Source organism: Hemicordylus capensis, chromosome 2 (assembly GCF_027244095.1).
Source record: "Hemicordylus capensis ecotype Gifberg chromosome 2, rHemCap1.1.pri, whole genome shotgun sequence".
NCBI classification, from domain to species: Eukaryota; Metazoa; Chordata; class Lepidosauria; order Squamata; family Cordylidae; genus Hemicordylus; species Hemicordylus capensis.
The window spans coordinates 41,882,337-41,939,011 of NC_069658.1; the positions used below are offsets into that span (position 1 = coordinate 41,882,337).

The window sequence follows — 56,675 nt, forward strand, 5'->3', positions numbered from 1 at the left end:
CAGAATCACCCAGCAAGTATGAATGGGGATTTGAACTCGGGTCTCCCTGGTCCTAGTCCAGCACTCTAACCACTACACCATGCTGGCTCTCTTTTCTGTGATGACCTAGAGACCAACCGGGCTGCTGCATTCTGGACCAACTGTAATTTCCGGACTACATACAAGGGCAGCCCCACATAGAGCGCATTGCAGTAATCCAGTCTGGAGGTTACCAGCATATGTACCACTGTTCTGAGGTTGTTCCGCTCAATTATAGCTACACCACCAGTACATTTTTGAAGCACTGTACTTGCTCAATGGGATGTCTATGGGATGCAATAACCTTATCCACAAATGTGCCAGGTCACACATTAAATTCTCCATGCAGCTGCACTCCTGGGGTCTCTCAGGTCACGCCAGATGAAGGAAGGTAATCATATATGGGCTGACCCAAAGAGTTTGATACTGTGAGAAGTAATTCTAATTATACCCCTGCATCTGTTAATCATGCAGATTGTGCATGTTTTAGGTATATTAATAACATATTAAATGTCCTTATAATTGTAGGAATTGTCATGATATTGGAATTACAGTAAAATACTAAAAGCATAACTACATAATGATTGTGCCCTTGTAATATAGTAGTGGCTCTTAATGTCTTAATGTAGTACATTTTATTCTTTTTTGTGTGTGTTAAGTGATGGTTAAAGAAACAAAAAGCTGGGTTCACAAAAGAAATGACTGCAGTCCTTCATTAAAATCAATTGAAACCTTATTGCTGATTTCAGTAGAAGCAGGATTTCACCAAGTGTCTGTAACCTTTGTTAGGGGTGTGCACGGAACCGCCAACTGCGGTCCAGCACTGGGGTGGGGGGGGTACCTTTAAGAGCGGCGGGAGGGTTTACTTACCCCTCCCGCCGCTTTCCCGCTCTGGGCATGCACGTCATGGAGATGAGCACGCGCTTCACATCTCTGTGACGTGCGCGCGTGCGCAAAGGACTGCTGGGAGTTTTTTCAAGCAACGTCAGGGAAGGGGCGGCAGGGAGGTGTCCTGCCGCCCCAATTACTTTTAGGATTACGGCGCCAGAGCGGGAAAGCAGCGGGAGGGGTAAGTAAACCCTCCCGCCGCTCTTAAAGGTACCCCCTCCACCTGAACCTGACCTCCCAGGTCCGGACCGGTCTGGAGGCTTCTTCAATGGCCTCCGGACCGGTCCGGGCCCATCCCTAACCTTTGTGGCCTTGCTGTTGAAATGCTCTTTCAAAGCACAGTTGAGTGCTGTGTGACAGCACTCATCATATGCACAGAGGCACATGTTACCAAATCCTTCTTAAACATTGCTGTAACACTAATTCCCAGCTTTTGCTGGTGCCACCAGCCTACACAGTTAGTGGATTGGAAAATGGACGGCCTAGCCAAGTTATGTTTCAAATTCTGATTTTGTAGGGCAGTTCAATATATCAGACTGGACATCAGTTCTCATACCCCCATGTTATGAACATCATGGGGAATTTACTCACTATTTGGCGCTCGGTTGGAGCTGCCATATCTGTAACTAAGGCTGCAAACTAAGGGATTTTCCCCCTTTAACTGAATTTATTTATAAAGCACCAGTCACATACATGCAACTTTACAAATAATGAGAGAACAGGCCTCTGTCCCCAGAGACTCGCCATCTACTCTATATATGTACAAAACCACCATCTACATCTACAAAGTAGGAAGGGGATAGACATGGAGGCAGGGGTAGGTGTGAAGAATCATCATTATACTTAATTCTCTTAACCAGCCACCAGCCATGCGTAGGGATGTGGCAAGGCTATGCATGCCAGCAAGGTAGACGCCTGATTGGCTGGGCACCGGTTGGCCTCTTTGAAGCTGATTGGCTGGGCACCGGTTGGCCTCTTTGAAGCTTATGGCAGCAAGGAGAGGTAGGAGAGGCAGTGGTGGCCACGTTGGGGAGGCGGTGGCAGGAAGGCAGGCGAAGCTGCGGCGGGCCCGGGCCCGGCAGGGAGGTGGTGGTGGTGGGCCCAGCTGCAGCGGAGAGGCAGCGGCGGTGGCTGATCCAGCCGCGGTGAGGAGAGGAAGGCGTGGTGGTGGTGGGGCTGGCTGCAGTGGAGTGGTGGCAGCAGCGAGGAGCTGGTGGCAGGCCCAGCTGTCAGGGTGAGGAGGCGGCTGGGCTGCTAAGCCAAAAATCACGATGGGGTGGAGAACTGGGCCAGGTGCGGGGGGGAGGCAGGAGGCAGCGGGAGGGACTGGCGACGGCTCTGTGCAGGTGTTGGGGGTGAGTGGGGGAGAGAGGAGAGACTGGGTAGGAGGGGGAGGGAGAGGGAGGGGAAAACAGCCGGCCCCAAGGAGCGCACAGATGTTCTGTGCAGGGTTGGCTAGTATGCCATTATTTCAGTCACATGTAATTAGGCTTGGCTGAGAAGGGGAGGAGCAGAATCTATGGGATAAAGGCACACTTCCATCCTGAGAGATTTTAAACTTGGGAGGCAGATACAAATATTTTAAATAAATAAATTAGGAACACAGCTGTAGTAGCAAAAAAAACACAAAAACTCTTGCCCCCTGTCCATGGTACTGGCAGCATCAGTTCAATGAAAAAGATCAGCACAAAGAAAAATTACTGAAATAACAAGATGAACAATTTATTACTAATATAAAGACTAAATGTTGATATGTTGCTGATATATCTAATGCAGCCTATATATCCCAATATGAAATCTTGAACAAAAGTGTGTGTGTGTGTGGTAGGGGGGAGAGGGAGAGAGCACAGTGGTGGTGATCGCATTCAGCACCCAGGCTGTCGCCAAGATCATTATGCCTCTGGAATCAGGGAGCAACTGGAGACAACGTTTCATACCATTGAGGAAGGCCTGTTAAAGGCTGGAACATGTTTGAATGAATTCCCTCTTTTTGATTTCCAAGATTCCCCCTTCTGTTTGGCTGGAGTTTTACTCCATCCTTATTCCTATTTGTTTTGAGGATTTTTTTATTCTGTGAGCCTCTTCTCATGATTACAGAGAAGGGCTAGAGGGTGGTCTGCAGGGAAGGCAGGTTAAACTTACCTTCCCCACAGATGAGCGAGCTGGCATTGCTCAGCACGCTCCCCATGCACCCAGATGATTCTCTGTACACTGAGGCACCAGGGAGGGTCAGGGGCTAGGATATGTCAGCCTAACCCCCGGAAATACAATGCTGCGCCACACGAATGCACAGTGCATCATGGGGATCCCCCCTCCCATTCCCTCCCCTTCCTGGGCTCTCCACACGATCAAGAAAATGGGGTTAAGGGAGCGCTTGATGTCACAGCAATAGAGAAAAGTCCAAATGTTTTAAAATAAATATTTGTCTCACAAAGAAAAACAGAGAACAAACAAAAGAAAATTTGATCCTTTCCAAGAAATGCAGTTCAAAATACGCAACAGTTACAGCTGAGTTAACTAACAGTCGGAGTCCCTTTTCTGCCAGCCTCTTCCTTGGTAATTACCTTCCAACTGACTCTGCTTCCTAGGTTGAGATCCATGGAATTCTCTCTGTGTCAGTACTAGTATCTAGCAACAGTTGCCATGCTGCCCTCACTAACCCCCAGACCAAGCAACATATAAAATCATAAACAATTGTTAACCAGTGAGCTCTTCATAGTCCTGATCCTTTTCATTGAATTGATGTCATTAGTCATTTGTTCAGTTTTGGCTTACTGGCAACATCAGTGCCAAGAGTAAAGGCTGTGTTTTATCTATACCACCATTGTCCTCAAAAACCGCCATTTTGCTTTCTTCCATGGAAGTGAATGGCTCTCATTGACATATAGGAGAAAGTAAATAGCACACACACACACACAGAGCCCAATGGTGAATGCTGGCTACTTTGAAAGTGTAAGAGGAGCAAGCTTTCTTCCATTTCCACCCAGCACGATCCTTGTCTCACATGGTTTCTGGTGTAGTATGTCCCTGTAGACAAGAGTGATAACTCTGGAAATCAGGTGTAGCTGAAGAATAAGTTGCTGTGCCTGTGTACAGTGTTAGAAAATCCTCATTACCATGCATTAAATACATGCTGTATTTACCTGAATCAAAGATGACTCTGAATGTAAGATGATCCCCTTAAAAAGGAGAAGTTAAATAGAGGTCATACCTGCATTTACTTGAAAGGAACAGGACGCTGAATGTAAGACAACTTCCTGATTTCTAATATTAAAAAACTTGGGGGGAAACCTAGTCTTGGATTCAGATAAATACAGTAACCATGCACTATATTTGATGATGCCTGTACATAAATAGGAATTAATGGAACGACAATTGAGCTATATTTAGTACTCATTCATTCTAGGAAATAAAAGAGGTTTAGTGTTTTCTGATGTAACAGACGTATAACATTACCATGTTCATTCAATGAGGCAATTAAAATAACAGACATTTTAAAATATCTTTTATAATCCCCCTCTAATTACAATAATAATGCTATGGGGGACCCCAGCTTTTTATATAATGGAAGATTTGATTATTCAACAATCTGAATATGAAAAGAAATTGTAAATGACACTCCCTTTCTATATTCAGTCCACAAAAACTTCATGACCCAGGCAATCTGAGCACATATATATACCAATACAAGTTGTCAGTAATGGCGGGGTGGGGGGTGGTTTAGCCAATCTCCCAGCAAAGAGGCTCTCAAAGTTAACAGCTCCAGTGCCAACACCTTTTTCATTATTGTTCACTGTCTCGGCACTGCATTCTCCACGACACCCTCCACATGGACCCCCCAGTGCTCCATATGTTCCATTATTAGTCATGTGGTGATTGAGAATATCCCAAAGGGCTAAGCTGAGGGCAAGATGTGGGAAAGCAGTAGCACACTCACGATGTCATTAAGCTCACCAAGAAATCCACAGAAGCTGTCAGCTAGTGTCCAAGACACTTGATATTGATATTGGGAGCCAGCACAGCACGGATAAACTGATCTGGCATATGAAGGCAGCATCTACATCTTGACAGAGAATGCTGAAGAGGTGGGCAGGTCAAAGAGCTCATCACTGGCTCCTAGAGAAACCAGCAGTGGCCTGTGAGACTGTTGGGGCAGCCTCTCGCTTCCTAGGGGTACTGAAAGACCTGTGAGCCCTGAGGAACCTGTATGCCCTCAGTCTGCTGGAAACCTGAGGAAACAAAACGGACAGATGATAGATGACGGGAAACAACCGACGGATTCCCTGCGAGAAATACTCGGCGTCCAACAGAAAAACAATAAGATACCACAGCTGACACTTACCAAATATTCTTTGAACTTAGAGTACACTTGGAAAAGACACATTGAAACCGTGTAAAATACTGGATAGCTGTTGTGGTCTCATAGTTTTTGATATTATTGTTTAATTGTGTGTACATATGTATTGCTATAAATGTGTGGCTATTGCATCTTATTTATATATCCAGTTCACTATATACAAATTATTGATCCACTTTCAATATAATTTATATTCATATATTTAAGGGGGGGGTTTGTCTTTGGTTATATTATCAGGATCTGTTGTTTTGTTTTTATGTACTATATTTCAGATCCTTCATGTTGTTCTTTATTACAGGTATAGACCAGAGTACAAAAACACAAAAAAGAACAGACATACGAAACCAGAAAACATAAGAACAAATATATCAAGATCAAACATTTAAAAACCTGAATGGATTTTACAAATTATATAACAGTACCTGGCCATTTTATTAATAACATTCTCATCAGGATTGGCTAACAAAAACTTCAGATAAAAATCATCAGGATGCCCTATAAAATCAGTCAGCAAAGGGGAGATTATCAAGATCAAATATATTAAATATTAAATTAAATATATCAAGATCAAACATTTAAAAACCTGAATGGATTGTACAAATTATATAACAGTACCTGGCCATTCTATTAATAACATTCTCATCAGGATTGGCTAATAAAAACTTCAGATAAAAATCATCAGGATGATTTTTAAAATCATATAAAATCAGTCAGCAAAGGGGAGATTAATCCTAAACAGGCATCCCTATACAAATCACAATATAAAATAGAATGTGCGCTGGTCTCCACTTGGCCTGTACCGCAGGGACATAGGCGGGTGGGGAAAGGAGTGCCTTTAAATCTACCCTCCAAAACAGCGGAGGGAAGGACGTCCAAACACACTAAAGTCAAAGCGCATCTAAATTTGGGAACGATAACAAGATGCAGATAACTTGCAGGGTTCCTTCATGTTGTTCTTTGGTTGCCCTGAGCAGAAGGTGGAAGAGGCATCCAGGCCAGAGAGGCCATCACCAGCTCCTATAGAGAACAGGAGTGGCCTCTGAGAACAATTGGGGCAGCCCCTCCCCCATCTTCCCAAGAAACGGAAAGACCTGGGCAGGGGCATAGCTAGGAGAGAGGGGGCCGTGTCCACCCCTCTCCCCAGCAGCCCCTTGGAGTGAAGGAGATAATGAAGAAAATAGGGAGGGGTGGAACTGGGTACTCAGGCAGCTTTGCTGCCGTGTAGCTGCCAGGATCGGGCCCGATCCAAGCTGTTCACACGTGCGTGCAAAACCAGGCTGGGCTCCCTTAGCCCAGTTTTTGCACACACGTGTGAATAGCCTCAAGGTGTCCTTGTCATGTGTATTTCTAAATATATGAGCAAAGCATAATGGAAGCAAATAAGCTCCTGCAACAAGTAGCACAACTGCTGACCCTGACTCAGATTCCCAGAGCTGGTGGCTGACATCCTAAGTGTGAGGCCACATACCTGGCGTCCCCACTGTGGAGAGCTGTGCAACATATTTCTGGGTGGCACAGGGCACTTCCAGAGGAAGGCAATGGGTGAAAATCCACCCCCCGCTGGCGCTACTGTGGAGCTAAGCAACTGAGAGGTCCATGGAGAGCTAATTTTAACTAATTTTAACTAATACCCGCAAAAACATTCCACTCTCCACATGCCTCTCAATCTAAATTGAAATACTGGCTCCAAACTGCTTCACTCCTCTCTCCCAACTACTGGAGCAAGTCACCTTATGAAAGCTGGAGAGAGATTCCAGGTTGTTAGGAAAACATCCACAGCCCCTCACTCCCATTCCCTGGCTGCTTTTAGATAGTCAGAACATACCTTTTATGCAAAGCTTTTAGCCATGTATTGTTTTAACCAGTTGGAAGGAGATCGGCTGTTTAATTTTTAATGTCAATGCTTAATGTTTAGTGCTGCTGTTTTATAGGCGGAATTGTTATTTTATTTTGAGGTTTGTTTGCTTTTATTGTTTTAAATTAATAGCCAACTTGGAAAGGTTGGTATAAATCCTGACCATAACATAAATAAATAATAAAATAAAATACATTACAGAACATTAAAGTTCTTTTAAACCCCTGGCCATTCATCAGTTGCCCATTCAAGGTGATCAGGATGTCCAGACTCACTGGCTGACATCCTGACTAACCAGGCACTGGTGCTTCTGGAAAGTTCAACTAGCTCAGCTCCAGTGCTGGCTCAGCACTGGAAGCAAATTTCAGCGACTCCCCCCTTTCCCTATTAGGTTCCTCAGGAAGGAACCTAATAGGGAATTTCAGAAAGCTGTTAGAAGAGACAATGAGCAGTACTACAATGACATCTGTAAAAACCTTGAGGATAGAAATAGACACGGAAAAGCAAGGAAAGTTTTCTAAAAGATCTCTGGACTCAGAAGGACATCCCAACCTCGAACTGGTATGTCAAGGGATACCAAAGGACAGATAGTAACCGATTCAAAGAAGATCAAACAGAGATGGAAGGAGTATACTGAAAATCTATACAGCAGGGACGTCAACATCCAAGATACTCTAGAAGATATTCCCTACTTGCAAAACCTCTAATACGGGAAGATGAAGTGAGATCAGCACTCTGGTCATTAACGAGTCGGAAGGCAACAGGAATTGATGGAATCGCTACAGAAATGTAGGCAACAGAAGAAGAATCAGACAATGCTCTAACCAAACTATGCCAGCAAATTTGGAAAATGACACAGTGGCCAACAGATTGGAGAGAGGTCAGTCTACATACCCATACCAAAGAAAGGAGACTTAACAGATTGTGCAAACCATCGTACAATATCCTTAATTTCACATGCTAGCAAAATAATGCTCAGGATCATCCAACACAGATTAGATAGAGCCCTATGTGGAAAAGGAAATGCTGGATGTTCAAGCTGGTATCAGAAAAGGCAGAGGAACAAGAGACATCATTGCTGATGCACGCTAGATAATTGAGAAAGCCAAATAATTCCAAAAAGAAGTCAATATGTGCTTTATTAACTACAGAAAAATCTTTGATTGCATCGACCATGTCAAGTTGTGGAATATCCTTAGGAAAATGGGCATCCCAGAACATCTCATTGTTCTCATGAGAAACCTATACTCCAGGCAGGAAACCACAGTCCAGATGGAACATGGTGAAACATACTGGTTCCAGATCAACAAAGGAGTAAGACAAGGCTGTATTCTTTCTCCTTCTTTATTCAACTTATATGCTGAACATATACTGAGAGAAAATGGATTGGAAGATGAGCTTGGTTTTAAAGTTGGAGGAAGAAACATCATTAACTTGCGCTACGCTGATGACACCACTCTGATAGCTGAGAATGCAGATGATCTGCAAACTCTAGTAATGGAAGTCAAGGAGCACAGTGAAAAAACAGGATTACAACTAAATGTAAAGAATTCTAAACTAATGAAATTGGGTACAGCAACCAGCCTCAGAATTGATCATGAAGACATTGAAGTGGTAGATAACTTCTGCCTTCTAGGATTGACCATCAACGGTAAAGGATCCAGCAGTCAAGAAATATGCCGCAGAATAGCACTTGGTAGGATTGCAATAAAGGACTTGGAAAGGATATTTAGATGCCGTGACGTGTCTACACCTACAAATATTAGAATCGTTCGGACAATGGTTTTTCCTGTGACACTCTATGGATGCGAAAGGTGGACTTTGAAGAAGTAAAATAGAAAAAGTATTGATACTTTTGAACTTTGGTGCTCGAGAAGACTTTTGAGGATACCATGGATAGCCAGGAAAACAAATAAATGGATCATAGAACAAATCAATCCAGAATTTTCACTCAGGGCACAAATGACCAGGCTCAAACTATCATATTTAGGACACATTATGCGAAAACCCAGCTCCCTTGAGAAGTCCATAATGCTGGGAAAGTTGAAGGAAAGAGAAGAAGAGGATGACCAGCAGCAAGGTGGAAGAACTCGGTTTCGACAACAATGAATGTACCACTGAGACCCCTTAAAGGCCAAGTTGAAGACAGATCATCCTGGAGAGAATCTATCTATGTGGTTGCTAAGAGTCAACACTGACTTGATGGCACTTAGCCAACCAACCAACCAACCAACCAACCAACCAATCAATCCCCTTCCCCAGGAAGTACTCTGTAATACCCATAAACATGTTCCTGAGGGTCACACAGCCCTCAGTGACATATCTTTAAGTGGCACAGAGGGCATCCAGGGGAAGGGGAGGTCACTGGCATGCATACATACTAGCACTGGTACAACATTAGTCTGGAACTCTTCAGAAGCACTGTTGTTACACTGGTGCTTCTCCCCATTGCACTGATCATTACAATGTCAGCCAGTTTCTGTAGAGAGGTATCCTTAGCAATCCTAGCAGGTTTCATTTGGGTTAGCATTAAGAAACCTGAAGAGGACTGCTAGCTGCTTTCTACATGCTTTAGACTGTTAATGTACATATGAACATACACATGCATGTGCATATAGCAGCCCAGAATGCATAAGACTCGAGTCAATGAGTTATATTCATTTTTTTCACATTTTCTAAGTAATCTGAGCTCCCCACAGTTACTTTTATATGAAGACTATAGTGCTGTCTATTTCCCTGACCTGAAGGATTTTAAAAGGAAGCTTTTCTGATGACCTTTTCACTTCCTTTTCTGTAAAGATTTTTGAAATGAATTTGAAGCACATAAAAATTATTTTATCTGTGTCCTTAACCAGTACATATGCAGGGAATATGTATACATCTTCAAAACCCTTTTGTGAAAACTTTTTTTTCAGTAGAGTTTTAATCAAATATGAGTGATGAATATAATACAATTTATTGTGTGCAAAACACAATATAATTTACTATAGCCTTCTGATTTAATTGTCTTTACTCTAGCCAATTAGCTGATCAGTTAAGCAATGTATATACAATACATTCAATACAGATCATGCTTTGAGAGTGCATTTAATTAAGACTGTCATTACTAGATAAAGTAACCCAAAGTAATCATTTATTATTAGAGACATTTGATTCAATGTGATTGTCTAATTTAAGAGGCATATACATATTTTTGACTGTGACATCAGCACTGAAGATTTTTTTCGCAGATTACAACTCTGCTTCAGTTTCATACTTTTGGATTATAATTAAGGAATGGATCAATTAATGGTAGCATGGAGCCAAACTAGACGTGATAGTAGCAAGTCTATGTGTTTATATCTGGATCTGCCCCAATAAGAAAGAAAGAGCTAATAAAGAGTTGGATCTGAAAGCAAAATGCTTGGTGATCGCCCCACCCCACCCCACCCCATCTTACTGCAGTCTTTGCTGCCCAAGTGATTCTGTCCTCAGCTAATCTCCAATGTGCACTCAACTAGGAGCAAATTCCTTAGGGAAAGGGACTGCCAGGCAATCAGTAGCAGGGGAACGTTTTTGCTGCTCAGATCAAACTCCTCTTCCCTCTTTCTATGTGATGGGGAACATCCAAGTTTAAACACGCAGATCTGCTGCCATTATGTGTACTTTATGCCTTAGGAGGGCAGGAACAGAGCAAAGGAAGTAAAAGGGTTGGAAGGCAGGACTAAAGAGGAGGGAATCTGGCAAGACAGAAGAAGGAAAAGAGGCATGATGTCAGTATGCTGTGAACTGCTGTTCTAGCACAAAGCTAAAGCTAACCTAAAAGTATATATAGCCATTTAGCCAAAAGTGATCAGGAAAAACCGGTAGAATTGGTGCAGAATATGACTAAAAAACTGATAACTAGAAATAACTAGATAACTTTGCTTGGGTAAATGACACGCCAGACAATCTCCTTGGAAGAGCTAGCTGCCTGTGCAGCAACCAATAAGGTCCTTGACCTAAGACCTGCTGGATCTCACAGGCTATATGTAGCTCTTCCATTAACTCTGCTAGCTTCAAACTACAGGGAAGGGAGGATTCTGTGCATGAAGCTTTCAAGCAAGAGCTGCATTTTCCCCACAAAATGGTGAAAATAATGACTGCTTCTCCAGGCTCAATCCCTGCCTTCTGGGGAATTCAGAAATGTTGGGGTGGTTGACTACCTACCCCCTAAACGGCTAAGGTTTGAGAGTGAGTGGCAGGATACGGGGTTTCCCCAACCTTCTTAGAATCCAGCTGCTGCTTCTCCAACAGAACTACTTACAAGTTCTTACCAGTTGTGCTATTATATTAATTCTCCTGGATGTGCCTTGGAATGTGCATCCCAGAGCTCAGCTGATTGGCTGAGGCGCACCCAGGAGGATTGCTCGCCATGGCAGCGGCAGGCCTGGCCGTAGAGGCCAGAGGCAGCGGCAGGCCCAGCCCAGCTACGGAGGCAATGCCCGGGGCAGGGGGAGAAAGGGGCGGAGAGAAGTGGCAGTGGGGAGGGGAGGTGGCTGGGCCCGGAAGCAGAGACTGGGGCAGAAGGTGGGGGGGAAGAGGTAACCGCCGGCTCCAAAGAGCGCACAAATGCTCTGTGTGGGGTCGGCTAGTAGTATTATTAAACAACATGAATTTGCTGATGGGCTTTTACATTATCTTTATATTTTTCACTCTTTTTCAACTAGATTATAAGCCCTTGAAGTATACTAATGCCCACCCATTAATGGCTTACAATCTAGTTGAAAAAAGATTAAAAACCTAAGGATAATTTAAAAGCTTATCAGAAAATGCATGTTGTTTTCAAATAATGCATATACTGATGTGACCCAGCTGAAGATGAGAAGGCTATCATAGCAACAGCTGGTTTTCAGTGCCATTCGTTATTCCGATGACTAAGCAGACCAAACTCCTACGGCCCCATGCTCCTGAATCTCCTTTCTGTAGTGCCTTCATTTCTTGGTCAGTAAAACAGGGACCAGTAACATCTATAGAAATAAAGGAAAGCCCTCCCTGCCCTCATTTGTAGATTGCTCTCACATCTCTAGATAGATCTCTTTTTGTAACTGGCATATTAATTCACAAAGACAGCAGTTACATTGGCAGCCATTACTAAACTATCATTACAAAATTAAAGCCATCCAGTGGCTATGATCCAGTGGCTTGAAATGTGGCTGTGATTTAACAGTACAAAGGCAAGGATGATACATTGTTCAACTCTCCAAATACTAGAGTTTCAGATGCAGTTTCATTGCTGCCTGATTTGAAGCCAATAGAAATGAGACAGTTTGTTCTTTTTATCTGGGTGTTAAGAATAACTTATGATCCTCTTCTGTCTTTCCCCTCCGTTTAATATCAATAGCAAATACTTTGTGACATGAGCTTTTAAAAATTGAGATGCCTACCAAGTTATGAAAATAGCTAGAATTATTTTCCACCCAGTGACTGTCCTTCATGAGGATTAGTACAAGTGGCAGGTTGCAATGTTAAACGGGCATACCAATCTCTTTCTGAAATAATATTCTTTATCAATTAAATGCTTTTTCTTTGGTAATCTTTTTGACTTTAGCCATTTTAATTGAAACAGACAGTTACATATAAAATCTGAAAATGTATATTTTAAAAGAAAACATAGACTTCTCAATTAAATAAGATGACAAGAGAATTGTATTTATAATAATGAAAATGAGAAGCACCTTTTTATTTGTTTTAGTAGAAATACCGGATGCAGCAGGAAAGGTTTGCTCTCTTCACAAATGAGTAAAGACTAAGATCAAGAGAACAACTTAAGTAAAATGGAAATAATAAAAATGAATTAACACATATCTTGGCAATAGCAATATCACAAGTTGCATATCAGACAATTAACATTTTCCAAGATTCTATACCATGAGATGGTTTCCTAACATTAATCAGAGTCAGAATTCTCACAGTCATTGCTAAGAAGGGGAGGGAATGCATGTAAACCTTCCTTCCTTGCCATTCGGAGCTGATGCAGGTGTTCCTTCATGTCTTGAGAAATGTGATAGATTCTTCCTTCTACACCAGGCACTGCAATTATAGCTTCACTTCCATCTGTTTGTGTTTCAAAGGCTTGAAATGAAATAATTAAATGTTAGCACAAACCACTGAAAACAATTAACATGTAAAATGACCTAAATGAACATCTGCACATTTGCTTAATATATATTCAAAGGGGGAGAGCTGGTCTTGTGGTAGCAAGCATGAATTGTCCCCGTTGCTAAGCAGGGTCCACCCTGGTTTGCATTTGAATGGGAGGCTACATGTGAGCACTATAAGATCCCTTAGGAGATGGGGCTGATTTGGCAGGAGCACCTGTATGCTTGCATGCAGGATTCTTCCACTGGCATTTCCAAGACAGGGCTGAGAGAGACTTCTTTCTGCAATCTTGGAGAAGCCTCTGCCAATCTGTGTAGACAATATTGAGATAGATGGACCAATGGCCTGACTCAGTATAAGGCAGCTCCCTATGTTCCTATTTTGACCTGACTTATAAAAACCTGGAGTGTGCCCTTATTCTCAAAGTCTTTCATAGTTGCAATGATCCCTTGAGAATCACATCAGCTGTAATCTACAAATCAATTACATCAAATAACTTAAATATACACCAATTCTGAACCACTGATGCCAATGTGACCAAATGAGCTACAACTTTGCTACTTTATGGATTGGTCAGGATCTCAGTTTTGTCTGACAAAGTTTTAGCTTGTATCTGCTGTCTGTAAAGTTGGCATTAGGGATGTGCAAAAAATTTCGGGCACAGAACGATCTGTGCCCGAAACGAACAATTTCGGGTGATTCGGGGCCGAACCGAATCACCCCCGATGTCCCCCGATATTTTTCGGGCACGAGCCGAATCACCCGAATTTCGGACCTGAAAAATTCGGGTGATTCGGTTCATGGCTGATTTTTGGCGATTTTTTAAAGTTTTAGTGACTTTGGGGCAGTTCGGGGGCATAGCATGGGATCTGGGCAAAAGGAATGGGGTGGGGTGGTAGTGCATACTGGGTGCAGGCTACCACCCCAATTTCAGGGGGATTGGGCAAAGGGCTGATTTTTGGTAAATTTCTGAAATTTTCATGTCTTTGGGGCAGATTGGGGCATATTGGGGCAAAAAGTGGGGCCTGGGGCAGAATAGTGGGGTGGGGTGGTAGTGCCTCATGGGTGGAGGCTACCACCCCAATTTCAGGGGGTTTGGACAAAGGGGTGATTTTTTGAGAATTTTTGAAGTTTTAGTGACTTTGGGGCAGTTTGGGGGCAGAAAGTGGATCTGCCCCAAAATAGTGGGGTGGGGTGGTAGTGCCTCATGGGTGGAGGCTACCACCACAATTTCAGGGGGATTGGGCAGAGGGCTGATTTTTTGAGAATTTTTGAAGTTTGGGTGTCTTTGGGGCAGATTGGGGGCAGAAAGTGGATCTGCCCCAAAGGAGTGGGCTGGGCTGGTAGATAGTGCCTAATGGCTGGAGGCTACCACCCATGCCCAATTTAAGAGTGATTGGGCAGGGGGTGAATTTTGGTGAATTTATTTTTATGAGGTTTGTCTTCATAAGGTGAAGTGTGCTAAATTGATTACTTCCTCATATTATTCATAGTAAAGGAAAGTGTGAAAAAGTGAAAGTGGGGTCATGAGAGCTGTTTAATTGAAAAAAATCTCATTTGCTATGATAGAATGAGAATTCACACCTTAGAAGTTTTTTCTGAGGTGTGAATTCTCATTCTATCATAGCAAATGAGATTTTTTTCAATTAAACAGCTCTCATGACCCCACTTTCACTTTTTCACACTTTCCTTTACTATGAATAATATGAGGAAGTAATCAATTTAGCACACTTCACCTTATGAAGACAAACCTCATAAAAATAAATTCACCAAAATTCCCCCCTCTGCCCAATCACTCTTAAATTGGGCATGGGTGGTAGCCTCCAGCCATTAGGCACTATCTACCAGCCCAGCCCACTCCTTTGGGGCAGATCCACTTTCTGCCCCCAATCTGCCCCAAAGACACCCAAACTTCAAAAATTCTCAAAAAATCAGCCCTCTGCCCAATCCCCCTGAAATTGTGGTGGTAGCCTCCACCCATGAGGCACTACCACCCCACCCCCACTATTTTGGGGCAGATCCACTTTCTGCCCCCAAACTGCCCCAAAGTCACCAAAACTTCAAAAATTCTCAAAAAATCACCCCTTTGTCCAAACCCCCTGAAATTGGGGTGGTAGCCTGAACCCATGAGGCACTACCACCCCACCCCACTATTCTGCCCCAGGCCCCACTTTCTGCCCCAATATGCCCCAATCTGCCCCAAAGACATGAAAATTTCAGAAATTTACCAAAAATCAGCCCTTTACCCAATCCCCCTGAAATTGGGGTGGTAGCCTGCACCCATTAGGCACTACCACCCCACCCCACTCCTTTTGCCCAAATCCCATGCTATACCCCCAAACTGCCCCAAAGTCACTAAAACTTTAAAAATTCACCAAAAATCAGGATTTTGCCCAATCCCCCTGAAATTGGGGTGGTAGACTCTACCCATTGGGCACTACCACTCCACCCCAAAATTTTGCCCCTGGGCCCCTTTTTACCCCCCCGAATCGATTCAGATTCGGATTCGGATTAAATCCAAATCCGAACCGAATCAAGAGTGATTCGGGTGACCCAGATTCGGGCACAAAACAGAACAGGGGTGATTCGGCTCGGGTCCGAGCCGAATCACCCGAAAACCCGAATTGCACACCCCTAGTTGGCATGTAATGCTTGCTAGATCCTTTTCCATAGTGCCATTAAATCAAAACATGAATAACAGACAATTTTTTTTAACTAGTGTGTGACAGAATCCAGGAAACACCTGAAAAATATCATAAAAGGATGCACCAGAAAGCAGCTAGTGATCAGAAACAGAAAAAAGTCAGATTTCTCGGACTTCAGTTTCTTGGCTTGATTTCTACAATGTGCTCTTTATGGGACTGTTTCTCAAGTAAGCCGGATGCAAATGGCCTTGCGTATCTTCTGGTGGAAGACAGCCGAAGGAAACACCGGATGACATCCAGACCAATAGTCTCTTTAAAGCACTACTTAATTTCAGTGCAACTACTCAGGAGTAATTTAGTCTACATGTCAGCCAGGGACACTGGTTCTCAGAGGTGAACTAGCTTCCTGTTGTTTTTTATTTATTTTGCTGTGTAAACTGCTTTAAACACTTAATTACTTCTTGAAAAGCAGAATATAACTATTTAAAATAAGAAAAGGGTCTGAGGTTGCTTACTGAAGTTATTCCTGGAGATTTTTATTTTTTTCAATATTTTCCCATTCTTTTCACAACAGCAAGCCACAAACATCTCCAGGCTTGCTTTCAACAGGCACTGAAGATTGCTGGAGGCCAGTCCTGGAGGGCTGTCAACCCTAACAGGCCTGTAGACTAGATATTAGAGTGACAGAGCTATAGGCAAAGACCCTCTCTGTCATAGAACCTGCCCCTTAGAACTCCCTTTCCTGAGAAGCCCCACTGGGTCCTTCGCTAAAAGTATTGTGGTGATGACTTTGTTTTCAAAGCTAGAATTTAATGTAAGCCAACTTGGGCAAAGATCTGCAGATTTTGAACTTTAGGACTCTCCATTAGTAGTTTTCTTCTCGGTGTTAGTAAGTTAAGCAACATAATTGGTGTTTCCATTGCACCAATTACAAGGGGCGGGCCTCCCTACCTTTGTGATAGCCCTGTAGTTATTGCGATTAGAAAGCTACAAGGGAGGCAAAAATTGGCTAAAATTGAAGGGATGAGGGATTGGGCTCCTGGGCTTTATTTATTGATTTGATTTATATACCCACTTTCTTCCAAAAGTTGAAAGCTGGAACTCAAAGTGGTGACCTTTCATTAAAGCATCCCCTACCTTTCCCTTCATAATTCAAGCACTGGTTTAGTCCTGTGCCATCCCATCATTTTCCACACAAATATTCTTCACTCATCACAGCACACTTTATTTCTGTCTTTCAGGAAATTATTTATATTAATTGAATATTTATTAATATCACATTCCATGTTTATCTGTTGAAATAAACTGGTTGGCTTATAATATTAAAATACAGTTAAGAGTCAAAGCAATACATAAACTAAAACAATCAAAGAGTCAAAAGTAGCAGTTGAATAAAAACACATTAAGAAGCCCCAAATCTAGAAAAGGCCCTCCAGAGCAGTAAGTTTTTCTTGTGATAAAGAGACCCCTTTTAGGTTATCCCTATGGTACCTAACATATATTAAGTAACAAATATATAGTGCCCTATATCTGACCATAGGGGAAATAGTAGCTATAGGGAGGGACAGTTTCAATTCAGAAAACGGCACAGAGGGAAAGGGTTAACCCCTTCTTCCCCAGCACTGTAATCTGTTCAGATTCAGGCTCACCACCACCACTTGTGGCTGTTTTTATTTTAGAAACCTAGGAACAAAGGATGCTACTTCATATGAAATCAGACTATTGGTCTATCTTGCTCTTTATTGTCTACAGTGACTGAACAGTGGCTCTCCAATGTTTCAGGCAGGTGGCTTTCCAGTCTTACCTGGAGATGCCAGAGACTGAAACTGGGACTTTCTGCATGTAGATCAGATACTCTACCACTGCGCTATGGACCCATCCAAAAAAGCCACACAAGGGATCCCATTCACAGATCCCAGAGTCAAATCTAGTTTGGTCCTCCTCTAAATGCTATAGCCCTGATCAAATTAAAGGAGGCCCCTCTTGTTGCCTTTATCTTTTTTTTTTTTTTAAGTATGCAGTAATGTTGTGTCTAGTTTGGCCCATAGCCTAGGAAAACATCTAGCAAGTCTATATAAAACAGCGTTTGAAGGAAAGAGAGAAAGAACTATACAGGCAATATTTTGGAAGAAATTAAATATGCTTGGCCTTTGAGTTGCTCCCTCCTTCTTTAGTTTAGTTACTATCCACCCAGTCTCTTTAATTTCAAGATGGACTGTGGATTATAAATTAGACTTACATCATTACACACAAAATATTTCATCCAATTCTATAGTCTGAAGCTTTCTATTAAATTAAATTAAATCATTTCTGACAGATAAATCACAAGAGCATACAATCTTCTGTTGGTCTTACTTAATTTAAACCAATGAATGTGGCCTAAACTCAACTTAACTTCACAGTACAAAATGCTTTTAAAGTGAATGAATTGAAAGAAAGATGTATAGCCACAAAACAGCTAGAACATCTATTTGGAGGGATGGGTTTTCTGAATCATAGCCCAATATACAATGCAGTTAAGCTTGATTGCAGCTTATATGCTGGCTACAGAGGATGTGATACACAAAAAACCCCAGCACACAGCTTTTATATTCACTCCCAAACTGTATACAAAAATGCCATCACCTCTATGTGTTCTATGCTCATATATGCTCCCTGGTGATGGCATCTTTAGCTATGAGGATGATTCTCTTTAGGCCATTTCACACAAGAACCTACATTCTCAATTGCTTCCATGTACCTGCTCACAATCATTTGGCCGAAGTGTGAACTGGGTTGTATACAAGTATAGTGGGTAGGGTAGCAATTTTCCAGCTAATTTTTCCATTAGGCATGTGTGCTGAGGGATAGCCAAGGCTGATTACATTGAGAAGGCAATAACTGAGTTCTTCCTCTGCATGTAAAAGCTCCTAGTTTAGAACCGAAATTAAATTAGGTCAAATTGCTTCCTGTCCCATAAATCTATGATTGATTCAGTGATGGAAGTTTTTGGAAAATATTTATTTTTGAAAAAGAGACCAAGGATGTAATCCTATACACGCTTACCTGGAAATAAATGTTATTGAACATTATTTCTGATTAGACATGCATAGGACAGCACTGTCAGTTTTTAATGAAAAAGAAGTGTAAGAGAAAGAAAACATCTAGCTCTAGTTCCAAATGTATCAATGCTGCCTGTATGAGGATGAGATGCCAAACAGCAAGAAGACTAAGCTTGAAATATGCAGGTGTGATTCACAGTGACAAAAGTCCATATGTAATTAGTCCTGGTAATGGCAACACTGGATAAATTCTACCATGACCAGTTGGCCCACCCAGTGTCATCTGACCAAAACAGTTCACCAAGAAGGGGCAATCATAACTGGAGAGTCATATGTTTTAGCCCTTTTACAGACTGGTGGTAAACTATTGTTCCTAAATGCAAAGCAATGGTAATCCAACATCTGACCCATAAAGACTGACCACAGGAAGAGAATTAACATGGCATACTTTGAGTAATACTCAACACTCACTGTTAAGACTGCTTTGGTCCCTTTGGACACAGATTTTTTACTTTATGTAAATGATATCAGCTTTACTTACCTATTAATGATTTCAGTTTTGATCTGGTAATTAAACTCATTCGGTGACCAGAGAAGCATGGTTTGATTCCTTGAACAATCTTGATGGACTCAAAATGATTAATAACGACTGTAGAAAGTGTCTGTGCAGTTTCAATATCAAACATCCGAGGACAATTTTGAAGCATAATGTAGCCATCCTTTCCCTGAAAAGCCACAAAAATTAAACCAGTCCACAAATATGCATATTAAGTATCTAAATCAAATTAAATATGCATTTGTTTGTATACATAATGGTTATAATCTGGGAGGATAATTTGAAGATTTATTTACTAGCAAACTAAACTATATAAAACAAATACTCAAGTACATCCAATAAATATATTGGCTTGGATCTCAACCTCTGGGAGCAGAACGGGGCTTTCCTGCCTCTCCTGTCTTCTTAAATCCCCTGCACACACATATACCCCAAAATCTACTTCTTAGGATTGCCAGACCTTCTAAACTGCATGGTATGTGGCAGCTGGAAAAAGAAATCAGCAAAAAACCGGGAACTCCCCCCACCCTATTGTGTAAGCAGAAGTGCCTTCCAGGCATACAAAGAGATCTTTTGATCCAAGCCATTTTAGTATGGCATTAGTCATAGGACAATAAATCCAGTACTCCAAGATTTGTATATACTCTTCTTCAGCTATCCACCCACTGAGCCTCTTGGAAGTGGTTCCTTTACTTTCACATGCCTGCAAGTATTCATGGGAATGCAGGAAGACATCCCCACCACTCATTCCTTTCTGTGTACTGCACAGGAGGGAGCTGTCATCCTAGCAACCAGGCTGCTGCTTCCTCCTTGGCCACCCTATAGCATCTGCCCTTCACACTCTCATGCCCTTTGAGCATAGTTGCCTCCATCCCCATCCCTTCACTCTGGGCAGTGGCAGGTGTAGGAATGCCCCCCACCCCATGTACATTTTTATATGCACAAGAAGAACAATATGATATAAAAATATAAGTTGTGGTAGATACACAAAGGGAGGATTTTGGAAATCACAAAGACTACTACAATAAGCACAACTTAAATTTCACTATAAAGCCTTATATACAGTGTCAGTGAAAAAAATAATACTAGTAATACTAGTATACCCCTGCTAACCTGGCAAGAGGGACCTTTTAACATGATGTTTCTCTTTATTTAGCAGGGGAGAGTAACTGGCCCTATCCACCCACAGCACAGTACTGCCAGTGAATGTTGCTGGTGTCTATCTTGTGTTTCTTTTAGATTGTGAGTCCTTTGGGGACAGGGATCCATCTTATTTATTTATTATTCTCTGTATAAACTGCCCTGAGCCATTTTTGGAAGGGCGGTATAGAAATTGAATGAATAACAATTATTATTTCTTGTTTACACAGTCAGACAGGTGTTATTGAGTGGTTTGTTTTATCCAGACATCGAGTCCTTCCCAAGGACCTGGGATGGCTGAATGTTATTATCAATGTATTATATTATTTCTTGTTTACACAGTCAGACAGGTGTTATTGACTGGCTTGTTTTATCCAGACATCGAGTCCTTCCCAAGGACCTGGGATGGCTGAATTTTATTATCAATACTGTTGGTTATTATAGATATCGTCACAAAATATAGGCTGTTCCCAGTAAAGCTGCTTTTTGTAATTGGCTGATGGTGATTTCTGTGGCCCCTATGGTGTCGAGGTGCTCTTCAAGGTCTTTTGGGACTGCACCCAGGGCGCCAATTACCACTGGGATTATTTGGGTCTTTTTCTGCCACAGCCTTTCAATTTCAATTTGTAGATCTTTGTATTTGGTGATTTTTTTCTATTTCTTTTTCTTCTATTCTGCTATCCCCTGGTATTGCTATGTCGATTATTTTGACTTGTTTTTCTTTCTTCTCGACTACAGTTATATCTGGTGTATTGTGTGGCAGATGTTTGTCTGTTTGTAGTCGGAAGTCCCATAGTATTTTTACATCTTCATTTTCTTCAACTTTTTCAATTTTATGGTCCCACCAATTTTTGGCTACAGGTAGCTTGTATTTTTTGCAGATGTTCCAGTGTATCATCCCTGCTACCTTGTCATGCCTTTGTTTGTAGTCAGTCTGTGCGATCTTCTTACAACAGCTGATCAGGTGGTCCACGGGTTCATCTGCTTCTTTACAAAGGCGGCACTTGGTGTTTGTTGTTGACATTTCTACTTTTGCTCTTATTGCATTTGTTCTTAGTGCCTGTTCTTGTGCAGCCAGTATTAAACCCTCTGTTTCTTTCTTCAAGTTACCATTCTTAAGCCATTGCCAGGTCTTGGTGATGTCTGATTTTACACTTATATTGTGCAAATATTGTTCAATGTTTATTATTATTATTATTATTATTATTATTATTATTATTATTATTATTATTTTGTTTGTTTTATTTAGACATTTATATATCCAATTTTTCTTATAGATTATTCGAAATGACTAACTACACAGTTAAGAACAATAAATACCAAACATCATAAATTCAAGACAAATACACAGCAGCAGAACAGACAGATATCATCTCAACAGAAATTCAAAAGCCAACAATAATCAACAAAAGAGAAAGAACTGACCATACAAAAGATCAAATCAGCCAACCCCAAAGGCCTTCTGAAAGAGGCAGTTTTTGCCTGTCTCTAAAGACAAAACTCTTCAGGGAGTTGGCACCACTACTGAACAGGTCCTGCTCTGAGTAGCCACTCACCAAACCTCAGCAAGTTGGAAAATACAGAAACCTTATATGCTGAATGGAATGCGTTAGCAGGTACATACAGAAGAAAGCAGTCTTTAAGGGCTTTTTTCAGGGCTTTTTTCACTATTCAGGGCTTTAAAGGAAAGCACCAGAACTTTGTATTGCATCTGGAAACAAGCGAGCAGCCATTGCAGATCAAATACTGTCTCTTTATGAGGCATGATGAGGCACTTGCTTGAGGCAGCAGATCACTGGAAGTGGCATCAATGGGGCACTGCATCTGACTTGATGGCAGTAAGAAAGATAGTGCCCACCTGCCGTGGCACCCCACCTGTCTGCATCCCTCTCCACTCAGTGTCAGCAGCATTATTACTTCTTAATGCTGCTTTACTCTGCCCGCAGCACCACCATTCTATGCATGTGCGTGCACGTGTGACGTAGCTAGGTAGTAGTGCAAACTGCCATTGAGACTGGTGTGTGTTGTTCTATGTGAGCTTATTGCTGTTGCAGGACCCTTCTCCTTCTGGATTCTGTGTAGTCGCATCTGCATCCACTTGCCCCAATACCCATGTGCAGTGACACCCCTTGGTACTATAGCAGCAGCCAACCCTGCTGCCTACCCAGTGTGCCAGCCAGCTAAGCAAAGCTCTTTTCAGCTTGAAGAACCACATCAGAAAAATCCTGCTAAGCAACAGTCCTTGAATTTGGGGGAAGATGCAGAAATTCCTTCCTTATTTCATCAAGTTGTAATTGAATTAATTATCCTGTCCTTTTGTAGTTGGCATAGAGAGGAATTGAAATTACTGATGTGTCAGATAGTAAATTTGAGGACATTAGAAAATCACAGTAAGACTGTCATTTTGTTTGAAATACACAAGAAGTGAGATACCTGCAGATGGCTTGGAGACTGGGCAAGCAAGCAACCTTCTCTACATCCACCCCCTTTCAAATCATTATCAGTTTCTACGTTTGTGGATAAATGTTTTCCTCAATTCTACAAAACAGTAGCTATGGAAACTTGCACTATCCAAGGGTATAATCTACTGGGAAGTTCTCCTACAGAAGGCCCATTACTGTGCTCTTGCATTACTCTAATTCATTTCAGTGGGGCTTATATAGGAAAATTTCCTGGTAGATTGTGCCCCGTGGCTATCAAGATAGTTTTATGTCCTGCTACAAAAAAAATTAAAGCAAACTATAATAATTAATTTTCCCTTGGAGATTACTGAGCTGGCATTAGCTTGAGTTGCATTTAGTGCCCTCACCTTTCTGCAGGAATATTTTCTGGTTGTGTTTCAGCATAAATTGACTGAAGATAGGAACATGATACTTCTGTATATGGGAGGGAGGTTTATAACAGAAGGACAAATATCTGAGAGAAAAATTCCTTTAGGGCAGAAATAAATGGTATAACACTAATTATTTGTGGGTGACTAAATTATGTTCACTGCTTACCTTGGCTGTGGCAATCACTGTCAATTAAGAATCAAGTTGAAATTATATTTATGTTTAATCATAAACAGTTTGTAACTTATTATAACTGTACTTATGTGTAACTGATGACCTGGTAGAGATCTGTTAACATTCATAAGTATGGGTACTGTGCCTGTGCAGGACCTTGCGGGTGGATTTTCTAACTCTTCACACCTGTGTTCCGGCTCATGTGCTCAGTGTGTTAGTTACTTTTGGTGGTTAGGGCACTATTTTTTCAGCTCCTGGCTGATCGCCATGCATAGATTATTTGGGGGTGGGGTTCTTATTTACTTCAGTCTACTGCCGTAGGGAGGAATGAATGGATCTTATGAATGTCAACAGATCACTACCAGATCATCAGTTACAGGTAGTTACAGTTACCTGTTAATCTGGATTGTGATCCGTGGCCATTCTTAAGTATGGGTCATTAGCGAGCTCCCAATAAGTAGTAAAGGAGGGACCTTCACACATCTAGGGAATGTAAAAAGCATTCCATAGGAGTTGATGGATTGTGGAAGAAGGTAGGTAATAAAACGTTCTGATTCCAACTGAAGTCAGTTACAATTTTTAGTCAAAAATTAGGATCCGTACACTTAAGGACCTTATCTGGGTAGACCCTACTGTAATGGGCATCAATGCACAGAGCCATTAACTCAATAACCCTACAGACTATGGTGATCACCACTAAGAAAGCGGTTTTCAGTCAGCAGTGTTATAGAGATGGTGGCAAGCAGTTCAAAAGGTTTCTCAGTTAGGGAGGAAAGCACTAAAGAAAGACTCTACTGTTCCATAGGCTTACGCACAGGAGGAAACAAATTATTAATGCTCCTCAGGATTCTCTTACAATCTGGATGAGAAAACACAGTTTCCCCATCCCAACCTACATGCTTAGAGGAGAGTGCCACAAGATGAACTTTGATAGAAACATTGGCTAAGCCAAAGCTTTTCAAAAGTAGTCAGGTATAGTAGCACCTGTCGTACTGTCACCCTACATGGGTCAAAGTCATGAGATCTAGCATAGGAGTGAAACCGCTTCCACTTAAATAAACTTCCACATCTCATGGAAGTTTTCCAATTATTAAGTAAAAATTTATTCAGAAGCTGACCTTCCACACTGTCAAGTGCAGGGTCTGCAGGTTTGGATGAAAAACCTTTCCTCTGTTTTTGGATAGGAGGTCAGGATGATGAAGTAGGTGGAACATGCATGTCGGCAGTCTGAGTAGTGATGCAAACCATGGTTGGCAGGACTACCAGGGGTGATCAGGATGCACTTTGCGTTGTCTTGAATAAGTTTCACCAACACCCTGTTGAGAAGAAGGTATGGAGGAAACATATACAGAAGACTCTGTAGCCAGCTGTGCTGAAATGCTTCTCTCATGGAGCTGTGTACGTGACCTGCTCTTCAGCAGTACTATGGCACTTCTTGTTCCCCGCAATGGCGAACATATCGATCCTTGAGGTTCCCCACATCTGGAAAACTTCTTGTAGGTACTTTTGGTTGAGTTCCCACTCATGATAATGTAGGTGTAGAAACGACCTGCTCAGATCGTCCACAAGCACATTGTGTCTTTTATATGTATGGCAATCAGATAGATTTGATGGACAATGCACCAGTTTCAGATCTGGAGGCTCATAGCACATAGAGAGTGGGAGACAGCCCCACCCTGCTTGGAGGTAGGCTATGGCCATAGTACTTAGTGGTTAGAGTGTTGGACTAGGACCGGGAAGACCCAAGTTCAAATCCCCATTCAATCATGAAACTCACTGGGTGACTCTGGGCCAGTCATGTATCTCTCAGCCCAACATACCTCACAGGGTTGTTGTGAGGATAAAAATAAGCATGTACACCGCTCTGAGCTCCTCAGAGGAAGAGCGGGATATACATGTAATAATACTTAAATTAAATTAAATTAAAAGCCCCAGCTGGACCACACTGACCTGCAGTAGAGGCAAAAAATCTCTGGTTTATTTTTTAAATTGTAAAATTGTTTTAAGTTTTTGTATATGTTTTTAACTTGTTTTATGCTATTGTTAACCGCACAGAGATGAAAGTTTGAGGCGGTGTACAAATTTGATAAATTAAATAAAATAAAAATTAAAAAGACATGAGACCCAGGAACACAGCCATAAGTTCTAAAAATATCTGATGTGAAGCTGGTGCTGGTGAGAGTTCCATTAACCCTGGATCTGGTGTTCATAGCACATGAACCCAGCTATAGGCTGGGATAACTATGTCTTGTAACGCATATATTTAATAAAGTATGTTTTGTAGTATGTTATTCTCCAATACTCAACAAAGGAAGTTTCCTAAACAAATCATGGATCTTCTAGCCTTTTCCATCCCATCATGTTTTAATAATGTTTTAAATGAGAGATATAATATATTAACTTAAATGTTAAGCTGGTGGGCTGAGACAATCTAGAATGGTCACAGGTCATCCATGATTCTGGCCAAACTAAAAATGAATTCAAAGAATTTGAATTTCAGTATTATGGATAACAGATACAGGAATCTAAATAAAGATTAATCCTACATAAGAGCTCAAAAATTAAAAGCCAATTATTGTAGGATTAAAATGTTGTCATGTTTATAAAAGGTTGGCAAATATTATATAATACCAGTATTATGGATATTTTCTTATTTTAAAAGAGAAGTTTTCGTGTTGTAAGGATTCTCATGCCTGATTCATTGTATTATACCTGATGTTTAAAACATATAAACTGGATGGATTCAGAATGTATTTTTAATCATAATCCCCCCCTCCACGTTTATGACTGCCAAGAAAAGAATATAAATTGTAAGTTGAGTATATGGTTAACATCTCAAGAAGCACTTAACGCATAAACATCCTTCTATCCCCATGCATAAGTTCTATGTTTTAATTCATCTTTTACATTAAAAAACAAAATCAGCCCTACTCCAGCCCAGCGTGAAGTGCATAGGGATATGTAGTGCTATATAAATTCACTGAACAGATGGGAAAATTGGACATCAAGAGATGAGCAGATTCAAAAGTTACAAGAGAATCTACATCATTATACACCCAAGTCTCTATAACCCACCTTAAACTCCATCTTTAGAATTTACAAATTACAAATTACAGATTATTGGGGTATCTAAAAAATACCCTCTTCCCCACAACGTCCTATTGCTTGCCATTTAGCCTGATGAGTTCTCTAGGACAGGGGTGGCCAGAGTTAAGGCTTCTAGGAACTACTTCATTTTCTCCAGAGCCTTGAGGGTTACCAACAAGAAATAATGTCTTGGGGAGATGAAGGCAGGCACAAAATGGCATCTTGGGAAGGCGGAACCAGGTGCACAATGGCAGCTTGTACAAAAACTTATATTAACAGAATCAAGGATTTTAATACCAAATCCCTGAATCCCAGCATAGTTGTGTAGCAGGGCAGGAAAAGGTCAAGAGGGATGCTTTGTGGGGGAAGAAACTGGAGAGAAATTAATAGGAGAGAAAGTTAAATCAGCCCTGAGCATCCAAAGAAAGAGAAAATAAAAATGGTGTGCCCGCACCCAATGACAGCTCCAGAGGGGGGTGGGGGGCAATAGCCCCCCAGAAAAGTAGCTTCTCCCCATTTCTGCTTCAGAAATGTAATATGTGGGACACAACCCACCCATCCATACATACAGTTTGCCCTTTCTGCCCGCCCCCCCCCCCATTTTCTGTCATTGCCCATGCCCCCACTCAGTCAGCCAGTCAGAACTGCAGTATTGACAGTAAAGGAGAGGAAGGGAGAAGCAATCCCAAATGTCTGGAGAGCTGCTTCAGATAAGCATGAAAACTACCAATAAATCTAATGCCCAGCCGGTTGGCCCTGCTCTAGGACTCACAAGCTCACTGTCTGGAACTTTGTTACCTTTTAGTTGGTCATAATAAAAACATCACCCTACTTTGGCTAGGGTAATACTTTTAAGCTCTCTGACAGGAAAATAGTACATTAAAATCATAATCAAGAAATGCATAAGATGAATTTTGGTTATTTGAACATGCTTTTGTTTTGCTTTTTAATAAACCTACTTAAGGAAATTGGGGTCTCTGATTATTATTACAATTGGGGAAACTGGGATCTCTGAATATCATTACATGACATATCTTGCCAACCTAATTAATTAGAGTTTCTGAAAAACAGATATTTCATTACTATGCTTTTTAACTGGGGTGGGGGGGATCTGAACAGATTAATTCTACATACTTAAAAGTAGAAATGTGTTGTGTTACTTGGTCAGGTAGTGGCCTGACCGAGGCCACTACATCACTCACTGCCATTAAGTTGCTTTTATGGTGTTGATTTTCTTGCCTTTGTAACAAATCCTCCTGTATGTCAAATGGGGGGCCCTCATTGGAAGATATCCTATGAATCATTCAGACCAATTTCTTGTGACAGCAGCAGTCTCTACATTTAAACCACACCTGAAAGATGTCACTTCCAAATGTCCAGGAAAACAAATTGTACAATTTCCACTGTCAATGTGCCCATTGTCTTTCTGTTCTAGGGTATACCAGCAGTTATTTCCTCCCAACGTGAAATGAGCATAAGAAATTATTTTGTCAAATGCTTTTCATAAACATCACTATAATTTAAAATAATATGTGAAAAGGTGTGCTTACATTAGCCAAGTATTCCTTAATTGCAAGCTGATAGATCCGATTTTCCTTTAGATATTGCCCTTGAATTTTTACAGAGTCTCTTAAAATTCGATGCCCTGGTGCTGCATTTGGATCGAACCAAAATTCTATTCCCGCTACTTGAGGAAACCTGAATGTTAATAAAACAGTTTAGATTTGATGATAATGAAGAAGCTTCAATAAATATTCTTCACAGTCCAACTTTTTCTAAAATCTAGGCAATCTTTCTTCTGTGTATAATGGTAAAACACACATTGATTCATAAAACCAGGCAAGTTATAATATGCCCCTGCTCCATTTATATGAGCTTGTAAACTGCCATCCATTCTGTCAAGGAGCCTACCGTGGCCAGTTAAATCTAGGGTTGGCAAAATGCTGCTGTGTCTAAATAGGAAATATAGTACAGACTTGGGAAGTGTGAAGCAAACAGAGGGGTCGTGCATACGGCCTTACTCACCTGGCCAGGGAAGTGCTCTTGCGGGAAGGCAGGAGCCATCTTGCCTTCCCCCACGATTCCAGCTGCTCGCAGGCTTGCCAGCGTCACACGCCCACCCAAGAATTAGGAGGAAAGGAGGCTGCAGCCTCCTGCATCCCATAGGACTCCATTCCATTGGGGGATTGCCCCACAAGCCAGGTGCTCTAGGTGTCTGGCTCTGTGTCTGCTCAGGCAGCTTGTAGCCAGAGCAGACACACAACCGGAGACCTTGCACTTGCACCCTTTTACCCAGGTAAAAGCCCAGGGATAATTTCTGGGCTACCCAGTGATCCCGACACTTCACATGAGCATAAGCCTGAGTAGGGCTGCTCATGTGAACAGCCTCACAGATTTATATCGTCAGGGCCAGAGTCCATTAAAACAAAAGTGAGACTGAAAGAGCTTCACACAGAGCTGCACATTTATTTTTGCCTTAACTGGAAAGGCTTTGAATGTTTCCCGTGTGTGTGAGTTGCAACATAGACACAAAATATCCGTTGGTGCAGCATCTGCCATTCTCTAAATTTCTTCTTCTTTTTAAAGAAGTTTCTATTTCTCATGACCATAAAACAAGAAAGCCTGTTGACACTGTTCAAATGCTTCAAAACCAGAGGAGTACTGCTCAAAGCTTCTAGTGATTCAAAGGCTGTGGTTGCAGTGCCCTGTACAACTCCCCATCACTCTGTTAAAACTAATCCTTGCTTCACCATCCTTGCTTCACCATTACCTGCCTAATCCCAGGCTTTCCCCTATCCTCCTTCCCTTTTGTCTCTGCATTCCTCGTGAGAAGTTCTGTGCTTTCAAAAAATCTAAATCATGGCATAAAAATAAATTATGGAAAATAATATGGGTAGTTTGATGGATACTGTACTACAAATTTGTGCCAACTAACCAAAACAGTTATAATCACCTGTACAATCAATTACGCTTAGAATTAAATGTTTCCTAGTTTCCCCCATTCTTCACCCAGTTAGTAAATAAGTAATGTTCAGAACCTAAAAACCTGCTGGGATGTAGTTTATTGCTCTTTTCCTGCAGTGTGTGATGAAGATCCATCAATGTTCAAATTCACCAAGTATGTTATTAAGCCATAAACTTCCTAATTTCATTCTTTCATATTTCATTGTGTATTTCTTTCAGTACACTAACCATATGCAGCAGACAGGTTTCACACTGTCTTCCACTTTGAATATTAATATTATGCATGGAACTGTAGAATATTAAATTAGTTTAGTAACAGTGGCTGACATCCAAAGCACTGGAATGCTTGCAGAACAAGCAAATTTGCGCTAGCTCAAGAAGTTAACTCAGTTGCACTACAAAGCAAAGATTTGCAGACTTGCACTGTTGTGCTAACATGCTAGAGTGCTCTTGCACAGAAGTCTCAATTAAAACAAATGAGGCATAGCACAGTTGCGCAACTGTTGCAAAAGCATATTTGCGGTAGCACAACACCTGTCTGATGCTATGAGCTAGTGCAACCATTTTGCACTAGTGTAATTTCACAAGTGGTTTATTGCTCTCGATGTCAATCAAAGCAATGTCACTATAAGAAAGATTCCATATTGTATTCAGGCAAGTAGATGGGGCTTTGTTCCTTTCCCCCAACAGCATTTGAGGATTAATAAACAACTAGCCCACCCTGCACAGAGCACTTTGGGGCTGGCTGTTTCCCCCACCCTCTCCCTCCTGCCCTGGTCTCTCCTCTCTTCCCCTTCCCTCCAGCCCTGCGTTCTCCAGCCCTCCCCACCTCCCATTCCTTCCCCCACACAGAGCCTCACCTGGTGGCAGGCAACCAAAAAGGGCCCCGCCGCCCACCCACCTCCGCCAGTTTTTCCTCCCTCCTGTCCGCCTGCAGCCGCTGCCTCTTTTCCCTCTCCGCCTCCGCCCACCCGCCACTGCTTTTCTCTCCCCACCCGCCGCTGTCCCCATCCCCACTGCTGCGTTTCTCTCCCCCACTCCTCCGCCCGCCGCTGCCACTTTCTTCCCCCTCTCCTCCTCCCTCCTCACACGGCCGAGCCTCTAACCGGAACTCTAGCAGCGTGTCACGAGAGTTCCACCGCCAAATCCTGTACACACATGTCGGCTAAGAGAATTAATTATATAAATAGTTTAAGTGCTTCAGTTTAGGAATACTGAGTAGACTTACACATCACATATGCAAAACACACTCATCTGCTCGGAAAGGTTATTGGGTGACTCCCATGTCAACTATCTACGTACAGTAGTTGGCAAAGCTACCGATGACCCTGTTAGAGGTTGTTGATTTTTACCCACAATAGGTAAAACAGCAGAGCGCTAAGGAATGAGCACACACTCCAGTTACAGAGTAGGTAGCAGAGGATGGTTTGGATATTGCAGCTATTTAGAGAAAACACATGGAGATCCTTGTATGACTAAACACTAAATATTTACTGTATTGGTTAAATACACTTAGATAGGAAAGACCTATATCTAATCTAAAGGACTACATAATGGCTAGGTAAGGAAAGAGAGAGATGTTTACAACTGCTCTCTAGGAGGAAAGGAAGGATTATGACTCAGCACAGGAAGTGCTGCAGAGTCAGTTTAGGGGTCATAGAGTAGGGACAGATAGGGAGACCCTGACTGACTGTCTCTACTCCCAATGCCCCTAATGGTCATAAGGACAGTTGGTGCAAAAAGGTCGATGCACTGGAAGTTCATCTCCAACAACCCTTCTCATCGCCTGTCGTACTTGGTCACGACTCCCATCTTCTCACGAAGCATCTGGAATCTGTCTTTGGATAATGGCTTGGTTAATCCATCTGCCAGCATCTCTTCTGTGGGGCAGTACCTCAGCAGGACCACCCCCTTTTCTTGCAAGTCCCGAACATAGTGGTGCTTTATGGGAATATGCTTAGTTCGAGATTTCATCTTCTCCATTTGGGAAATCTGGGTACAACTTTGGTTGTCCTCAAACATCACTGTGGGCTTTGGTTCCTCGATGCCAAAGTCCGATAGTAGTTGGTGTGTCCATACTGCTTCCCTACACGCTTCACTTGCTGAAACGTACTCTGCTTCTGTGGATGATTGTGCAACAAGTGACTGCTTGCGGCTACTCCAAGTTATGGCTCCACCTCCATACAGGAACAGGTGTCCACTTGTGGACTTGCGGTCTGTTCTGTCCTCGCCCCAGTCTGCATTCACATATCCCACAAGTTTGGGATTGCTGTTTGCTGGAATCTCCAATACATAATGTGCAGTACCTTTCAGGTACCTTCCCAGTCTTTTGATCACTATCCAGTCCTTGTTCGTTGGCACACTCACTTTTCTGCTCAGGATTCCCACAGCCGAGGCAATGTCTGGCCTTGTCACTGTGGCTATGTACAAAAGTTTTCCAATTGCCTTTCTATATTGATTGTTGGCTGGTAAAGGCTGGCTGTCCTCATCTTGCTTCCAGAAATCAGCATTCATTGATGTGCTGACTTCATTAGCATCTGTCAGTCCCAAGCATTCTAGAAGATCTTTTATCTTCTGGTTTTGGTTGAGAAGGAATGTTCCATTCTCTTCTCTTTCTATTTGGATGCCAAGGTAATATGAGATCCTTCCGAGTTCCTTCACCTCTATTTCCTTGCTCAGATGTTGTACAATTTCATGACTGTCTTGCCTTTCCTCATGTGCAAGAATCAAATCATCAACGTAAGTCAGAATGTAAGTCCATCTATTGTCTCTGAGTCTAGAATATAGGCAGGGGTCAGCTTTTCCTTGTGTGAACCCCTCCTTAAGTAGTAATTGATTCAGTTTTTCATTCCATGCTCTGGCTGCCTGCTTTAAGCCATAGATGCTCTTTTGCAGTTTGCACACTAGCCCCTTCTTTCCAGGTTCCTCAAAGCCTGGTGGTTGTTGAATGTAGATGTCTTCCTCAATTTCCCCATGTAGGAAGGCAGTCTTTATATCCAGGTGTTCAACTTGCATCACTTTGGCTGCTGCCACACTGAGCAATGTTCTAATTGACGTGTGTTTCACAACTGGTGCAAAAGTCTCATCATAGTCCTGACCATGGATTTGGGAGTATCCTTTGGCTACTAGTCTGGCTTTGTAGCACTGTAAATCCCCTTCTGCACCCTGTTTGACTTTGAAGACCCATTTGCATCCCACAGTCTTTCTTCCAGTGGGTAGTTCCACAAGTCTCCAAGTCTCATTTTTGTGCACGGAATCAATTTCTTCCATTGCTGCCTTTCTCCACTTCTCAGCTTCATAAGCTGGCAACCTTTCTTTTGTGCAGCCATGTAGTGGGTTCTTGCATCTCTCCTCCTTTAGCCATGAGTGAGAGTCTGTTAGGTGGAACCCCTTTGTTATGCCTCTGTGAGCGCCTCAGTTCAGGTTCTGGTTGTGCAGCCCCTTCTGAATCTGGCACTGATTTCTCGGTTAGTTCCCTCATTTGGGAGTCAGTTTCAAAGTTTAGGCTTCGGTGGCCCAATTTTCTGTGCCATGAGAAATCACAATTTTTGTGTTGGCAACAACTTGCCACGTTTGCTTGTGCAGTAGCACAGTCTACTTCAAAAAGTCCATCATCCCGCATGTGGGCAGTCTTGATTAACTCATCACTTTTAGAGATGTAGCATGCTTCATTTTCAAAAATTGCTTTACACCCCTTCTTGAGTCCATGCCCAATTGAAATCAAGTTGACTGGCACGAAAGGTGCATCATTTATCTTAACCTCATATGCTTCAGCAGCAGAGCCACGAAGTATCTTTGCTGTCCCCTTGCCAGCCACGCTTAGCTTCCTTGAATTTGCTAGGGTCACAACAGATCTGTGGCTTTTATCGAGTTAGATAAATAGACTGGGATCACAGATTATATTCTGGGATGCACCTGAGTCCAGGATGAAAGTGTGACCCTTCCTTGGCTCTTTTAAGGCAATGTAGCTTTTGTCATGACTACTCGCCCTTTCAGATAAGCCACCATGTCCGTGCTTCTCCTCCTCTCTTTGTTTGTCACCATGACTCATCGCTGTGTTTACTTTATTGCCATGGTGACCAGGTCTGTGCCCTCTGAGTTTCCCACTCTTTGAATATTCTGATGAGTCACTGAGGCTACTTTGCTTGCTAATGTTGAAATTACTTTGTCTGCTGAAATGTGCCAGAGTGCCATCACTTTCAAATCTCTCCTGCTGCAACTTTATATTAAAATTTCTCAGACTCAACACAACATGATCAACCTTCAGTTCACAATGAGACAGTTCAAGAGTGACAATTAGGAGTTCAAAACTTTTAGGCAGGGATTGTAGGATTGCCCCAGTTAGAATAACATGATTCAGTTCACATTGGTTACTCTTCAAAAGCCTGTTAATCTCTAAGATACTCGCTATGTGGGCTTCAAAGTCTCCCCCTTCCTACAGTTTGCTTTCACACAGCCTTTTATACAGGAGAAGAGCTGCATTTGCAGGGACTTGGCCACATTACTTTTTCAGTCTATCCCATGCTTCTGAAGCTAAATCTGTATCCCGCACATAGATCAATAAATCATCGCTTATACTCAAAACTAAAAGGCCATACGCGTGTTGGTTTTTCTTGTCCCATGAGGCTTGAGCAGCTTCATCTTGGGCTGGCCGTATCTCCATGAGCACTTCAAAGATTCCTTTTGTCATGAAGATCACTTTCATCTTGAGGGCCCAGGTTTCGTCGTTATTGCCATCCAGTTTGGGAAAAGAAGGAGCCATTCCTGAGTAGGCTGTAGTCACAGGATCCATAATGCAGTTACTAACTAGCTCAGCTGCACTTTCAAAAATGAAAAATAAAATATACTCTGCTTGTGCCTAGAAGCCTGTTGTTCCTGCTGGGCCCATAACCCTGTTAGAGGTTGCTGGGTTTTACCCACAATAGGTAAAACAGCAGAGCACTAAGGAATGAGCACACACTCCAGTTACAGAGTAGGTAGCAGAGGATGGTTTGGATATTGCAGCTATTTAGAGAAAACACATGGAGATCCTTGTATGACTAAACACTAAATATTTATTGGTTAAATACACTTAGATAGGAAAGACCTATATGTTTCCATCTGCTCTCTAGGAGGAAAGGAAGGATTGTGACTCAGCACAGGAAGTGCTGCAGAGTCAGTTCAGGGGTCATAGAGCAAGGACAGATAGGGAGACCCTGACTGACTGTCTCTACTCCCAATGCCCCTAGTGGTCATTAGGACAGTTGGTGCAAAAGGGTCGATGCACTGGAAGTTCATCTCCAACAGACCCACCTTCTGTCTGATCTTTTCTTACTCCAAAATAAACTCTATTAGAATGTTTTTCTTTCACCAATGTATTTGGGTTTGTTTGTTGGTTTGTTTTTAGTTAAGCTCTGTCTTCCAGACTGTATTCTTTTCCTCTAGATTAATAGCCTCTCAAGTTTAGCATTGTTCATGCTCCCATAATTGTCCTTTTACCTAACTACCTCTCTGACATCATACATCTTGTTCCTTACTTTCCTTTCTTGTAGTTTCTTGCACAACTGTACAGAAAGGGTATTCTAAGTAAGTTTCATGTCACTAAGAAAACAATTGAATATTGCCTCTCACAAAATTAAAAATGCAATGCCAGGTTGGTCCAGAATAAACCCGAACTCATCCATGATTTGATTGTGGATGAAGGGGCCGACCTGGTGTGTATCACCAAGACTTGGTTGGGGGAGGTTAGTGGCCCAGTCTGGTCACAGCTTCTCCCTCCAGGGTATTCTGTAGAGGAGTAGGTGAGGGGATATGGGTGGGGAGTTGGAGTGGCTGTGGTCTATAAGGATAATATCTCCTTTACCGGGGTCTCCGTCAGAGTATCTGACCATACTGAATGTGTATACTTAAGTTTGGGGACCAGGGATAGATTGGGACTTCTGCTGGTGTACCAATCACCCCACCGCCCAACAGAATCCCTTACTGAGCTCACGGACTTCATCGCAGAACTTGCGTTGGTGTCTCCCAGACTTTTGATGCTGGGGGACTTTAATGTTCATTTCAGGACCAACTTGTCCGGGGCAGCTCAGGAGTTCATAGCGACAATGACAACTATGGACCAGTCCCAAGTGGTCTCTGGACTGACACACGTTGCAGATCACACACTTGATTTGGTCTTTTACTTTGATCAGGGTGGTGTTCCGTGGGTGGGGAATCCTGTGATTTCCCCATTGTCATGGATGGACCACCATCTGGTTAAGGTTAGGCTTACAACCACTTCCCACCTCTGCAGGGGTGAGGGACCTATTAGAATGGTCTGCTCAAAGAGGTTATTGGACCCAACAGGATTCCAAAAAGCCTTGGAAGGATTTAATGTTGGCTCTGCCAGCGATCCTGTTGATTCCCTGGTGGAGAATTGGAGCAACTTGCTCACCAGGGCAGTAGACACGATTGCTCCCAAGCATCCCCTCCGACCAGCTTCAAAATTGGCCCCTTGGTATATGGAAGATCTACGGGGGCAGAAGCGGCAAAGTAGGCAACTAGAGCGCAAGTGGAGAAAGACTAGACTTGAATCCAACAGATTACAACATAGAGCACATTTAAAGATCTATGCTCTGGCAATACGAGCAGCAAAGAAGCGGTTCTTTTCTGCTCGTATTGCCTCTGTGAGTTCATGTCCAGCGGAGTTGTCCAGGGTTGTGAGGGGACTAGTACATGCCCCCACTTCCTTGAATCAGAATTTGGAGCCATCAGTTACCCACTGTGGTGTGTTTAATGAATCCTTTGCAGATAAAATCTCTCATATTCAGGCCAATTTAAATGGAGACTCCACAATTACTCTGATGTCTGAATTGGAGGTGTCCAGCAACTCCTCTTATGTGGTTCAACTGGATCAGTTTCAGTTTGTGACTCCTGAGGATGTGGACAAGCTGCTTGGAACAATGAGGCCTACCACTTGTCCTCTTGAACCTTGTCCAACATGGCTTGTTCTATCTAGCAGGGAGGCTGTTGTAGGAGGCCTGGTAGAAATCATAAATGCTTCTTTGAGAGAGGGCAGGATGCTTTCCTTATCTTAAGGAGGCAATTATTAGACAACTTCTGAAGAATCCTGCAGTAGATCCCTCAGAGTTGAGCAATCATAGGCCTGTCTCCAACCTCCCATGGTTGGGCAAGGTAATTGAGAGGGTGGCGACCTCTCAACTCCAGGCAGTGTTGGAGGAAACTGATTATCTAGACCAATTTCATACTGGCTTTCAGGCAGGCTATGGGGTGGAGACTGCCTTGGTCGGCCTGATGGATGATCTCCAATTGGGAATTGACAAGCAAGTGTGACTGTTGGTCCTTTTGGATCTCTCGGTGGCTTTCGATACTATCAACTATAGTATCCTTCTGGAATGTCTGAGACTGCTGGGAGTGGATGGCACTGTTTTACAGTGGTTCTGCTCCTACCTCTTGGGCAGATTCCAAATGGTGGGGTCACACTTCCCCAAAAGGAACAGGTACTTCTGGATCCACACCTCTCCCTGGTATCTCAGGTTGAGGCAGTGGCCAGAGGGACTTTCTATCAGCTTCAGCTGATACGCCAGCTGTGTCCGTTTCTTGAGATGAACAACCTCATATGCTGTACATATGCTGGTAACCTGCAGACGTGACTTCTTTAATGCACTCTATGTGGGGCTGTCTTTGTATGTAATCCAGAAACTCCAGTTGGTACAGAATGCAGCAGCCAGGTTGGTCTCTGGGTCATCTTGGAGTGACCACATTACTCCTTTGCTGATAGAGCTACACTGGCTGCCAATAGGTTTCTGGGCAAAATACAAGGTGCTTTTATAACCTATAAAACCCTAAACGGCTTGGGCCCTAGGTATTTAAGAGAATGTCTTCTTCATTATGAGCCCTACCACCCATTGAGGTCATCTGGAGAGGTCCATCTCCAGTTGCCGCCAGCTTGCCACACAGGGGCAGGCCTTCTTGGTTGCTGCCCCGAGATTGTGGGATGCGCTCCCTACTGAAATGCGATCCTCCCCATCTCTGACATTTTTAAAAAAGTATTTGAAAACCTACCTCTTCACCCAAGCTTTTTCAGCTTTTTAAATTGTTTAGGTTTTAATCTGTGTTTGATTTTAAATTGTTTAAATTGTTTAAAGCTTTGCGTATGTTTTTAACTTGTTTTTATGTTATTGTTAACTGCCCAGAGACAGTTTGGGGTACAAATCTGAGAGAGAGAGATTTTCAGGGAGGAAAAAAGGTGTGGGTGAGAATACTCTACATACCTTCCATCAAGAGCTGGATATCTATACACTCCATTTTCAAGAGCTTCCAGGAGTTGTTTACCTGTCACTCTGACTACCAGAAGGGCATCCATGATGGGAAGAATAGTCAAAAGGTCGTGCATTGTAAAATCTCCTGCTGGGTGTATTTGATTTGAACGAAGTGTTCCTATAAAAATCAAAATGAAATCACCTAACAAAATTAAAACATAGTTTTTTTTAAATGGAACAGATAAACACTTTTAATTATCTTCTTTAAAAAGACAGTGATGTGAATGTGCTATTTCAACATTTCAGTCTGGGGCAGTAGTTTTGAGGAGGTACTAGCCATATCTATCACCAGTCTAAATATTAAGCTGCATAGCAAATGGCAAATGTTATCAGTTCAGTATATCAATTGTAATAACAATATGAAAGTGACCACCTGAATTGAGCAATGCTACATCAGCATGAGTAGCTTCCAACATGGCATTGGCTACCAAATTTCCCAAGTTGCTCTCCATTCTTCTAACAGTTTCAACACGGCCATCTAAATCAACATCAATTGGGCAAAGAACTTGCTTTAAAAGGTGCTGTGAAAAGAAAAGGTCTGAAGCAGAATTTTTTAGAAGCAAATTTTCCAGCTAGCAAATTATTAGGCTCAAAACTCATGTATAATGTTTAGACAAGGGTCTTTGTGTGTAAAAAATCAAGTGATCCCAGACATGGAAGAAAAAGTATATCTTCCTGAAATCTACATATTGTGCCACAATTTAAAGACAGAATTTCCTACACTCATTGTCATATATAAACCAAATTGATGATGGCTGCATGTGCAATAATATTTATATTTATATTACATGCTAGGGATGTTACGAACATTATATATTAGGTATCTTTTTAAAAAATTAAACTTTATTAGAAGAAAATTTACAAAGCAAAACAAAACTAATCCAAACACAAACAGCAAAACATCATACAACAAACCGCAATTCAGCTATCTATCCACATTCTAATATTATCTGGGGTAAGAAGACAACCATAATTCTCCATGATCCAGGAGTATGTGACATTGACTTAATAATTTCATGTATAGACTCAAGCAACATCATGGTTTATATGCAACATCAAGCACATGGAGTTCTGAACAGGTAAATATTCTAACACTTGGCATCATTTAACACCAAACACTTGTTTATATCAGTAACACTGAAGCTATCTGTTCTAGCCAACTGCCAACAATAATGTTCTAAATTACCTTTTGTTTGTTTATATAGCAGCATTGTGTACATATTATTTTGCAGAGTAACATAAACAGATACACTGAAGGTATTTTCACATTTAACTAGACAAACAGAGGTGTTCTCCTGTTATACCATGCAAAGAAGAGTTGCCAGTGATGATTTAAATGTAGTGAATCCTCCTCAGTGCTAGAAGTTGCACTATTTACTTTCAAGTCCACCTTCACCTCTACTAGGGAATATTTAAAAAATCTTAATCAATTAATCATATGATTATAGATTGATGCAGTCAATAGATTGATTAAAACTGCATATATCTGAACATGACTAAACCATCATTCAGAATAAAAATTGCTTTTTCTTTGTAGATTTATAATATCCATACATGGTGGAAGAGGCACCATCTTAGAAGTTTTTTTCCCTGTGTGAAGAGGGAAACATTTCTTCTGAAGTGGTGCCTACAACCTGGCTGCAGTATTAGTATACCTTGTACAATATTTTAAAGATTTTCTTTTACTGTGCTACCTAGTTAATCAGAAGCACTTTTAAAAACTTGATATAAAGGGCTTTAATTGATTAATTTACGAAACACTACAGCTCTAATCTTTACAATACTAGATCTTGCTTCTCACAGCAGTTTTAATATATTTGTTGTTTGGTTCAGTATCAAATGCTTCAGTCTTAAGCAGAGTTCCTAGAGAGTAAGTCCAAATGAATTCAATCAGATTTACTCCCAAGTAATCTAGTTTAGGATCACACTGTTAAATAAAGAATAAATGCATGAAAAGTATTTGAAAGATATTTTTCATCCATGTAAGACACGGTTTGTTCCTTTATGCTGTTAGAGAAAGGAACATATAGCATATTTAGGCTTCAAATTATCAACTGCTAGATGAAAAACAGGAGTAAAGAGAAGCATAAAATCTGAAGCTGATCCATGATGGAGCTTAGGGAAGATTATCTCCAGTTATGGAGAAAGGGAAAATTTAGGGCACCTCAACAAACAAGATTCTCATTCTTCCAGTTCAGTTCCTATTAAAGCAGATACTATATTAAGCATATTTTTTTTATTTTTTTTATTTTTTACATTTTCGATCCCACTCTTCTTACAAGGAGCCCAGAGCGGTGTACTACATACTTAAGCTTCTCCTCACAACAACCCTGTGAAGTAGGTTAGGCTGAGAGAGAAGTGACTGGCCCAGAGTCACCCAGCAAGTACAATGGGTGAAAGGGGATTTGAACTCAGGTCTTCCCGGTCCTAGTCCAATATATTTTCAAAACATTGATTGTGCATTGCCCCTTATGAGATATAGGTGTTTGAGAGACTTAGACTGACGCTGAACAGCAGAGTTTGAATGGCCACTGGCCTCTGGCCATCGGATCTCCATAAAACCTCTGTTTAGCCCAAACCTTCCAACAATATGACGTCTGGCTTATTGTAAGCAGTTTCTATTCACTTTTATTAGCCTTTCCTTTCTAATAGAAAAAAAGACTATGGATAAATGAATAAACGTACCTGCAGGTTTTGAGAACAGTCATTTACTAATGATTTTATACGGGGATCTTCCTCTAAGTGCTGTAAAATGTCTGTTTTTTGAAATGTGTACTGAAATGCTTCACCAACCTTTCTTATATTTATTGTTGTGAAATTTCTAAAATCAGATCCACTTTTCACAATCCATGTTCCATTCACCTTTTTAATCCCATAATCATGATCATGTCCTCCTAGGACTATGTCTATTCCTTCAGTGCTCTGTGCAAGCCTCATGTCATTAATCCATTTCATGTGTGTCATTGCAATGATAAGTTCTGCTCCCTCAGCTTTAAGCTCCACAGATAGTTGATTGGCAACTTTAACATAATCAACATAGTGTAAGTTTGATTTCTTGATGGTAGCTAATGTATCCAGCCAGTCTTCTTCCACTAATCCCATCAAACCAATGTTCATATTGTTCCATGTAACCATGTTTTTTATAGTTCCATGTCCCAGTGGTTCAGAGGTAAATTTATCTTGTACATTGCTGAGGAACCACGGAAATTGCATCTGTCTTATATACTCTTCTAAAATGTCTATACCAAAATCAAACTCATGGTTCCCTACAAGTAAATAAGACAGTTTGTTAAATTAATTTGCTAAATGACATGATACTATAAAACTACAGAGAGAAACATTGATGCTTATCTTACCTTATCTGTAAAAACACATTTTGGTTCTGCAAAGCAGTAACCACTACTGAACTTTTCTGTTCAAATAAGGCCGTATCTGATTAGGGATGTGTGAATCGATTTGGGTACGTATTGATTTGTACCCAAATCTAGCTGATTCAGGTGATTTGGAGAAAGAACAAATTAGATTGGCAAGAATTGGCTAGATTTGGGTCCAAATCAAATCGCACCAGATTCGACTCGAATCAATTCAAGATTCTGATTCCTCCTATTAATTCCCCCAGATTCCCAGCTTTCGTTTTTGTTTTAAGCTAAGCTCTAGCTCTAGTTGAAGTGGAGTTATGACGCAAAGTGTTTGGCCACTATTTTTCAAGTGTTTGGCCACCTAATGTCACAGCAGGGAAGCAACCTGCCTAGGGAGCAGGAGACTGTTGGTTCTAATCCACGCTGGTGTATTTCCCAGAATATGGGGAATTCCTATATCAGGCAGCAGTGATATAGGAACGTGTTGAAAGGCATCATCTTATACTGTGCAGGGGAAGGCAATGGTAAACCACTCCTGTATTCTACCAAGAAAACCACATGGCTCTGTGGTCACCAGGATTCGACACTGACTCGATGGCACAATCTTTCCTTTTTTCCTTTTGGATTCTTTGGTGCATAACTTTTCCTCAATTAATACCTATGAGGATTCATTACATATCTTCATTTCTTCTATTCATTTTGACTGTCTTTCATTCATTTGACTGAACTGCCAACTGTCAACTGACATGTGCCAACTACACCCCCCTCCCACCTGCAAGGCAGTGGGGTACTACTCAGTTTATGTTCTAGGATTTTTTTTAAGTGTTTAGGCTCTTGGGTGTCTAATAACCTTTCCTCATAATGAATCCCTATGACGAATCCCTATAATGAATCCCTATGAGGATTCATTACACACCAGAGTCTAAACACCTCAAACATTCCTAAAATTAAAATTGAGTTGTTTCTGAACTTCAGAGTATAAGGCTACAATTCTTGCCTGTAAATTCTCTTAGGAGTAGGCCCCACTGAAATCAATGCAATTTGCTTCTGATTTAGTGGTACTTATTCCCAAGGAAATCTACGTATAAGCCCTGTAACTTCGATCCTTGTGTGTACATTTAAACTGATCGACTAAAATTCATAGAGCTGATTCAATAAGCTTTCTTTAATCAAATGGCAGCCCTAATGTTGAGATGTTACAATTAGATTATGAACCTTTCAAGCAGAGATTTGGTTTGTTCTAATTTTTTGGATAGTGCTTAGCATTTCAGGTGGTTTAGAAATAATGGACAAGTTGTGGAACAGCAAGCAGTTTGTGGAGGTGGCAGATGGAGAGGAATAAACAGTGGGAAACTTCCCCTGTGATTTCAATACTCCATAGTTAACTATGGAGGGCAATTAGTATGCTCAATTTTTATTTTTATGTATTTATAAACTAATATTTTCTGTGTACCTGAAGCCTCTCACGTATTCAAAAACTCCTGACTTATCTGAGTTATGCCACATTTCACTGTCCTATTGATAGGCACAGGCCCACCAAGTTCACTACTAGTATTACAATAATCATTTTAAAAATTAGCCATATTTCTATATTTCAGCCATTAATTTCGCTAACATTAATTCTAGCACAGGTTCAAGAGCAATTCAGATGTAAATTTTCCAATACTACATAAGACTAAGGACTGGAATACTCTTCCATTTTCAAGTCAGCAAAAATCAGGAATACCTGTCTAGTTTTAGCAAGGTTCCTCTGAGTGACAAGCAACACCTGAGTTTTGAGAAACCACAAGTATTCATGTCAGGGTTGCTGGGGTTGCTGCTGAATAGAGAGAAAAATCTGGAGGAGTAAGTTGCTGAGGAAAACCTGGAGGAAATATGATATCTAAAGGAAGTCTAATATGAGACAGCTATTAAAAAATGAATTGTAGTACTTACCAAATACTGCAAAATGTACTCCTAATGCATTTAAAATTGGAACCATATGTTTTCCTTTTGTTATCGCACTTAACGCTGATGGATTTAAACAGTCTCCACTAAAGATTATAAGTGGATTCAATAAACTGAATTTTTGGATAGCTGTAGCAAATCTACAAGACAAAAAAATGTCAGCTTCATCTTAATTGCCTGCTGGTTTTAAAGATACAATATAAAAGTAAAAGGTTTTGATAAGGAAAATCAGGTAATCAATCTGTTTCATAATCGGCCTTTTGGGGGGAAGGTGATTGACACTATGGTTGCATTGGAATATCTGGATGATACATACTTTTTTATGCATTCCAATCCGGCTTGCAACATGAGACTGACTCCTTCAGGAACCTTTATAGACAATTACTGGTCTGAAAGTTGGCAGGGAAATACAACCTGTTGATTCTGGCCTACCAGTTCCAATCTACTGTACTCGGCATGGAAAGGAAGTAGTAGCAGGCGATTTCCCCTCTACATCTCTGGAAGAATCCTACAGTATTCTTCTATCACTCTGTATTCTCTCCCTATTGCTATTGCTTTAACTTTTCAACAGATTAAAAAAGGAGACATGATGTGCGGTCTTCGGTCACCAGAAGGAGGGCTGCAGGTCTACAAGAAGCCTTCAGTGTTCCTGCACTGAAGTTTTCTTTCTGCAGCAGACCCAGTGCGACGGGGCAGCGATTTTTGCATATCTCCCCTCCCTCCAAAAGCCCCTTCAACTTGTATAAAACTGTTGCACAGGGTTACACAGCCCTCAGTAACAGATTTATAGAAGGTCAAAGGGCTTTTAGAAATAGGCGATAGATGAGAAAATAGCTCCCCTTCTTTCTTCAAGCCCAGTCCACTGTGGAAAGAAGCCTTCAGTGCAAGGTCGCTGAAGGCTTCTTGCAGACCCACAGCCCTGTTTCCAGCAATGGAGGACTGCACATCCTCTCTCCCTACATATACAAAAAGGGGGTTAAACCAGAAAATATTTTTATGTGGCCTCAGAGCTCATACGCAGATCATAAATTACTCCTAAGTACATTCAGTTCATCTAATATTTATGAAAAGAAGCACTGTATCTGAGTTTACCAGCATGCTTTGATTCCCAGAACTGTGTAAAGTCAATTTATATTTAATGCATACAGACACAGAGCCACTGAGAAAGACCATTCCAGGTTTTGGAATTTGGAGTGTTGGAGTGTTTGTCATGACAGTCACCTCTGTTTCTTTCTTCCTCACACACAGCAATTGTGGTTTTAGTTCTTCTGAACCAATGTTGAGCTGCCAGTTCTCAGCTGAATGAGGTTTGAAAGGTTAAAAACTGAATCCGGATTTGTTGGAACTTGTGGTTGTCTGGACTCCTGAGGAGTTTCTGGATGATGAATGGTTTGTGCCCTTCTATGGTCAAGTGGATGCATACCTGATCACTGATTTGGACCCAGCTTTGTTCCTGAATACCCAGATTGCAGCAGGATGCCTTTTCAAACTGCACCTGAGTCAACAAATTTGAGCCTTTCCAATAAAAAAGATCAGCAACAGTAACTCATCATTTATTTTGTAACATAATAGAGTACAGTAATAGAGTTGACTGTTGCAATGTATTGTACATGAAGACATGCCTGAACCTGAAACTGTATGAGCTACCCCTTATCACAATTGGAAGTCCAAAGCTTTGGATAACAGCCATTACCTCACAACACTTCTAATCTGGACTCCCCTTCATCTTGAATATAGTTTTTTTCTACTTGGTATATGAAGAATACTACTTAGTGTACTTGGATGGACTTCTGGTTCTGCATTCTCCTTTTTGCTGCCCACTTGAGTCTACAGCCCACAGCTCATGTGGGTGATAGCTGGGCAACACAGATGGAGATGTACTTTAGTCACAGTTGGTACATTACTTAATTGAGTCCAATAATATTTACTAGCAAGCTGCTACATTCTTGTGGAATTTATTCATCCCAGCAGGAGAGAACTTACTCTGATTCTGCCCACTATCCTCAAAACTTTCGTACGTATTTGTAGGTGGCAAGCTGGCACACAGTCATACACACTTAAATCCTACTGAGAACAATAGGAGTTCAGTCCACATAACTGAACTGGTTTGTGCCAAAATCAGACACCTGCTAGATGCAGGTTTAATTATTTTATCTCCTAAGATGGATCACAAATACTTTTTGAACTTCAATTATTTTTCTGTAAAATACAGTAGATCTTTTAAAATACAAGGTTACCTTTTAAAAAGGAGTTTATTTCCTACCAGATATTTATGGAAGTATGTAAAGAAAAAATATGCTTTGCAAAATATATGAAAATACGAACTATTAGAAACTAGCTGAAGGCCCATTAAAAATGATCAACAGAATGATATGGAACTGTTGTTGGTTTCATGTATCACCTTCCTCCCTCTCTGGTTATGTCCCGGACTGGAAATAATGGCTCTAGATTGCTTATTCTGTCCTGATCTACCACATACTGATCTGGACCCTCTGAGGGCCTTGCTATACCACTATTACTTCAAATATATTATTGCATCGTATACTATGAGCCTCTTCTCACAAGCCGGTGAGCTGAGGGGAAGGCAGGTTAAACCTACCTTCCCTGCAGACAATTGTCTCCCCTTGCCTGGGCAGAGGCTGCTCCCCGCAGCTCCGAGAGTCGGGGTGCCAGGACGCACTGCTGCGCATTGCCCCACCCCCTGGAACTCCAATAATGCACCACAAGAGTGCACAATGCATTATGGGGATCCCCCCTCCCCTCCCAGAGTGTGCCAGCCACACAAGCAAAAATACGAGGTTAAGGGAGCAACAAAGAAGCACTTATATTGCAAAGGTATGTTTTCCCACTATTCTCTAACAGTAATATGTACCTCTTTCCACACAAGAGAATGAGTTTTCAAAAGTTTCACAGACACCTTTTAAGAAAGGTGTATTTTGTTTACTACTAAGTTAGAGGTCAAGTGCTGCTTTGCTGGATCAGAACTAGCACACGTAAAGGGCTACTGAGGGCTAGCTAAGAATAAAACCTGGGTGGCACAGTTTCCTCTCAAAATGCTTTAAAAATAGAACTTCCAGGGCAAATATAATTCAATATTTTCAAACAGCCAATGAGATAATTTTATACAAAACTTCAAACTGCCTTTTCTTGAGTCAAACCATAAGTCCTACAAGCGCAGTATTCTCTACTCCTTCTATCAGCACTCTTCAAAATCTCAGGTGAGGCCTTTCTCAACTACCTGAGATAATTTGGCTGGAGATGCTGGGGACTGAGCTATACCCCCTTCCTATGGGGTTGGTCTTTATTTATTGTGTTTAGGTATGTTTTAGGCCAGTGCAAAGCTTTAGCTCCAAATATCTGAAGCCAAATGCTTGGCACAGCCTTCCCCGTGCCCGGACATTACACACCCTGGACATTACACAGAGTTCTTGGGCATTGCTGACTGCCATGAAGTGCTGTGCTTTTCCCAGTACTGGTGGGGCCCCTTAAAGAGAAACTGAGCCCTTCTGAACCCCAGTAACACCTGGGAAGTCACACTGGGAGTGCTGGGAAGTGAAGTCCTTTTCAGAGCTTTCCTTGTAAAACTCTATGGTGGGAAGAACTAGAAAGGATTTCAAAATGATTTTAAAATGCTGAAAGGACTAGGAAGGATTTCACTCCACACATGCCTTCATTTGGACTTGGCAAGGTTCTGTTTATCTTTAAGAGGCTCCACTGATGCTGGGAAAAGCACAACACTGTACAGAGTGAGCAGTGGGAACAGTTGCCTCTACACAGTGCCAGTGGGGCTGTGCAGATTATTCCGTTTTAGCTATTCAGAGCCAAAGCTTTGCATAGGCTAGTCTTTTTATTCCACCTTATCACAAAGTCTCAAGGTGACTAACAAATCAATATAAAACTCATAAATAAAACATAAGTAAAGAGCAACACAGCAGATAAAATAATTTGCACGTTTGTGTCTGAGAAGATACTGGGTCAGGGGAGAACACCAATTTTCACTGCCAGCGGCTGCATATAAAATGTTTCTTCAGTGGTGTCCATAAAATCTGATAGAAAAGTATTTCTCTACTGGAAATGTACAGAGCCACTAAATGTACAGCTATGAAATCAATGTGTTTGAATTCAGTTTAAAAATTTAACTTAGATATCTATCCAAGATTACTATCCAAGATATCTAGATACCTTTTATACAATATAATATATTTTCATTTCTTATGTAAATTAAGAGCACACTACCACAAAAACTCCCCATCTCCACAAGTCATTTCGAATGACTTTATTGTTATATCATCTTTAAATGTACATTTGGTGTAACAGAAACAGTCTGAATGTTATTCTAATGCTGCTGTATCAGAATAATAGGTCTCTCCCTTTTGTTTTATATTATCTCTTCCCTTTCATCTTAGTTTTACCCTTATTGTGTTGAAACATTCTTCAACAAACACTTTACAAAAGTAGAGTATCTCTTTGTTGAATAACACTTTAGTTGTAAAAGATGTCCCATACTCATGTCTAAATGGTTATGCAATAGTAAATATTGGCAGATGTGTTGTTGTTTTTAACAATAATGAATTGTTTTTAACTATGTCTAATGTTCACAGGTCTCGGAGTCAAAATCGACTTGACAGCACACTTTAGCTTTACCTTTACTAGCCATAAAGCCACCTAATGGCGCAGCAGGGAAATGACTTGATTATCAAGCCAGAGGTTGCCAGTAGGGATGTACACAAATCATTTTTTAAAATTTGATTTGTACCCAAATCAAATCACCCCCAATTTGTTTTGGGTCCAAACCTGCCCCACCGAATCACAGTGGGTTGGCCCAATGGGTGGAAGCTACCACCCAAATTTCAAAGAAATTGTGCAAAGGGGTTATTTTTAAAGAATTTTTGAAGTTGGCTGAAGCTTTTTCCCATAGGGAATAATGGGGATTTCAGCAGCCTTATAGCTCCACGTGGAGGGCACCAGGTTGGCCCAGAACGGATTGTGGTGGGTGATAGTGCCCAATGAGTACAAGGAAGCTACCACCCAGATTTCAAAGAAATTGGGCAAAAGGGTGATTTTTTAATTTTTTCACACGTCTTCAAGCTTTCCCCCAAAGAGAATAATGGGAAATGGCCTAAATCAGCCTTAATTATAACTCCGGGGGGGGGGGCACCAGGGTGTCCCAGAGCAGGTTGTGGTGGGTGGTAGCGCCCAATGGGTGCAAAGAAACTACCACCCATATTCAAAGAAATTGGGCAAAGGGATGTTTTTAAATTTGTTTTTGAAGTTAGCATGTCTTTGTGGCAGATTTGGGGCAGAAAATGGGTTTGGGGGGCAGAAGCGTGGGTCACGTGGTAGTACCCCAATGCGTGCCTGCTACCACCCAGATTTCAAATAAATTGGTGAAAGGGGTGATTTATAAAATATTTTTTCCTGAAGTTTGCATATCTTTAAGCTTTCCCCCCATAAATAACAAATAGACATTTTTCTTAAGAATACAGTAGAATCGAAAGTAATTAACTTCTTCAAGTTTTTTACGTTGCTTCTACAGAGACTCTGATAAAACCACATTTTTAAAATGTTTGAATACAACTAATGACTCTTACAACCCAGAAAATTACTAATTTTATTTCCAGCAGTAGTCTCTAGAAACCAGTTAGTCACTCTTTAAGGCACCACAAGACTCTGTGATTTGCTATATGTTAATACTAACATGGCTGTCCGCCTAGAATGATTCTCTAGGAAATGTCACTGTTTAATTCAAATGATCTAGTGAACATACATTTTCCTCTGCTTTTGAACAAACACAATCTTAGGTTCTCCTCATCCATTTCCATGCTAGAAAATGGTAATTTATTAAGAAAGCAGAAACATTTCTTTTTGATTATCCATAATACAAAGTGATTGATCATCATCTCACAGAAGCAGAATGCCCCCCCCCCACACACACACACATTGTAAAAGTAGACTTGATATCAGAGGTCCCCACTTTACCCAATAGCCATCATCATTTTTACATAATTCTTTGTGAAGTTCTGTGTTGTAAGATAATTGGGGTGGGGGTGGTGTCTGATTTTATTACAGTAGGTGCTCTCTTGCATCTGAACAATAAATGGCGTCCTAAAACAGTGCCATTATGGAAGGAGTCTCTCACATGGGTGTTGGGCGTGCACAGAATACCAGACTAAAATGACTGTGAATGGAACAGAGAATTGTGAAATAACTCCTGCCTAGGCAACATCTACTGGTGCTGTGAGTTATAGCAGCTTAGTGCTCTTTGGAAGACGGGGCAAGTGGGACTCTTGGGGGCTATCACTCTCTCTGCATAGTGTGAGCACGCTTTCATACAGCTCAAATCATGCATGCTTTCACTGCTCTCAAATTGTATGCTCTTTCCTTGCTAGAATCCAAGAGTGGGGAGAGAGAGAGAGAGAAAGTCCAGTTCAAGAGTCAGGATTGGAGTCAACCCTTCCATTTACACAGAGCTTCTGTGTGACAGGGAAATAGGAGCATATAATACTCTATTTCTAAGGCAGATACAAGGACTCAGGCCCGTCTCTGAGACTCACCCTCTTCCCTGGAAAAATCCCCCCTCCAACAAACCCCAGATGTGAGGGAACTGCTTGTGATTACTTAGCAGTGAATGAACAACACTTTGCACATGTTCAGTGCACTCAGAGGTGCACCTAGATAATGTTGGAGCCTGGACATAAAGGCCCTTGGAGGGCCCGCCCCCCCGCAAATTAAGCATCATCATGCTCGGCCAGGGGACCACACCACCCGGAACATAGGAAGCTGCCGTATACTGAGCCAGACAATTGGTCTATCTAGCTCAGTGTTGTCTACCCAGACTGGCAGTGTCTTCTCCAAGGTCTCCTGGGACAGACTAAAGAGGATTTGGAGGACCCCAGGCGATGTGGAGGTCCTGGTCTTTGGAGCGCCTCTGGGTGCACTTCCCTCAATTTTATCCCTTCCAGTCCCATAAAGCTGAGTGTCAACATTGAAATCATGTGGCATTGAAAGAAATTGCTAAGGCAGAGTCATAGTAAACTCCGATTAAGCCCCAGGATTATCAAATAGCTTTTATTGTTCTACATTGCCTAAATGACTGGCTGAAGGTTTGGTTAACTAGTGAAATGCATATTTGGGTTTTTGTTTTTTGTTTTTAAATTAAGGTATCAAATAAAAGCCCACAACCCAAAAACCAGTGTGTTTTCAGAAACCAGCGGGATGGGGTGGCAGTATATTGCATTGTCTGCTCCATGCCAACTATCTCTAAAGAAATGTCTTTTCTTGACTTTCCACAACTCAAGTTGGAAGGACTTAATGCATAATTCCCCTTTGCACACACATGTATCCATTCTGGAAGATGGGAGCGTTATACCTGGCAGCACCTCCTACCGGTTCTTCCCTCCTGGACTCCACCTCATAGACATTGTTGAAGTGGAGGATGACCAGGTTGCTCTGGCTCTCGTCTGGGCACTCTGCATTAAGGCTGGTGCTACCACCATTCTTACTTTCAGCTCCAGTGTCTGAGCAAGCGGAAGAACAGCCTTGCTCCTGAGAAAGCAGATCTTCCATTTTCCTGGAATGGTGAAGAGGACAAAATGGCTTCTGGATACGTCAGCAATGAATCAGGGAGGGCAAAACTCCTGAAGTCACATGGTCTGACGGATGGAGGGGGGGTCACAGAAGAGAAGAGATTAGTAGTAGCTATCAGGAAATGTAATGCTTTTGGGGAAAGGAGATGCAGAGAGGACAGCGGAGTCTTTGTTTTCTGAGGAAGGCGGGGAGGGGGGATTATGTAGATTCCCAATGGGTTTATCTAAAATAACATCAACTGTGCAAAATCCCAATTATCTTCTCTGGAGTTTAGGAGCCAACACCCATTTTTTTATTGCTGACAAATTTCTCTTAAATAAGGAGTTCTCACTGGAAAGGACTTTGCTTTTATTCCTTCAGGCAAATCATGGTTCTGAGACTTCCCCAAAGATAAGCTGCACATAGGGCCCTAAATAAAACAGCTCTGTGCAACAGTATTCAGAAACCATGGCAACAAGAAACCACAGACCTTCTCAACTTCATAATGGCTGCAACCACACCGAAATGCCACAAAATGGAACCCTATCTCTCCAGGGCAGGGTGGTGGTGTGTTTCTCATTTTGAAAAGTGATTTCAGGCCTAAGTGGTTACTGAGATTTCAAACACAGGTTTTTCCTCACCGGTTTGGCCACCACTGTGGATAACAATTCAGTTCAGTACTAACAAGAAAGGTAAGTATTCTGTTAGTGGTAGAATGCATAATCTCAGCTGCTACCCATTGGAGTCTGAAAACAATAAAAAAAAATATAATTTTGAGCACAGAATTTTGAGCATAGAATAAATGTGCCTTTCATAAGGGCTGCTGCTGTTCATTGCCTCTGTTCATTCACCTAAATGTATTCAAATAGAATCTGTCCATTGCCCAGTATCAACATATTTTAAAAGTAAACTGGCCAAGTTGGGGGTGGGGGTGGGGTCAAAAGTGGCCAGGTGGCATCTCTTGTCTTTCAGAGCTGAATAGGTTCAAGTTCATTTCTCAATGGAATTGATCATTTTATCATTTTGTAGTGAAAATAACATCACTGACTCAAAGATAAGTACAAGCAGCTGCTATGAAAAGGAGCCTATAAAATCAGGGCAAGAGAACATTACCAAAAGATATTGAAGTCAAGATTGCCACTTTTTTTTTTAATGGGCCTAGCTCCAATGCCTGAATAGGATCGTCAAAGGAGGCAGAAACTCAGCAGATGCTGCTTTTCTAAAAAGGGAAATGCAGAGAGGAAAAAGGTTTCACCTGCTGAGTTTATTCCTGTCAGGCAGCTATTAAATGCACAGGAACCAGTCAGTCCCTACCAGAAAAAAAAGGGGAAGAGCAACTGTAGCCTCTGCCTGAACAAATACTGTCTTTTACTAATCCAATGTTGAGGTTGAATGTACCCCAAATAAGTCATAAAAACAACAGCCTGGATGGGTTGCTCTGAATATGACACCAGCTGCAGAGAGAGAGAAATCAGCTCTTCATTACATATTTCCATTTGGCAGTACAGGAACAAAACAGCAGCAAAACAGCAAGAATAAAAAGAGTAAATAACTGATTTGTTTTTGTATATTACAAAAGTAAGCAGATAGCTGCATGACAATTTCAGTTTTTCATTTTATGTAACAGGTTCAAGGAGATGAGAGCAGGAAACACCACAAGGGGATTGGCCTTCAAGTCAAGTCAAGTTTTATTTACAGTCCTAGACCAAACAATCCATACATGCAAAAGGTGAAACAAATTTATAAGGAACTCTATAGATTCTCATTATACATCTTTAAAGCAATATAGCAAAATTTAGCTACGGAGTTAAAAATTAAAACATCCTCATCAGAAAGTAGACATTTAACAAGTTGTTCAACAGATTGATCCGTCTGTTTACAGACCAAAGGTAAAATTAAGTGCTCCCTTGATTGCCTATGTATTTTACAGGATAATAGAATATGCTCAATCTATTATATTAATTCTCCTGGTTTTGCCATGGAATGTGCGTTCCCGGTCCCAGCTGATTGGCTGGGCGGTGGAGGCGCCTGATTGGCTGAGGCGCACCCAGGAAGATTGAACACCGTGGCGGCGGCAGGACAGCCGCGGAGGCCAGAGGCGGCGGCAGGCCCAGCCCGGCCGCGGAAGCAAGGCTCAGGAGCAGGGAAAGAAAGTGGAGGGGGAGGGCAGAAGTGGCGGTGGGGAGGAGAGGTGGCTGGGCCCGGCACGGGCCGGCCGTGGTTAGGAAGTGGAGACTGGGGCAGAAGGTGACGGGAGGGAGGTAACCACCAACCCCAAAGAGCACACAGATGCTCTGTGCGGGGTCGGCTAGTAGATTCTATTTCCCCACTGCCACATCTACAGTAGCGTTCTTCCAGGAGAATCCGGCTGTATCTCCTGGCTAATAGTGCAGAGGGAAAAGAATTTGTTCTCACCCTTGTAAATGCCCTCTGGAATTTGCTGAGTGTAATATGGGACAAATAATTCACTGGTGAAGGATCCTGTCTAGTTCTTACTCCTTTATAGAATTCTGTTAAAGAAGCCCAGTTATTTTGTAATTCAATATCTGTCAAACGCTGTTTCACTGTTCTTTTAGCATTTACCAAGTCTAACTCCAGCAGTTGTTCAGGGTCTATTCCTAGGGTAGCAAGCTTTTTGCTAACTACAGTGCACCACTGCGGTTGTGGATTTATCGATAGAAACTGAGGAATTAGGCCCACTGAACATAGGTGGACTCTCAATCAAAAATAAATAATTAAAAGCCAGGCGCAAGATTCAAACTTTATGAGGCTGGCCTCCATACACAATATTACATTTGAGGTGCATCTCTCGTAGTACCGAAGACAGCTCTCGAAAACCCTGATTGGCCTTAATAAGTTGAGGTTATAGAAGTTATGAAGTTATAGAAGATTGGAATCAAAGATTTTTTTTAAAAGATCCCCACTTTTCCAGGTCAGTTTGACCCCATTACTTGGGTAACAGCTAGTGTGAAAACAAGTAATTATATGAACATTAAAACAGAGAATCTAAATGTGAGTCAAAATGTAACCTCGGGGTACTCCCATTTATTGTCCAACAATACTACTCTAGCCTACCAGCAAGCCCCTGCAAACAAATTAAGAAGATACAGTATATGATTCACAGCATGGTGCTCTAATAGGCCTTCTTATGTGTACTGTAAAAGAATATTTTCCTAGTAAATATTTTATAAGTACAGTATTATATATGCACTGCATCTAAGGAGGGAAAACTTGTTAAAACCTACCTTGGAAATATTGCAACAGTTATTATTAGAAATGTTATTGGAAATATGTAGTGTTTTATATGGATTACTTTTTATTATTAAAATTACTTTTTCAAATTAAAGTTCTCAATCCTAAATGTGTTCACTTGTTCAAAAATACTAGATCTTTTCTCTGAAAATCAGTCCTGAAATAGCAGATTATAGTAAAACAACTGATAAAAAATCTCTCCACTCCTTCCTCACTTCATTTTAATTCTTTGATCATTTCAAGCAGAGTATATGCTCATACTGCCAAAAGTTGGGATATAAATGTTTTAATAAATAAAAAATTAAAAACATAATATAATTTAAAATATAATTTAAAATAAATGTGAGCAGGAAACATGCTAATTTTGGAAAAACGTTTCACCCACATTTCTTACTGAATAGACAAATATGGTGTTTTTTAAGAGAGAACTAAGAGAGAACCTTTTAAGTATCTCCAGTGACTGCTGCTGGTGTCTATCTTACGTTTCTTTTTAGATTGTGAGCCCTTTGAGGACAGGGATCTATCTTATTTATTTTATCTATCTTATTTCTTTTATCTTATTTTATCTATCTTATTTATTTATAATTTCTCCGTGTAAACCGCCCTGAGCCATTTTTGGAAGGGCGGTATAGAAATCAAATAAATAAATAAATAAACTATTTACTTACTTATTATTTACTATTAAGTTTTTATACCACCTTTCATAATGCATCTCAAGGTGGTTTACAAAATTTAAAATACAATCAAATTTCATAAAAATCACATTTAAAACCTTAAAATCAGTTAAACAGTAAAAACCATAAAACACCAAAACAATAACAACCATAAAAAGATAAACAAAAACAAGCTGAGAAACCTGGAAACACTATGCTTGTCCACACAGATTTCAAGGTCCTCCTTGATGTCCTGCTTTGTAAATGGCAGCATCTGGTATTAAAGGAGTGACAGACCCAAATGACTGAAGGAGAGATCAATCAGATGATGATGGTACACTTATTCCATATCCTCCAGATATACATAGGAACATAGGAAACTGCCATATACTGAGTCAGACCATTGGTCTATCTAGCTCAGTATTGTCTTCACAGACTGGAAGCGGCTTCTCCAAGGCTGCAGGCAGGAATCACTCTAAGCCCTATCTTGGAGAAGCCAGGGAGGGAACTTGGAACCTTCTGCTCTTCCCAGAGCGGCTTCATCCCCTGAGGGGAATATCTTGCAGTGCTCACATATCAAGTCTCCCATTGTTCATATGCAACCAGGGCAGACCCTCTTAGCTATGGGGACAAGTCATACCTGAGGGGCTTAGAAGATATTAAAAGAAGTTATTCTTTTCTGCCCTTATTGCATCCACAAGTTCACGTCCGGCAGAGTTGTCCAGGGTTGTGAGAGGGCTAGTATAAGCCCCTCCTCCCTTGAACCAGAATCTTGAACCATCTATTACCCGCTGTGATGTGTTTAATGAATTCTTTGTGGGGGAAATCTCTCATATTCGGGCTGACTTGGATTTTATCTCCGCACTTACTTCAGTATCTGATGTGGAGGTATACAGTGACTCCTCTTATGTGGTTAGATTGGATCAGTTCCAGTTTGTGACTCCTGAGGATGTGGACAAGCTGATTGGAACAGTGCGGCCCACCTCCTGTCCTCTTGACCCTTGCCCGACATGGCTTGTTCGATCTAGCAGGGAGGTTGTTGTAGAAGGCCTGGTAGAGAACATGGATGCATCTCTGGGGGAAGGTAGGGTGCCTCCTAGTCTTAAGGAGGCAATTATTAGACCACTTCTAAAGAAGCCTACCTTGGATCCCTCGGAGCTGAGTAAGGAGTTACACTGGCTGCCAATATGTTTCCAGGCAAAATACAAGGTGTTGGTCATAACCTATAAAGCCCTAAACAGCTTGGGCCCTGGGTTTTTAAGAGAACGTCTTCTTCGTTATGAACCCCACCGCCCATTGAGATCATCAGAAGAGGTCCGTCTACATTTGCCACCAGCTCATCTGGTGGCTACTCAGGGACGGGCCTTCTCCATTGCTGCCCCGAGGCTTTGGAATGCGCTCCCTAGTGAAATAAGAGCCTCCCCATCTCTGACATCTTTTTAAAAGTCTCTAAAGATGCATTTCTTCACCCAGACTTTTAACTGATATTGTTTTGATTGTTTTAATGTTTTTAGAATATTGTTTTAAAATTTTAAATTGTGTTTTAAATTTCTTGCTTTTAAATTTTTTTTGTTTTTAATTAATGTTTTACTTCTAATCTTGTTGTAAACCACCCAGAGACATAAGTTTTGAGCAGTGTAAAAATATGATAAATAAATAAATAAATATTAGAAGGGGCTTAGAAGGGATTAGAGATTATTTTGCCTGGAAACTGCAGTTGGTCCAGTATGCGGCAGCCATTTAATTGTTTTAACTTTTTAAATTTTAAATTGTTATAATATTTTAACCTTTTTATTTGTTGTTTTTTTATTGTTTTGTTGTAAACTGCCCAGAGACTTGCATTTTGGGTGGTATGTTAAATAAAATAAAATAAGTAAGTAAATAAGTAAGTAAGTTAGGGCTGAGTCAAAGCAGGCAACTTC

General features: G+C 41.4%; 1 protein-coding gene across 4 annotated transcripts; it reads right to left on the reverse strand.

Annotated features, from left to right (window-relative positions):
- Positions 1 to 12,783: 12,783 nt before the first annotated feature.
- On the reverse strand, positions 12,784 to 51,701 carry LOC128346839 (mannosylglucosyl-3-phosphoglycerate phosphatase-like). 4 transcript variants are annotated; one of them, XM_053300561.1, is made up of 10 exons: positions 51,490 to 51,701; positions 50,652 to 50,852; positions 43,271 to 43,422; positions 40,662 to 41,242; positions 38,350 to 38,497; positions 37,929 to 38,094; positions 28,263 to 28,410; positions 19,466 to 19,649; positions 13,455 to 13,547; positions 12,784 to 13,211 (listed from the first exon to the last, which is right to left on the reverse strand). In XM_053300561.1, exons 1-10 carry the CDS (start codon positions 51,567 to 51,569, stop codon positions 13,027 to 13,029), a joined length of 1,938 nt encoding a protein of 645 aa, XP_053156536.1. In that variant the 5' UTR covers positions 51,570 to 51,701; the 3' UTR covers positions 12,784 to 13,026. The 4 variants fall into 4 exon arrangements, with proteins under 4 accessions (XP_053156536.1, XP_053156537.1, XP_053156538.1 ...); XM_053300562.1 differs by lacking the exon at positions 51,490 to 51,701 and adding an exon at positions 51,201 to 51,222; XM_053300563.1 differs by lacking the exon at positions 13,455 to 13,547 and having other exon boundaries at positions 51,490 to 51,699.
- Between the last annotated feature and the right edge of the window lie 4,974 nt (positions 51,702 to 56,675).

Coding starts and splice junctions, on each gene's coding strand:
- LOC128346839 (XM_053300561.1), bottom strand. CDS start 51,569: ATGCATTCTACCACTAACAGAATACTTACCTTTCTTGTTAGTACTGAA. Junction 43,423..50,651: donor CCGGTAGGAGGTGCTGCCAG/GTATAACGCTCC, acceptor TTTGTCTTGTAG/ATTTGCTACAGCTATCCAAA. Junction 41,243..43,270: donor AGTACATTTTGCAGTATTTG/GTAAGTACTACA, acceptor ATTTACTTGTAG/GGAACCATGAGTTTGATTTT.